This window comes from Camellia sinensis, chromosome 11 (assembly GCF_055761805.1).
Source record: "Camellia sinensis isolate YWXY chromosome 11, ASM5576180v1, whole genome shotgun sequence".
NCBI lineage: Eukaryota > Viridiplantae > Streptophyta > Magnoliopsida > Ericales > Theaceae > Camellia > Camellia sinensis.
The window spans coordinates 152628885-152700973 of NC_138971.1; positions in this window are offsets into that span (position 1 = coordinate 152628885).

Here is a 72089-nt window from a genome sequence, read left to right on the forward strand (position 1 = left end):
AATGGTCAAAGTTGTAAAAAGATTATTTGAACAAAGTCAGCTTTTATTAAAACTTCTCAAAGATATTTTTGATGTGGATCAGAACTGGACACGCCTGAGATCTGTCACTCGAGATGCACAACCCCAGATTCCTGCTACTGGAAAGTTGCCCCTAGTCTGAAGAGCGCCGCAGCACTGCATAACAACGGAAAGTTGCCCCTAGTCTGAGTGGCACCGCACCGGAGATTCCAACGAATGCTGATGAACAAAGATGACTGAGATGATCAAATGGACAAAGTTGATCGGGGAAGTGTTATAGCTGCACTTCAGGATGAAGCTGCCTACGTATCCCAAACATGGGAATCAAGCCTCACGTAGTTCCGGCTTAGGTTCGCTCGAGTATTTTCACTCTCCTTTTGCGCTCTAACTTTTGCCAAGGCCGCCCTTTGCGGGTTTTCAGCCTTGCGAGCTCAGTTTTTATATTTTCTAATTTTTTGTGCTCTGACTTTTGCCTAGGTCGCCCTTCCGGATTTTCGGCCTAGCGAGCTTCTCAAGGGTAGTATTTCTTCAACTTGTCCATGTTGATCGGTTGGGAAAATTCCAAGCCATCTAAGTCCATCAGAACCACAGCTCCACCTGACCAGATAGCTTTGATGATGTAGGGACCAGTCCAATTGGGTCTGAACTTACCCCTCGGGTCGTGGATGGGTGCTCGGTTGTCTTTGAGTACCAAATCCCCTTCCTTTAGATTTCTGGACTTAACCTTCTTGTTAAAAGCCCGAGCAATCCTGCGCTGATAACTCTGAACGTGATATAGTGCTTTCAGCCTTCTTTCGTCAAAGAGCATAAGTTCCTCGAACCTGCTCTGCTGCCAATCTGCCTCAGCTATCTGACACTCAGCCAATACCCGTAAAGACGGAACTTCAATCTCAATAGGTAGAACAACCTCCATTCCATAAACTAACGAATACGGAGTTGCTCCGGTAGAAGTTCTAATTGAAGTCCTATAGCCCCACAGAGCAAACGGCAACTTATCTGGCCAATCTCGATAGGTCTCCACCATTTTCCGCAGTATATGCTTAATGTTCTTGTTGGCGGCCTCAACTGCTCCATTGGTTTGCGGCCGGTACGTAGATGACTTATGAAAAGCCACGTTATATTTTTCCAACAAGTCGATCACTTCTTTCTTAAAGTGGGATCCATTATCCGAAATGATCTCGTTTGGTACCCCGTAGCGACAAATGATGTTGTTTCTGATGAACTTGGCGACGTGTGACGCTTTCAACACCGCGTATGATTGGGCCTCGACCCACTTTGTGAAATAATCTATCGCTACAAGGATATACTCATGTCCGTTCGACCCCTTCGGGGTAACAGCTCCGATCACATCAATCCCCCACACGGAAAATGGCCACGGGGAAGTCATGTTGTACAACTTGGATGGTGGGATGTTCATACGGTTTGCATGGATCTGGCATTTGTGGCATCGCCGAACAAAGCCGATACAATCCTCCTCCATGGTTGACCAGTAGTAGCCCTGTCTGGGGATCTTTCTGGCCAGCATTACTCCATTCATGTGTGCACCGCACTCCCCGCCATGGATGGCCTCCATTAGGCGCTTCGACTCTTCAGCTTCTACACAGAGCTTATGCATTCCCAGATGACCCCTTTTGTACAGCTTACCCCCGCAGATGATGAACTGAATAGCCATTCTTCTAATGGCCCTTTTATCCTTGGCGCTTGCCTCTGGTGGATACGTCTCCTTTTCTAAGAAGTTCCAAATATCGTAATACCAGGGGTTGTCGTCTTGAGCCTCATCTATGGCGGAAATCGACTCGTATGCCGGTGCAAACTTCTGATCAATGATGACTGGACGCATCCGGACTCTGGACGGGATGTCTATCATGAAAGATAGAGTTGCTAGTGAATCTGCGAACCTATTGTTCTCTCTTACGAGGTGGGTGAAATTTAGCTTCTCAAACCGAGGAATTAATAAATCCAAGGTTTGGTGGTAGATTATCATCCTTTCCTCCTTGACTTTCCAGTCTCCTTTTGCTTGAGACACAACAAGATTCGAGTCCCCAATGACGTCCAATCGTCTTACCCCTAGTTCTAGGGCTGCTTCTAGACCAGCAATACATGCCTCATACTCTGCTTCATTGTTCGAGACTCTGAACTGGAGCTTGAATGCTAAAGGGATACGGGAATCGTCAGGCGCTATCAGCAACACCCCTATCCCATACCCATACTGGTTTGACGCTCCGTCAAAGTACATCGTCCAAGTTTCATCTTCGATGTGCAGAATGGCTTCATCTAGGAATAGGTACTCAACCGCTTCATCCCCCTCAACCGGGTGGTCGGCAAGGAACTCCGCTACCGCTCTTCCTTTCACTGACTTGCGTGTTACATACTTCAAGTCAAATTCAGAAAGCAATAGCAGCCAACAAGCTAGCCTACCCGTAAGTGCTGGTTTCTCGAAAAGATATTTGATGGGATCCAAACGTGAAACCAACATTACAGAGTGAGCTAACAGGTAGTGCCGCAGCTTCCTGGTAGCCCATACCAAGGCCAAACAAGCCTTCTCCAGTGGAGTGTAGCGGGTCTCGTAATCCAGCATCTTCTTGTTTAGATAGTAGATGGCCCTCTCCACTTTGTCCTCTGATTCTTGCGCAAGCATGCAGCCCATGGTGGTCTCAGTTACCGAAAGATACAATATCAACGGTCTCCCCGGTTCCGGCGGTGACAACACGGGCGGGTTCTGTAGATACTCTTTGATCCGTTCAAAAGCTGCTTGACATCGGCCGTCCCATTGGAATTTCTTTCCTTTCTTCAGGAGACCAAAAAGTGGTTCACAAGTCAAGGTTAATTTGGAGATAAACCGTCTTATGAATTGCACTTTACCCAGAAAGCCTCACACCTCCTTTTCAGTCCTCGGTGGTGGCATTTCTAAGATGGCCTTGATTTTGGAAGGGTCGACCTCGATGCCTCTTTGTGTAATCAGAAACCCTAGCATCTTCCCTGCTGTAACACCAAAAGTACACTTCTGGGGATTCAACTGCAGCCGAAACTCTCTGATCCTTTGGAAGAATTTTTGTAAGGCGGTGTAGTGGCCCTCTCTTTTTTTGGACTTGACAATCATGTCGTCCACATACACCTCGACCTCTTTATGGATCATATCATGCAATATTGTAGTTGCTGCCCGTTGATAAGTGGCTCCAGCATTTTTAAGCCCAAATGGCATCACTCTGTAACAATATGTACCCCACGGGGTAGTGAATGCAGTCTTCTCCCAGTCTTCGGGTGCCATTACTATCTGATTATAGCCTGAGAAGCCATCCATAAATGAAAGCAAGGCGTGTCCTTCCGTGAAATCTACCAATTCATCAATGTGCGGCAAGGGAAAGTCGTCCTTCGGACTGGCCCTGTTCAAATCTCTGAAGTCTACACAGACCCGAATTCTGCCGTCCTTCTTCGGCACCGGAACAATGTTGGCCAACCAAGTCGGGTACTCAGACACCAGCAGGAAGCCTGCATCAATTTGCTTGGTGTCCTCTTCCTTGATCTTAAGGGCCCAATCAGGGCGGATCCTTCTGAGCTTTTGTTTGACAGGTCGGGCCTCGGGATCAAGAGAGATCCGGTGCTGTACAATCTCAGGATCGATTCCAGGCATGTCTTCGTAGGACCACGTGAAAACATCTTTGAAATCTTTTAACAAAGCGACTAAGCGCTCGCGTTCCTTAGAAGACAACGTGGACCCGATCTGGACCAGCCGCGGGTCCTTCTCAGTACCAACATTCACAGTAGTGATTTCATCCATTAAAGGTTTAACAAATCTTTCCTGCTCTTGATCAATTAACCGTTGCAAAACCGGAGGAATTTCTTCCTCGTTGTTTTCGTCAAAATTTTGAAAATCCTGATTTAAGCAATAAATCAAAGGCACAGAAAAATACTCTGAAACCACATCCACGTCGTTCTCATTAAATACTTCCGAGCCGTCGGATTCCTCTGTTACAACAGACTCAAAAAAAAATGAAAAATACGACCTAGACAGGACTGTGGCATCCGGGTTATCACCCCCGGGAATACCGGACTCAGACTCAGTTGAGCTGGAATCTGATTCTGACGCACAAGATTCGGTAGAATCAGATTCCGGCTCACTACCTGACCCGGTGCTGCTTGATAAAAAGCCTTCTTCATATTGCCAGATGAGAGAAGGTGCGATGGACGCATCCAAAATAGCTGATGGTAGGCCCGCAGCCGCTTCATTCCCAATCACACATACCGAGGAGCTATCCCCCAAGCACCTCTGTTCGATCGGAGGATCTGAAAGCAGACCTGCCAGCGCTGCCCCCATTTCGTTTTCATCGTCCTCAGACTGCACTTCCTTACTTTGCCCAGCCTCAGCCGATAGATCTACCTGCCCTTCGGTGATATCATCCTCAGGTAACTGTAAATCAAAGAAGATCTCAAATCCCGGCACGCGCTTCTTCTCCGCGTTGAGCCACGGCTCTGGGAAGCCACAGAACGGAAAGTCCTCCCCCTCTCGGACGAAGCGTCCGTTTAGGGTCCCCCGAATGGGCTGGTGCATTAAGTCAAAGGGCTTACCCATCTGTTTCGCCTTGGCCCTTCCGGCCATTTCCTTTCCTTTCCTTATCCAATCCTCTTTGGTGGGTAGGTAGCCCAAACCAAAGGTATGGGGGTTATATGGCACTTCGGCCGATGCTGCGGCACTTTTCCTGCCGCTCTTGCCTAATCCCATCCCGGGGATGTGCTGGAGTTTGTTCATGAGATAGACTGCTTGGGTACTGACATACACCCCTTCGTTAGCTGCCATGATGTTCTGTACGACCCGAGCCTTGGCCAAGGTAAAACCTGATATGAACACATCTTTTATACCGTGCTCAATTTCTAGAACAGGCGTAGATACCTCTGGTGGTGGATGAATTGATGAGTTTCCAAAAACAATGGCTACTCCCTTCCCATAGGGGTATTTCACCACTTGATGTAGGGTAGAGGAGACTGCCTTTACCTGATGCAGCCACGGCCGCCCCAAAAGCAAGTTGAACGTTGCAGGAACCTCCAAGACATGGAAATCTATCTCGTGCTGTCCTGGCCCAACCTTTGTTTGAATCTTAACTGTCCCCATCACTTCCCGGCTTGTGTTGTCATACGCCCGAATCACCTGGGCCGTTGGCACAAAATCCGCGACTTTCAAACCAATCGCATAAGCTGTCCTTGCCGGGCAGACGTTGATGGCGGACCCCGTGTCGACAAGTACCACAGGTATCCATTTATCTCTGCACTCGACAGAGATGTAGAGCGGCTTGTTATGGTTCGCACCCTCGGGTGGCAGTTCTTTGTCAGAAAAACTCAATGCTGGGGAACTTCCTCCCGAAAAGACTAAGCCCACCAGCTGTTCGGGCGTGGTATCTATGGAAAGTTTGGCCTTATCCATGGCTGAAAGGACAGCCTGCCTATGTACTCGAGAAGCCATAAGCAGTCCCCAGATGGAGATGTCTGCTTGTATCTTTTTCAATTGTCTCAATACGGCCTCGTCTTCGAGTTGCTTCTCCTTTTGTTTCTCTGCTTCATTATCTTTTCCAGACGCTTCTGGTTGATCTAGGTGTGGAGGCTTGAAATACCGTCCACTCCTAGTCATGTGATCGACTTCGCCGATATACCAGGTATCATCTGGTTGGTTACCTTCCCAATCCTCGTCCGTGTGGGCAAGACATAGATCGTCGTCTTCCCACCACATACCATCTGCAGCTGACAAGCATCTGTCTGGTTCTGGCACAACTGTCCCGATACTCACAGTACCTTTTATCCCTATGCTCGCAGCATTCTCCATTTCCGTACTTGTGGCGGTTTCGACCCCCACGTGGCCTTTTGCTTTCCTGATCCTCTCAGAATCCTCGAATCTCTCTTGTTCTGACTGTGTCAATGCAGTAGATTGCTCATCGATCCCTGTACTTAAAATGCTCCATTCCCGAGCGAAACTCTCGACACCGGCGCTCTCCGGCGATGTATTCTGTTCTTCGACACTCCCGGCCGTTGTGGACATTCCCGCCCCTGCCGGGCCTTGTTCTGACTGGAACTCCCCTATTACATCTGGCTGATCGTCTAACCATCCCGTGGCCTCCGCTGATTCTTCATTATCGTACCAGTTGATGGCTGAATATTCTAGATCTTGGTTATCGCAAAATTAGAACTTGGCAAGATCCTCTTCCACGGTTGCCAAATCATCCGTTTCCTGTCTTGGACTGTTCCCTCGGATACACACAGCTCTCCCCCGACTGGAAATTCGACATTTGGTCTATTCTGGCCCACTGGTGAAATGTAGTCACTCGGACTGTAAGTGTTCCCAACATCACTCTCGGATTCCGCAGACTCTGGTTTGACAACCTCTTTCCTGTTCTCGATGGCCACCACCACTGGCTTGGGTTGGGTTATAGAGACGTCCATCATGCACAAATCGGTGCAATCAGGGAGAAAAACTTTCGGCTTAGGCAAGTAGGAGGGTGTGATATAGATACTAGGATCGTAGGATGCGACCCCAGTGTAGATGAAGTTGATTCTTTTGGGTGGTGGAACTTGGTTATGTGTGGGGAGAGGATTTGTAGTAACATTGGGTTTCTCAGGGGGTAGAATCACCCCATTATCAATGAGATCTTGAATCTCATGACGTAAACGAAAGCATAGGTCGGTGTCGTGACCGTGCTGCTGGTGGAACGCACAATACTTGGCTGGATTGTGGGTGGCGGGTAGTCTTTCAGGTAAGGGCCGCGGCTCTAGGGGCTTCAGATGCCCTTTTCTGATCAAAACCCCCAAAGCTTTGGACAGGGGCATATAAAGTGGAGCGAAGGTTCTGGTGTTTCTGGGAGGGTATTTGGCTGTTTGTGAGTTGCTTCCGGACGCACCGGAGAATGGTGTGGCTGCCGTATTTCTTGGGGAAGGGTTAGTGGTGATCATACTCACTTCGGAGGTCCTGGCAGTCGTAGCGCCGCTCGGGCTTGCATTAGTATTACGATTGAAATTTCTGCGGGGTTGCTCCCGGTCATTATCAATCCATCCTTGTTTGAAGGCGTCCTCGATCTGCACCCCCATTTCATGCAGATCAACAAAGGTGGGAAAGGGGACTACAATCATCTTTTGCATTAGCCTCGGCTGAAGATTGCGCACAATCATCCGAATCTGGTCTTTGTCTGTGGGTCTCAAGGTCATCATTGAAGCCTTAGCCCGCCATCTAGTTACAAATTTTGAGAAGCTTTCCTTGGGTTCTTGCCTCGTTGTCTAGAGATCCCGGGTCGTGATCTCGATTTGCGTATTGTATGAGTACTGCAGGATGAAGGCCTCAGCCATCTCGTCCCAACTTCTCTTGACGTCGTCCTCTAACTTGGCATACCATGCGGCCACTACACCCGACAGGGTCCGGCCAAACAAAGACAGCTTCTGTAATCTGGTGAGGCCCATTGGCCTTAGGACGTCTGAAAATAGTCGCAGGTGTACCATGGGATCCTCAGATCCATCAAAACGATCAATTTGTGGCATCTTAAACCGATCTGGCAGCGTCACGGCTATGTCGATGTATCCGTCTCCAATGTCCGGAATGGACTTCGCACCTTGAGATTTCTTGAACAACTTTTCAAGCTTGTGCATTTTCAATGTCACGGGGTCCACCTCGGACTCGAAGGGGGAATCCAATAGATTGACAGGAGTGGGCGCCTTGGATTGTTGAGGCGGAATCGGGGGTGGAGCTGGCCCTGTTGGGATATTCGTATCTTCTTGGACATTCCGGGCATTTGGCGTCTCTTCGGGTATCGGAACCCTTAGTGGGGGTGGGACTTGCTGTGAAGCTGACGCCCCAGTTTGCTGTTGCAATCTCCCAATTAACTCTGCTTGCTCACTCATAACTGTGGCTTGTTGCCTGGCGAATTCTGCCTGTCGGACAGCATCCTGCTGCATCATTTTCATGCTTTCCTGAAGTTGGCGCACCATCTCCTCTAAGCTAGCCATACTGTTCTGCTCTGGTTGAATTACTAGTATGCGTTCCCTCTCTGTGGGTGAAACGGGATCCTGACCCCTACTGTACACAGGTGGGGTAGACGAAGTCCTTCTATCAGATCCTCAGATCGATGGAGCCAGCGACCTCTGATCCAGAGTGCTTGGGGAATGTCTACTGGGTTAGACGCAATGATGCTAAACTACCTAGCAAAAAGATAAATAAAGCAATAAATAAACCAATAACTGGACAGCACAACGGCATAAAATAAACAAATAATATACAGTTGGATATTCAAAATACATAGTCGGTAAGCCGAACACACTGTTCCTCGATACTGATCACTGTTCCCAAAATCTCTGTTCCCAAAACTGAACCTGATACCCGCAGATAACTGATTCATAAACTGATACTGATGCCCTCAGGCCTACTACTCAGTCCTGTAAACTGACATGCGCGTTCCTGTAGAATCACATTCTAAAAAAAAAGCACATAGCAAGCAAAGAGAGTCAAAACACCCCTATGTTGGGGTAGGGTTTTCCTGTCCTATTTTGTCAGGAGCTAGGGTTTCACTATGCACATAACAGTTTCAAACAACCTAACATCGGGTAAGCAACCTGTCCTAACTTGGAATGGTCACTATGGATCCGAATATGCACTAGGTCGAATGGCCGAAAAGGGTGCCCCGGTAAAACCGGGGTTTGTGTTCCCATACTGTCAGAGCCCATAGCCGGTCAGCCTTATGGTCATGCCTTGAAAAGACAAGCCTCCGGCAAACCGTTCAGGAATGGCAGATGGCAAACACTGTGTTCCTAGGCGCACCAATACACATGCAATGCAAAGAAACACATAAGCGAAATCAAAACAGGATATCATGAGTTCGAGTCAAGCTCTCTAAAAGTCCCCAGCAAAGTCGCCAGAAACTGTAACACGCGCCCGTGTGGGCCTCATGCTACAGTTCGGACTCGATTTGTGTCACGGTTCTAAGTCTGAACCAAAGAGTCCAAATCCGGCAAATCGTTTTGAGAAAAACAGATTTTTTTGAAAGAAGTGCCAAACATGGACTGCTTTGCCAGATATAGAGTCGCCACCTAAATATTTTAAAATGGGGGAATTTAGGAAACCCATACTCGGTGCCGAAGGCCACATGTCCGTCATCACCGGAGTTGTCTCGGCTCGGGAGCTAGGGTACGATCGGGGAAGGTCAGCTATGAGCACCCCCTTTCGCCCGGTCCGAAGACCGGCCTCTACTAACCATGATATCCGATTTTGAAAACGTTATGTGTTCTTATTCCAATTTTTAGCCTAGAATTGCTATGTTATGCGCGCAGCAAACAAGTATAGACTAGATTGCCTAATTTGGAAATAAACATTGCATATCCGTTTGTTTTGGGAAAATGTTTTGGAATTTGCTACTTGCAAGTAGGCTAAAATACGGATTTCAACGAGTTTTTCCAACTCAAACAATCCGACCTTCACCCACAGGCATTCAAACAATTTATAACACATAAGCATCTAGCCACATGTTAAGCATACTGTCATGGCAACACTCACACGCATGTGGGATGCTAAAGCATAAACACTTACATCGTACTCCGTGCCAAAACAATAAACTAGTTAGCAAACATGCATGTCCTAGTTCATGTTAGATTGACTAATGCAACACATACGGGATGCAATTGAAGTAGGCTCGGCTAACCTAAGCATGGCATGTGAGATGCAATCAATTGATGCACGTATTCAATTTTGAAATTAAAGTACAAATGCAGTTATCATGATGTGCCGAGCCTGATGCATGTCAACAAATGCATGAATGCACGCATGCATAGCATAAGGTATGCTAAAATAAATGTGCCCTAATCTACCATCATAAGCAGGTAAATAAAAGGGAAGAAAGAAGTGGGGTTGGAAGACATACATCACACGCACGCACACTTATTACAAATATGCCCTCACTCGGAGGGCCCAAATGAATATTACAGTCCCAAAATAATAAACAAATAAAATTATTACAGAATTTTCTAATTAATTAAAAGGAAAGATGCAAAAGGAAAGGAGGGTGGCCACAGCCTCTGCCTCGGGATGCGCAGATGATGCATGCTCGGAACTTGACTCGCCCGAAAAACCCATACCGTACCCCTGCCACCTCTGTTTGTACTGCCTTGTCTCTCTGAAAATTGCCCAAGTCCTGGAGCAGGTTCCTCACATGCTGCAGAGCACCACCGGCCAGACAGAATTCCCACCGGCACTCCAGAATTTCCATCGGCATTCATTGGATTCATCGGCACTCCAGAGATTGCCGGTCGGCACTAAATTCTGCCGGTCGGCAGAAACCTCCTGCAGAAGACAAATTGACAGCAAACAGAGAACAGACAGTGCATGGCATGGGGTTTTCAGGTACATGTGAGCATGGTTATACTTCCTATCATGTTTTGAACTCAAGGAAGCATGCCCTTCGATCTTTGAACCATCAATGGTGCATGGTGGCTCAAAGAATCAAATTTGCCATTTGATATAAAGATGCATGCGACAAGCAAAATGAAAACCGAAGCCTTATCAAGTTGGGATCAAAGGCCCCGGTGACCGGGAATCGAGGCACATTACATCACTTGAAGTATGAATGTTCCTTGATTCCCACACTTGGTTTGACACCCCAAACCAAGTAAATGCAATGCATGTTATGCAAACATGGCTCAACATGCAACATGATACCAAGATGCAAGGCACAACAAGTACTATGCAACTAACATGACAAATGTGTAATGCCAAGCATGCAAGATGTAAATGTGATGCGAATATGGACCAATTTGGGAATGGGATTCACATGCTACGAGGCTTGATGGAACAACCATACAACAAACATGAAGTAAGCATGCAATGGGGGCCTTGAACCATAAAAGGACAGACCTTAGTCCACCCCAAAACAGCATCAAAAAGTGCTCAAAATGTTGGGCAACATCTCATGTTAACAAGCAAACTTATGGTCCTAAGGTTAAGGCACAAAAAGGAGACAACTTACCCCCAACAACATGACTTCTCATGGCATGATTTAGACAAATAAGAACAGAAATTTTACATGCAAAATGGGACTTCGAAACCTCCTAGTATGGCAGCTACAATACCTCTCATGAAATGCTACCACCAAGACTCTTTCCTAGGCATAAGAGAGTACACCCCCAAGGCATGAAAGAGGTCAAGCATGCACACATGCAAACATGATTCTTGGACTAAAATAGCATGGCAAACAACTTCAACTCATTAAAGTGGATCAACTAAGGCATGCTAGTGATTCATGTACTTGAGGGCTCACAAGCCAAAATGCATGGCAACCATATCAAACATGTCAAACATGACCAAATGGATAACCAACAGGTTTTAAGCATGAAAAAATAGTGCTAACATCTTCATAGAACCAACCCAACACACACAAGAATCATGGCCTAATCATGAGATACACTTCTAAGCAAAATGGAGCAATACAAAGCAAGTATTACAAGCATACAAGGAGGCACAAATCCAGCCGAAAACAGAGATCCCACATGACCTAAAAACACCCAAAAAGTTCTGAAATGAAGCAAAAACCAAGCAAGCATGCATGTCACCCTTTTGGGCCACAACTCAAGGAAACAAGACCATAAAGGGAGAGGGGTGTCCCTCCCCTATGCGAGACTTCAAACCGACTTTTTTAACACTAAAAATACACTGATTTTCAGTAGTGAAGAGATCAAGATACAAAGATGACCAAAGCTTAACCAAAGAGGCAACAAAAGTGGCCAAACAAGGCCTAATAGAGTGAGTTTGCACTCAAAACACCAAACCACTTTAATGAAAGTTCTAAAGCATGAAAATATAAACCTTTTTTATGTTATATACAAGAGCTAAAACAGCAAGCAAGATAGGTAGAAAACTATTGCAAGTTTGGGGAATAAAAAGTAAGATGCTCACCCTTGAAGAACCCTTGAAGAACAAATGGTCTAGCCCTCTTCTTTTGATCAAAACCAGTCCAAAAACTCAAGAAACAACCCTCCAAGTCCCTCAATCTCGGAATAAGGTGTAATAGTGTGTGTAATGGTGCAAAAGTAAGGTAAAAACCACCTTTTGAGCTAAGAAACACACACAAAGGAGGAGAGAGAGAGATATAGAGATGATATGTATCTATATCTCAAAGCTCTGGTTTTTGGTTGCCAAAGTCTAACCTCGATCCAAGAGGAAAGACCTTCTCTTAAAGGACTCCCTCTTGCAAAGCTTATACAACAAGCTTGGCTAGAGGGAGATACACGTGTATGGAGGGGGGAAGAGTTGGTGCCAGCTATCACAGCTGGCACAAAATATCTCTATAAAGTGGATGAACAGTGGTCAGCTGCCCAAAAATGTCACTTCGACAAAAAATAGTGCCGACCGGCAATAAACTATGCCGACCGGCAATAAAATGTGCCGACCGGCAAACAAAAGTGCCGATGGCAGCAAAAACCAGCCGGTGGCCTCTAGCCACTGCCGGTGGTGGGTGGGGATGGTCCACAAGCCCTACCCTGCCTCTCAAAGGCAAGATGCAAGTGTTTGGTGCAAAACCAGACACTAAACGGATGAGTTCGGAGATCCTGAGGCAGGGCACGCGAGCCGAGACCTCCGGGAACTCCAAACGAACACAAACAAGGATAATCATCGAGTATTCAAACGGTGACGTCCAAGTCTTGAGGACGGTCAAAAATGGGGTGTCTACACATTATAATACTTGTCATTTTTTAAAAAAAAAATTGCAAAATTATCATAATAAATTCTCAACGACTTGGCAACAAAAGTCGACAATCCCAAGTTGTCACGACCCAAACCTGCCCCTATAGGTCTAGCGTCGTAATCGGCCAGTAATCGTTGGATTACCTAAGGCCTCCGAACAGATTAACATACAATAAGAGGCTGCAGAAACAATATATAAAACATACATAGTCCACAGAGTTGTGTTGACATATATGAGACATAAATTTTCAAAATAAAACTTACATATACACTTGTGACGTCATAGATATGGTAGCTTTATGTCACCCATATACACAAATAAAGTCAAAGGGGACTCGTCGAAATTACATATACAATAGTCAAAGAAACTTGTTCATAATATGCCACATAAACTTGACTTGGTCACAAAAAGGAACCTCTTCGAGAGACACAATAGCTGGCTGACAAAATAGAGACTCCAGGTAGCAGCTTAGGCCTGGTCACGGGCCTGCTCACCTACATACATAATATAAATAACGAGTGGAAGAGTAAAGGTTTTGCTGAATGATGTCCATACAAAAACAGAGTCTTGTACATAATCAGATGTTAAAGCTGAAACAGATTTGTATGCATAATCATATTCGTCTTCATAGTTCATACATTTCACATGATAGTATATGGTACATCCGTTAGCATTAACAAATTTGATGACCCATGAAGGGACGGCTGTGAAGGTATTCCGACGACCCAAAAAGGGACAGTCATAAGGCATTCCGATGACTCATGTGCACAGAGACATTTCTGATAACCCATAAGGGATGACCATAAAGGCATTCCGATGACCCATAAAGGGACACATATCATATGATACTACGGATGCTACGAATACATTTCAGAAACTTGGACAATCATTCATTCATACAAAACATAGCATTTCAGAAAAATTATCATTTTATATCATCAAAAAATAATTAAAGTTAAACATAACTTTACAGAGTTATTACTCACAGAAGGCTCCGATAGCAAAATAGAGAAAGCAGGTGATTTGGATAGTCTATAGCACGTGACCTAAGGGCTTAAGAATGCCTGGGATGCAATGAGGATGCCAAAATGCACTTGAAAACACTTAGTCTAATATGCTGGAAATAGGGGTCTCATTCGAGCGCAACTTTCTTCTCTCGAGTGGACGTCCAAACATGTAAGTGGTCGCTCGAGCGATCTATAAATTTTGCAAAAGTACTGATTGCTTGATTTTTTCGCTTGATGGTTGCTTGAGCGTAGGGCTGCAAATGAACTGAACTGTTCATGAACAAGCTCGGCTCGTCAAGGGCTCGGCTCAGCTCGGTTCGTTTAGTAAACGAGCCGAGCTTGAGCTCGCGTCATCTTGGCTCGTTTATCTTTATTTAAATTATATAATAAACATATTATTTATATATTAAATAATATATAAATATATAAAAATAATAATTTTATTTAAATATTTTTATATAAATAATATTAAAAAAAATTATTGAGTCGGGTCGAGCCGAGGTCGAGCTTCATTAATGCTAACGACCTGAGCCGAGCCGAGCTCGAGCCTAGTTTCTTATCGCACTACAAAAAAATTAACTTTTTGCGATGGTATTTTACCGTCGCTAATACTTTTTGCGACGGCAAGAGGGGGGTCGCAACTGCAGGGGTTGCAAAAGAGTTTTTGTGACGGTAAGTGCCGTCGCTAATGTTTTGCGACGGCATTTTTTGCCTTTTTGCGACGGCACCGTGTAGTCGCTAATAACGTTTGAAATTTCTTGACTTTTTTGCGACGGCCCTATTTTACCGTTGCTAAAAATGTTATTTGAGACAGCAAAAAATACCGTCGCCAATAGTCTTTTTTTAAAAAAAAAACACTGTTTTTTGCGACGGTGTGGTGCCGTCGCAGAAAGTATAAAAAATATGAAATTTTCTATTTTTTGCGACAGTGTAATGCCGTCGCAAAAAATATTAAAAAATAATAAAATTTCTATTTTAAATAATAAAATTTCTATTTTTTGCGACAGTATAATGTCGTCGCAAAAAGTAAAACCTGTAACAAAATTAATAAAAATATTAAAATTTTCTATTTTTTCCGACGGTGGTGCCGTCTCTCTCTCTAAGAGCTGATTATTTACATTGCATTCACAAAAACATCATAACAGAAAATAAAAATAAAAATTGATCAAACCATCAATTTCAATATTTTACAAAGAACAATTAAACTGTACATGTTCATAAAAGCATATTTAAATTATAAAATTCACCCAAATCCTAAAAAAAAAAATAATAATAAAATAAAATTTAAAATTCACCAATCAGCACATTGGATATTTAAATGCTCTTACAAAAATTAAAAAATTTCCAACAAGATCTCAATTTTGAGCCTATTTCAAAAATCAAGCTGCAAATTCCTTACTTCTAGAATCAGATCTTCCCCTCAGCAAAATTTATCCTTTTGACTTACAAATAAATAGATAACAGTTGCAAATTATAATCTTTTGGAGAAACCAACTATTTAAACACCAGTAATGAAGACAATGAAGACTATGGAAAGAACACTTACGTTGTCATCAGGAACAACTGCATATCTCTGAATTGGAGAAACCAAAGCTTTCCCTGCTCACAAATAATAATAATAATAATAATAATAATAATAATAATAATAATAATAATGGAATTCAATGTAGTCCAAAATAGTGTAATAAACTCTTATTGTAATATACCTGGGGAATTTTTTCATGTCTGATGGGAGTGGGAAGGGTTGGACTTAAAGGGTTCCTACCTGTCTTGGATTGTAGAATACACAAATTTATTTTGTAGGAACTCACATGCAGAGGGTCCATCATAAAGAATTGTGAGAAGAATACTAATATGTGATTACAATTAACTCTATTTATGGTAGTTAATCAGGTGTAACGAAAAATTTTTTACGAAAAAATAAAAAAAAATAGGGTGTCCACTAAAAATTAATTTTTTTTTATTTTCTGTATTTTTTGTGCAATAATTTATGATCTATGGTTGTTAGGAAAGATGAGAGGGAGACGATATAAATTCTTTAGAGCTCTAATATTGGAGTTCTAATAGCTCTAATGGAAAGTGGGTTCTACTCTGATATAATAATTTAGTCTTATTTTTTTTATCAATAATATTTGAGAGCTCTAATACAACTCTAATGATGTGGAGAGTACTCATGTGAAGGTGGGGCTCACACTCCTCTCTTTATTTCTCTCTACTCTCTTTTTTCCACCTCACTAGAGCTCCTTTTAGAGCTCTTAAATTAGAGTTATGTTTCATTACTATATTTTTCACTTTACTAGAGTTCAATTAGAACTCTAATTTTAGAGGGATGAATCATAAGCCAAGAGACAATGAGAAAAGAGTTGAATAGGAAAATGGATGATTGGATGAGTGAAAGCGTAGGAAAGTGGGGGACAAGCATTTTTGTTACTCCTACTTCTATGCTAAACATTCAACCTTCCGAATTTGTCTCCTACCGATCCCAACTTTTCACGCCACTTTGTTTTTCTTAACTTTGTACCTTCATTCAAATTTAATGTTTTCCCCTCCCTATCTTTGTCTCTCCAACAAGGGAGGTGGGATTTCAAGAGGAGAGAGAATAGAGAACTAAAAGCTAAAGACAAAAGAATCTCACAAAGAGAAGGAACTTGAATCGATGTGTTTTGAATGGAACCATTTAATACAAGTTCCGTCTCAAGAACACCCTCTTATTCTCTCAAGGCTAAGGCCACCTCTGTTTTCCAAGAGGGAATCTCAATGCACTTGTCTGGATGGAATGGCCTTCAAATGGCCATCCAAAACAAGTGGGGAGGCAGTGATTCTCTCAAAAAATTCGACCAACTCACCTCTGATATCCTCTCTTGGTTCTCCCAATCCAAAGGTCTATTCCTATTCTTGTTTCCTCATAAGCCACCCGCACCAGAGATTCCATTCCATGCACACCAAAACAATAATGTTTGTTTGTATGGTTTGTAAAGACACTATTCAATTAAAAATACTACCTGCTGTAGTCTAGTCTTGAGCTTTCAACCCAAAACTTATTTTATTGGAATTAAAATGATACACAAACTTTTTGAGCAAGGTCACTTGAAATCAATCTTTACCATGTAGAACAACAATAGTTATAGATTTTCATCATGTTATATATGCTAGAAATTATTAAAATTTCATTCAAAATAATGAAATGAAAAGAAATAATATTAAAAGTGTGTATATTGGATTTCTATTTGTCTGATTTCCTTATATTGTATTCTTTTTTTCTTTTTTAAAAAAACCCATTACAACCATCTATACATATGCTCTCATTGTACAGATTGCTTATTTTGAATATATTATTTGTGTTGGCATCATGTCATCGCTAAAAGGAAAAATTTCCATCACAAATAAGTTACAATGGTAATGCTACTGTCGCAAAAACTTTTTGCAATCCCAATATTTGTGAACCCTTGTTTTGCCATTGCCACGCCATCACAAATACTTTTTTCAACGATTAATAAAGTATTTACGAATACAAAGAATATAAATTAATTAATTAATAATTTGTTTAGTTTTATTATCTTGCATATACTTTTGCTCTTTAACTTTATCAAATATAACGCTATGAAGTGAAATTGAGGCAGCATAGTTGTGCACGATAATTTTCATCTTGACTCCTAATCGTATCGTTTTGAAATTGAAACATAACCCCCCCTAAATGTTTTTTTTATTTGTAGAACAACTTCAGGTAGATCAGTTATATGACAAATCACTTCTCGTTTTAAAATTGAAACAATATTGAGTTACGTTATTTATTGCATACATTTATTTTTTTCCTTTTGATTTGTAGAACAACTCTTTCCTTTTGATTTGTAGAACAACTTCACATAGAAGATTTGGAGAACTTGTTGCACGAGAGCTTGCTACTTACTTTCAACACAGATATTGAAGATGGCAGCATTGAGGAAGTACGTTTTCTATTTGAATAGACTATTTTTATTATATTTTTCTTTTATTCCCATGACATCGATTTATTGTATATTACAATGTTGAGTTCATAATTTGTGATGCTCATGAGCTATTAATATCTCAAACAGGTCGCGGAGCAATTGATGATTATTCATGAAGAATTCTTGCAAGGAAGTCATGCATTAATGAACAAAAGAGTAATTGAAATCAAAAACCTTAGAAGAACAAGTTCATCTTCATAGTTCACAGGTAATTAATGATGGTTAAACTTGTCATTATGTGTACTCACATTTCATCCTCACTTGTCCAACATTGTAATAGTCCAAGAATAAACAAGAAACAACTACATATATATATATATATATATATGGCATTTAGCTTATTGGAGAAAAGTTGAACACTAAAAAAAATTTAGCTTATTGAAGAATACTAATATGTGATTAAACCATTTAGCTTATTGGAGAAAAGTTGAACACTAAAAAAAATTTAACCATCACATCATTCTAAACCAAGGTTCACAGTCTAAAGAAAAAGAAAAAGAAAACTACTTCATCAGGTAAGTAGAATCCATGTTGTCTACAAAAAAAATGTAAAAATTCTTCATACAACATTCAAACCCATCACAAAGATAGCATGCTTATCAATTAACAATCAAAATCAATTTTCAGATCAAACAAAACAAATTCATATTTCAGATTCAGATTTCAGAATTAATAAAATTAACATACAGGTTTTAGATTTCACAACTAAGATCAACATTACACAGTGTGAGACACAACTAAGATCAGATTTCAGATTACACAGTGTGATCAACTAAGATCAACATTTCAGATTCAGATTAGCATACAAACATTACAGACATCACTGAATGAGGGAGACATTACACACATAGATTCGATCGGTGCAGTGCAGAGATGAGAGATCAGGGAGAGAGAGGAGAGAGAGAGAGAGAGAGAGAGAGAGAGGCTTACCTGTGAGACAGTGTGAGTCTATCGGGGCGAGAGAGGGAGGGACAGAGATGAGACTGATTTGATGAGATGAGAGAGTGAGGGAGACAGATTAGATCAGAGATATATCTGATATATATATATATCAGATATATATATATATATAAAACAACCATCGGCCCGAGAGAGAGAGAGAGAGAGAGAGACAGATTGAGAGAGAGAGAGTTTACCTGTGAGTAGATCGGCGGTGCGATGATCGGTGCGAATCGATGAGATGAACAACGAGAGAGTGAGAGAGTGATCGGTGCAGAGATGAACGAGATCGGTGCAGAGATAAACGAGAGGGTGAGAGAGAGAGAAAGAGAGGCGACTGAGAGAGAGGTGACTGAGAGAGTGATGTGAGGGAGACGATTAGATTTAGGGTTTTTTTTGTTCTAAAGAGATTGGGGATTTTGGGGCACGGGAATGGAAAAAATGGGGGGAACCGAGCGGGCGGGATGGGGAAAAAAATTTCATCATAAATAAATATTTAAATAATAAAAATAAATAAATAATAATTTTTATTTTCTTTCCGTTATTAAGGTTGATTTGTTTCATATATATTTTAATGAAAAATATTTTCACTAAAATAAAAGTTAATTTTCTGTAGTCAATGAAAAATATTTTTTTGCGGCCTATTTTTTTTTTATTACTAAAAATTATGAACTAATTTTTTGTGGTAGAGGGAAAGGAGCGGCAGCAGTAGTGAAGGTGGTGGATAAGAGATGATGGTAGTGGTGGTGGTGGTGGTGATGGTGATGGCGAAAGAGATTAGTGATGAAGTTGTGGTAGTGATAGTGTAAATGGAGTGGCAGGGGTGAAAGAGAGGTAATGGTAGTAGTAGTGGTAGTGGTGGTAGTGGAGTGGTGGCGATAGTAGTAGTAATGGTAGTGGTAGAGGTGAAGTGGCTATAGTAGAAGTAATGGTGGTGGTGGAATGGTGTTTGCAGTGGTGGTGAAGGTGGTAGAGGAGATGAGTGGTGAGAGAGAGAAATGAATGAGAGACAAATAGAGGAGAGAGAGAAAGACAGAGTGATGAGCTAGAGAGAGATAAAGAGAGAAAGAGATATAGAGAGAGACAGAGAGAGAAATAGATAGAGAGAGACATATAGAAAAATAAAGATAAACAAGAGATGAGAGAGACATATAGAAAGAGAGCGAAAAGAGATGAACAATAGAGAGAATAGAAAAATAGAGAGATAGAGAGAAGAGAGATGCGCGAGAGAGACAGAGAGAGAAAAGAGATGAGAGAGATAGAGAGAAGAAAGATGAGCGAGGGAGACATAGAGAGAAGACAAATGAGAGAGATAGAGAGAAGAAAGATGAACGAAAGACACACAGACAAACAGACAAACATATAGATAGACAAACAGACAGAGAAATAAGAGTGATGAGTGAAAGAGAAAAAGAGAAGAGTGGTGGTAGTTGAATGGCATTTGCAGTAGTGGTAAATGTGGTAGAGAAGATGGGTAGTGAGAGAGAAAGATGAGTGAGAAACGAATAGAGAAAAGAGATAGAGAGATAGAGTGATGAGCGAGAAAGAGACAAAGTGGTCGCTAAAAGTGCATTTTCTTATAGTGGATCGATAAATCGATAGGGAGCTCAATAAATAAAGAAGACAGATAATTCAAAACTCTGTTCAAAACTTAATTCAAATCAACTTTTTAAATATTTTAATTTTGTGAGAGACAGATAAAGAAGAGAGATAGAGAGAGAGAGACACAGAGATAGAGTGATGAGCGAGAGAGAGAGATAGACAAAGTGGTTGCTAAAAGTGTATTTTCTTATAGTGGATCGATAAATCGAGAAGGAGCTCGATAAATAGAGAAGATAGGAGTAAGAGAGTGAGCAAGGCGAACATAGTGAGGGAGAAATAGACAAATAGACAAGTAGACACAGAGAGAGAGAAGAGTGATGAGTGAGAGAGAGACAGGGAGAGAGAGATAGACAGAAAAAGAGATAGAGAGAGAAAGAAAGAGAGAGATGGAAAGATAGAAAAAGAGAGAGAAACAAGAGATGAGTGAGAGATAGACAAAAAGAGAGAGAAATAAAGCGAAAAGAGATGAGCGAGAGAGAGACACAGAAAAAGAGAGAGACAGAAAGAGAAGAGAAATGAGTGAGAAAGATAGAGAGAGATAGAAAGATAAGAGAGAGAGAGAAAGAGAGAGAAAAAAAAGAAATGAGAGAGATAGAGATAAGAGAGATGAGCGAGAGAGACAGTGAGAGAAAACAGATGAGAGAGATAGAGAGAAGAGAGATAAGCAAGAGACACAGAGAGAAAATGAGAGAGAGAGAGAGAGAGAGAAACAGGCAGACATAGAAAGGGAGAGAGATAGAGATAGAGATAGAGAGAAATGAATGAAAAAAGATAAAGAGAAGAGAGACAGGAAGATGAAAAAATGAATGAAAAGAGAAATGTTATATCAAAAGAGTAAGACGACATTGTTTTTTTTAATTTTTTTTGCGACAGAAAAATACTGTTGAATTTATTCAAACCATTTTGTGACTGTATATATATGAAGCTATCTCAAAACCACAATCACCAAAATCTTTTAAAAATTCACTAAATACCAAAAATACAAAAAAAATACTAGGGCTGAGCAAGGAATCCGTGAAATCCGTAATCCGATCCAGTCCAGTCCAATCCGATAGGTTTGGATTGGTTTTTTGAATCCGTGGTTCGGTTCCGGATTGAATAATTAAAAATCCGTAGTTCACGGATTGGTTCCGGATTGAATCCCACGGTTCCGGATTGGAACCGATCCGGACCGTATACAAATAGTCTATATTTTTATTATACATCCTCCCCCATAGTATCTTTTCTTATTCTATGTAAAATCTAAACTCAAACCTAAAATCGTATAATATCTTCTTTTATTACTTTTGTTTGTTAGTTTTAAGTTTTAATTTGCAATGGTCTAAATACTTATGGTGAAACCAGTTTTCTTATGGTTGTTTAAATTCTAGAACAGTATGTCATTATTATAGAAAAATATGTTGCTATTATGGAACTAATATAGCGCTATGTTTATATTTTTATGAAATTCAAGTGTTATATATATATTTTTGTTATTTAATTATGTGAATCCGTGGTCCTAAACCGATCCAATCCGTATTTAAATGGATTGGTTCGGATTGGTTCCATGATTTAAACGGATTGGATTGGTTCCAATTTTTTAGGAACCGTAAATAACGGATTGGTCCTGGTTTTATCCCAATCCGGTCCAATCCGGACCATGCTCACCCCTAAAAAATACCATAATTTAATACATTTTTTTTGTATTTTTATGTATTTATTAATTTTTAAAAATATTTTTTCATAAATTTTTTATTTTTTAGATACATCTAAGTAAGGTACATCTAAAAAAAATATTTAAAATTTTAAAAATATTCACTAAAAAAAAAGCACGAAAGCCACTTTTTGTGACGGCAGAAAATGCCGTCTCAAAAAGCAGAGTATTTGCGACGGCACCATTTGCCGTCTCAAAAAAGCAGAGTATTTGCGATGGCACTATTTGCCGTCTCGAACTTCCTGGCTAACACGAGGAATGGAAGAACAACTTATTCGTATTAAACAGATCCATCTTATCAAAGAGCATTTACCCTTGCGCTGGGTCTTTCTCGCCTTGGCCTTTTGCCTGTGAAATTCAAACATTTTTTTTCCCTCACTCCTTGAACAAGAGTTTACAGCTAGGCTCTCCTTCCTTCTGATCCATACTTCCTTGCCCGAGTGGAGCTGATATACCTGGACCAGGTCGCGTGGTACCTAGGTGAGATAGTGTTACGGCAGTTTGGGATTGATCGGCCGGTTCCTGATCCGCCACCCCAATCCTTCCATGCATCGCGGACGGGTGGAGCTGCTAGATATAGCTTACTGGACACTTTTAGAGATCAGATTAGGCACTTCAATGCTGGAGGAGACTTCTTCGAGATGCATTTGACCGACCGCGAGGACTATGTTGAATGGTATGCATCAGTGTCCACAGGACCGATCCTTCCTCCACACATGAGGATAGGGTCGAACTACGCGATCAGTGGAGGTCAGGCTGCTTCACGGATTGCTGAGCTGAGGAGAGACCTGGATAATATTATCCGGGAGACGGCAAATAGTGCCGTCGCAAATGTTATGCTTTTTTGAGACGGCAAATGGTGCCGTCGCAAATACTTTGCTTTTTTGAGATGGCATTTTCTGCCGTCACAAAAAGTGACTTTTTGAGACGGCAAGTGTGCCGTCGCAAATAGTTCCGTCTCATATACCCAGTTTTCTTGTAGTGTCGAGTCGAGATCGAGCTCAATAAATGAGCTTGATAAGAAAACGAGTCGAGCTCGAGCTCAGCAAAGCTCAGCTTGGCTCAGTTCGGTTCATTTGTATCCCTACCTAAGCGTGAGATTGAGGTCTTTGCTCGAGCGCAACTCTTGTCGCTCGAGTGGTCTGCAAAAATGGTAAACTTCTGGAAGCATGCATTTTACGCTTGACAAAATACAAGTGGTCGCTCGAGTGCAGGTTTTGTCGTTTGAGCAGAGAGGCTGAATTCTGGAATTTCTAGATTGCACTCCCTAGTTCAAAACTCAAATCAAACACTACAAAACTCATCCTTTTGGGCCAAAACTCAAGAAAACATTTAGAAACTTGTATAATATCAAGGATTGAAGATCATTTCGCAAAAATCAAGGCCCAATAGCATGCCAATTGTGCAAATTCAAGCTTGGCAGATGGAAAACATCACATGCATGTAATTGTTTGTCTTCAAAGCTTTCAAAACATGATCAATGAAGGTAAAATGGAATGAAACTTGATGACTTACCAAACCTAAGGTGAACTAAGGACAGGCATGAGTAAATTACTTGAAATTCAACTAAAAAATGTGATGAAAGTGCATGCATACATGGTATGACTCCATTTCACCAATTCTAGCTCAATTCTTGCATTACACAATCTTGAACTCATAGCTTAGGCTAAAAATTGTACAATCTAAGGGTTGAACTCTTACCTAGACGTTCTAAGGTGAGAGCTAGAGGCTTAATTCTTGAGTCTCTAAGTCTAATTCTTTTTCTCCCTAGCAAATCCCTTAGCTTGAGCTCAAGTCTTCTTCTTTCTCTCCCTCTCTCACATTTGTGTGTGTGTGGGCTCAAATGTGTGATTAAGGAAAATAAATGAGTGGTGGTACATATAGGAGCCTTATATAGGCTTGATTAGTGGTGATTAATTAAAGCTAATCAAATGGACATTGATTATTCTAATTTAATCGTTCCGAATTGGATTTTAAGTAAACCTACCATACAATTCTAAAAATTCTGAATAACACAGAAGCCAAGTCAATTTCACAATCGAATGTCGATAAGGCCTTCAATTCGCAGAACAAAACGGAAATTCCTATAGCAGACAGATATAAATACAAATAATGTAACTCACACGTAAATAATTCAGAATTTCACCTTAATTACGTCTTAAGAATATTTAATCATAGATTAAGGGATAGTCATAGGTCGGGGTTGCTACACAAGTCTTGTGATAAAATTTCATAATAACAATTCATGAATTGTACTCTCAAAGCACACCACAAATTCAGCTTTCATAGGAGATATTTATTATAGTTCATTTAACACTTTTCATAAAATTTCTTCTTCACATAATAAGAACAAATAATTAAAAGTGAATTTTCTACTATCAATGCATCCTCCAAAGTCTGAATCTAAGTAACCAATCAATTCAAGATTATCAGACCTCATAAATTTGAGCAAGTAATTTTTTATTCCTTATGATTACCTTATCACTTCCTTATTTGAGTAATAAGCTTCTTACAATAAATGTATAAAGAATCATTTCTATTCTAAGTGCTTTTATAAAAAATTTTTTTTGCATAAGACTAGACTTATTTTCTTTCAGAATATGGATAACTTTATCTGAATATTCTTTCATTCTGAATCTCTATAGAACTTTTAATATATGCCTTCTGAGATAATCTCAACAATTCATGCCATTCATTCAGAAATATTTCAATTTCTATCATATAGATGTAAATCAAAGTATAAAAAATGCAGCGGATAAAATATTTAGATCATACCTTTAGATGATAGAACCTCGTGGGTAAATCACGTGCTTCCAGAATCTGATAAACCAACCCAGCAGTGAAGTGATATTACAGAATGAATATCACCCACACAAATCACAGTGCAAATGACTTGATCGTTGTTTTTGGGAGAGAGTCAGTATATGGGTAAAACTCAGATCATACGCTGTTTCTCTCTGAATCATCCATAACCCATATACCAGATATATAATGTGTTATTATTATCTATCCATATCAGTTAATGGAGATAATATCTGTATCCTGAGTGGTTACCCTAAATAGGTTTGAATTCAATTTCAAAACCTATTTGGATAAGATTCAAATTCAAATTCAAATGGTCATGCCACATGGGCGCCCATTACTAACATATAGGTTGTCTTACTAACATATTTCATTTCAAAGTTCTTAAAGAGAAATTTTTTAACTCGTGCAATAAATCACGTACATTATTAACAAGCAAAATATTATCATCATAAAAAATCTTGAATATAAACTTGCTCACACTGATCTCTGGATATGTACACTAATAAAAAAAATGTTTTCTTTAAATCCAAAGGAAAAATAGTATCATAAAACTTAAGATACAATTTTTAGAAAGTTTGTTTAAGTCCATAAATTGATTTCTTAAGTTTGCAAGTCACATTTTCATTTTCCTCAATAGAAAAACCTTTGAGTTGATTTACACAAAAATTTTCATCTAAACTCTCTTTTAAAAAAATTAATTTTCACATACATTTAATGCAACTCAATATCATAATGAGTTACTAATGTCATAATGATTCTAAATCATCCCTTTAAGACACAAGTGAAAAAAGAATATCTCACATAATCAATGTCTACTTTCTAAGTAAAATTTTTGGCCACATATCTAATATTATATCATTTTATATTGCCTTGAGAACAATAAATATTTTTGTATCCCTAGGCAATTTAATGAAATTCCAAATTTCATTTTGGTCCATTGATTTCGACTCATCATTCATGACATCAATTCATTTAGTAGACTCAATACTTTCTATGGCTTGTAACAATAAAATTGAGTCTTTATTTATCGCAATATTATAATAAGATTCTTATAGATAATATTATCTCTTGTGATTCTTCTACAACTTTTCATTGGTGATAATTATATTATGGAGTAATTGATTATTCATTTGTTGTTCCAAGACATCATGTTGTTTAACAACTATAGGAATGCCAATTTCCTTCAAATTATGGGTAATGATACTTGTACCAAAACTTATTGAATAACCACATTTCATGATTTATCACTCTTACTGATTTTACCATTCTTATTAAATTTGATATTATCGGTTTCAGCAATTCTTGTACTATGACCAAGATAGTAAAACCAATATCCTTTAAATTTTCAAGATAATCAACAAAATTGTTAGAATGGTTGAGAAAATTCTGTACAAAAATAGAATTTTTCGTTAATTTTGGACTATAATTTAACTAGGTCCCAAGTACCGATTATAGAGGGTATTGGTGGTAACGCGTTCTATGTCGCGTTGTGATTCACGTAGTATATTTAGTTATTCAAAACCATTATCAGGTGAATGGGAAATTGAAACCAAAGTAAGCTCTATGGAAATGGTGTTTTTTGTGAAATTTCCATAAAGGTTGGAATTAAAGTTTATCCTACATTGCTTTAGTAGGCAAACTTTGTGTGAGTTTATAAGCCTTGGGTTTGAAGCTTGGGGAGGGCCCTAAGGGGTGCCCAAGTTTTGTGGAAGGGTGAGGTTAATGGGCAAAGTGGGCTAGACCCATTGGACCCAAAACAAACACACGCGCGCGTGCCGCCGCTACCATCTATCTGGGCCGGCTGGGCTTAGGCGCGGGTGCGTGTTACCTATTCAAACAGGTTTGTTACCAGTTGGATTCAAATCTGAAAAGCCACAAGTGCACTTATAAATAGTTCGTCCCTCATTTGAATTTTGCACTAAATGCTTCCGTTCTAATTCAACTATTGCTTTCTGCATTTTGCTGCATTTAATTTTCCTATGAGAAAGAGTATAAACACAAAATGTGTTCGTTATGCAAATAGTTTGTAGTGCTGCTATTGTTTGTTATAGATCATTTCATCTTGGAAGATAGATGTCTATAATTTGTTACCACCACAGAGAGGACGAATCTGTCTTAAGGAGACAGTATTTAACACTGGACATGATCTAAATATCTGACAAAATAATACTATCAGTAATTCGATTACTTTTATGTTTTTTTAATATTATTTTTTCCTTTTCAGATTCTGGTTTTGTTTTTGTAACAAAATAAGAATCTGTTTTTCTTAATTTATATATATATATATATATGTTGTTTTGATTTTTGTAATCAAACAGTCTCTCTTCTTTCTTTAATCCATTCTTCGTGTAGCGATCCCAGTTTTGCCACTTCGCTGAGTATGTCGGGGATCGAGCTACCCGGTCAGCTCACAGGGGTCCAGGGGGCAGCGCCCCTTAGAGGGCCCTAGGGTAGCGCCCCCGAAGCAAAAATGCAAAATGCATTAGAAGTTGCTTGTCCGCTCAAGCGGCCGTTTATGTTTTCGAGCGGAGAATGTTTGGTTTCAGAAGTTTGTCCTGTCTGCAAAAGTGCTACGAAAGTGTATTTGACGCTCGAGTGGGGCTTTCCACACTCGAGAGGACCATGTTATATCAGTTCATGAATCTGATATTTCAAATCACTTTTATATATATCTCTCTCTAAAAACCATTTCCTCTCCCTTCTCTGTACATTTCCCTACACCAAATTGGATCAAAACCTTGATTTCTCAAGATCCATTAGAGTTTTGCCATAGGTTCTTCATCAAAGTTGGTTAACTTCTCGAGGGCTTCGTTGTTTGCAGTGAAGATCGAGTTTCGACATCGTTGATTTTGGGGGTTTCATTTCATTTCTTCTTCAAAACTTGAGGTAGGGATTTTCTTAGAGTTATATATATATTTTTGCAAGATCTATATGATTTTCGAAATCATCTGTCGATAGTTTTGAAAATTGATTGTTGATTCAAGAAGTTGAGCGATTTTGAAAGTGGGTTTGTGTCTTGTTCTTTTAAAAGGATCTTATGGGTTTTGATTTTCGTTGATTGAAAAAAAGATAATTTTGAAAAGTTTTCTTTCAAAAGATTTGAGTTGTATAGTTTTGGTGAAAAAACCTAGAATTTGGAGATTTTTTTTAAAGGAGACTGCAAATCCATGAATGATATTGTTATATTTATTTTGTGTGTCAAAATAAATGGATGTTCGGAAATTTTCTTATTTATATTTATATAAATGATGAATTTCAGGGAATATAAGAATTGTTGTTCATTTTGGAAATTATTGTTCAAAACATTGAAATAGTCTTGAAATAACTAATTGTTGAGGATACTTGAGAAGAAGGAATTGTGTTATTCCTTGGATGATGAATTGGAATAAAAGTATTCATATTCATCTTGTGAAATTGACATATCAATTCATTTGATTACATTAAACTTTGAAAATTGATTTGAAAACTTGCATTGAGAAAAGAATGTTGAAAAACAAGTTTTCATGAAATGGTTTTGGGGTAAATACGTTGGTAAGTTTTGATAGGTGGTGTAGATGATATTGAACAAGTTGGCCTGAGAGTCTGGGGTGAAAGACTGAAAACCCGCGCAGATAGGTGTCGAGCCTTCCGGTTAATACCGGTAAAAATAAGAATTTGGTAGTACTTGTATAGTCTACTTGCAGGCATCGACCTAGGGATTACTAGAGTCGTATTTATCGCCCTTGAAATAAATTGTTAAGTTTTGAACAATTGAAATTGCATGATATCATTGAGCATAATGGTTTTCAAAAGTTGAAAATGTGATTTATCTTCAAAAAGGGCATAGCATGGCATGTGCATTTCATCTCTTGAGGCTTGTATAAAATGTATATACTTTGTTAAGAATTTTCTACTGGGCTTTATGCTCACCCTACAGGATATTTGTGCAGAAAAGATGTGGTGATCCCACCCAACTAGGGGCGTGGAAGTATGTATATTGGGAGTACAATGCTCTCATTTTGCTGTGACTCTGTGTGTAAGCCAAGGGCTGTGTTTGTGTGGGTTTGACTCAGAGCCACCAGCAAGCTCAATCAGTCTAAGCTTCGCGAGTTTATTAGGGAGCCACTTCGGCTCAGTCAGTACAACAGGCCTATGCTCTGAGAGGGGAGCAAGTCAATTAGGGGCCACAGGGGCACATGTATGCTGTCACCATGCCAAAGCAGTTGCCAGAATCCTAAGTTGTGAGAGGTATTTTTGTTGTGTGTAATTCTTTGGCTAATGTATTGATAGACACGGGTGTGTCTCATTCATTTATATATACTGCATTTGCTTCTGTATTGGGGTTAGAGGTAGCACGGTTAGTGCCTCCTCTCAGAGTAGAGTCACCTGTTGGGGGTACAGTTGATTTAGACCGAGGTTGTCGTGATTATGAAATTGAAGTTGCCAGGCGTCGACTTCCGTTTGCTTTTGTGTTGCTAGATATGTCGAGTTCTGATGTCATTTTAGGCATGGACTGGTTGTGTTCTTATCAATCTGTGATTGATTGTTATCGTCAGAGAGTTACAGTGTACACTTCGGGCGGTGATCGTTTCTATTTTCTGGGGAACCGAGTTGATAAAGCATTTTCACTAGTTGTTGACCCTCGTAGTAGGAGCAAGCTTACTGGCCTTCTTGCAACTCTCTTGGATAGTGAGAGTGATGGGGCTCGTGTTGAGTTACCAAGGGTAGTTTGTGAATACCCGGTTGTCTTTCCAGAAGATCTTACTAGTTTACCACCTCACCGGGAGATCAAGTTCTCCATTGAATTAGTGTCTGGCATGGCACCGATTTCCATGTCACCGTATAGATTTGCACCCATCGAATTGCATGAGTTGAAGATTCAACTCCAAGAACTTTTAGACAAGGGCTTCATTTTCCCTAGTACATCGCCTTGGGGAGCGCCGACTCTCTTTGTGAAGAAGAAGCATGGGTCATTACGATTGTGTATTGATTACCACAAGTTGAATAGAGTTATAGTTAAGAACAAGTATCCTCTACCTAGAATAGATGATTTGTTTGACCAACTTAGAGGGTCTCGTTGCTTCTCAAAAATAGATTTGAGGTCAGGGTACCATCAGTTAAGAGTCCGAGAGGAGGACATTCAGAAGATGGCCTTTCGTACTCGTTATGGCCACTATGAATTCCTTGTAATGCCTTTTGGGTTGACCAATGCACCGGCTTCCTTTATGGACTTGATGAACATAATTTTTTGGGAATACTTCTACTGTTTTGTGGTCGTCTTTGTGGACGACACCTTGATTTATTCAACCTCTGAAGAGGAACACGAGACTCACTTACGGGTAGTGCTGGGTTTACTTAGTGAGCACCAATTGTATGCCAAATTTGAAAAATACGGGTTTTGGTTAACAGAGGTGAAGTTTTTGGGACATGTAGTGTCTAGAGAGGGAGTGACTGTGGACTCCTCAAAGATAGATGCCGTACAGGATTGAGAACAACCTAAGAATGTTTTTGAAATTCGGAGTTTCTTGGGATTAGCGGGGTATTATCAATGTTTTGTAAGGGACTTCTCTAAACTAGCTGCACCTTTGACTAGGTTGACTAGAAAGGGTATCAAATTTGTGTGGAGTAAGGCTTGTGAAAAGTCATTCTAAGAGCTTAAGACTAGATTGACTACCGTACCGGTTTGATAATTTCGGAAAGGGGTTTGAATTAGACTGTCTATTGTTATGCGTCTGGGGATGGACTTGGTTGTGTCTTGATGCAAGAGAGAACAGTTGTGACCTACGGTTCGCGACAATTGAAAACTCATGAGAAAAATTACCCCACCCATGATCTAGAATTAGCAACGGTGATTTTTTCTTTGAAAATTTGGAGGCATTACTTGTACGGTGAGAAGTTTGAAGTCTTCTCTGATCATAAGAGTCTAAAGTATTTTTTTTTTCTCAAAAAGACCTGAATTTATGACAACAAAGGTGTATAGAATTTATGGAGGATTATGACTTTGAGTTACACTATCATCCAAGGAAGGCCAATGTGGTGGCCGATGCTTTGAGTCGAAAATCTGTTAGTTTGGCAAGTGTGGCCATTTGGAAATGGGATATGCTAGATGTTATTAGCAAGTTTGATTTGCACTTGGGTGAGTCCGGAGAGAGTGCTACCTTGTTTACTTTGAATGCTCAACCTACGTTGGTTAGTAAGATCATAGAGGCGCAACGAGGAGACCGTGATGTGAAATTAATCCGTGTTAAGATTTCCAATGGAAAGGAAGAGAAAGGTTTGAACGTTCACTAGGATCTGAGTGTACGTTACCTAGACCGTTTGTTTGTACCAGAATCTTGTAAAAAGGAAGTACTTTGGGAGTTCATTCACTCACGCCTTGCGGTACACCCGGGAGGTAATAAAATGTATCATGATCTTAGTCGTCAGTTTTGGTGGAGGGGTATGAAATGGGATGTCGTTTTTTTTGTATCGAAGTGCCTTACTTGTCAAAAAGTGAAGGCCGAACACCAAAGACCAGCAGGTTTATTACAACCCTTACCGATAGCCGAGTGGAAATGAGAGTGTGTTACCATGGATTTTGTAGTTAGGCTTTCTAGAACACAACGAGGCAATGACGCCGTTTGGGTGATTGTTGATAGGTTGACTAAGTCTACCCATTTCATTCTGATGTGCACCAGTGACTCAGTTGAACGCTTGGCAGAGTTGTACATTAGAGAGATAGTTCGGCTTCATGGAGTCCCTATGACTATTGTGTCGGATAGGGATCCTCGTTTTACTGCCCGGTTATAGAAAAGTCTTCAAGAAGCGTTGGGAACTAAGTTGACTCTTAGCACCGCTTATCATCCTCAAACCGATGGACAGTCGAAACGTACCATTCAGATTTTGGAGGACATGCTTAGAGCTTGTGTCCTTGATTTTAAGGGACCTTGGGAAAGGCACTTACCATTAGTTGAGTTTGCTTACAACAATAGTTACCAAGCTAGTATTGGGATGGCACCATTTGAGGCCTTGTATGGCCGACCTTGTAGATCACTGGTTTGTTAGGCCAAAGTGGGTGATGCATCGTTACTGGATCCAGAAATTATTAGAGAGACAACCCAGAAAGTTGCTCTCATTTGAAAGAGGTTTGCTATGACCCAAAGCCGACAAAAGAGTTATGTCGATAAGAGGAGACGACCTTTATCTTTTAAAGTTGGTGACCATGTGTTTCTAAAAATCTCACCAAGGCAGGGTTTGATGAGATTTGGTAAGAGTGGTAAATTATCTCCAAGGTTCATTGGGCCTTTTGAGATCTTAGAGCGAATTGGGGAAGTGACATATTGGTTAGCTTTACTACCACAACTTTCGGGAGTTCACAACGTATTTCATGTAGCTATGCTTAGGAAGTATGAACCCGACCCTTCTCATGTGCTTGATTGGGCTGACTTGGAGGTAGATGATGATGCCTCTTACAAAGAACGATCGGGTCAAATATTAGATACCCTGGAGCAAGTGCTACGGGGCAAAACTGTACCGTTGGTAAAGGTGTTGTGGAGACACCATGGGGTTAAAGAAGCGACGTGGGAACGGGAGGCGGAAGTCCGCTCCAAATATCTGGATTTGTTTGAAAATGCTTAAGTTGCTTTTCTTTGTAATATTCCCTAGTGTTGAGGGAAACGTATTTAAAGTTGTTAACCACATGCTGATATGTGCGTTGTTATTTTAAACATAAGGTTGTTGAGAGTTGCCATTACTTTTTGAAAAATTTCATATTTATGCGTATTTGGGAGGTTGTTGTTAATGAGATAACCATGGTGAAAATGGTGGAATTTGGTTGAGAGTTAGTATTGTAATTTGAAAATGAAATAGTGTGATTCTAATCGCTAGAAACCCCTTTGTTTGGGTAGTTTGATTTGAAATTTCGGGGATGAAATTCTTCAAGGGGGGAAGGTGTAGCGATCCCAGTTTTGCCACTTCGCTGAGTATGTCGAGGATCGAGCTGCTCGGTCAGCTCGCGGCAGTCCAGCCCCTTTATATTGTATTATTGTCATTACTGTTAAGCAGGCCTTTGGTAATCACGGATTATTGGCCGGTTACGATGCTAAACCCTTAGGGGCGGGTTTGGGTCATGACAATAACAAATGGAGGAATTTTGCTGGAGATGGTCCTAAACAAGGCGACAACAATGAAATAAAAAGTTCAAAGGAAAATGCTATAACTATGACAAGACTGGACATCGTGCATCTGATTGCCGACGCCCTAAAAAGGATCGCGGAAGTACAAGCAAGAAGGCTACCAATCAAGCCTATGTGACCGAACTAGATTACATCTCTGATGATGGTAAATGACATCAATCTCTCTGCTGTGACATTTGAGGCTAATTTGTTTGGAAATCCCAAGGAATGGCGGGTTGACAGTAAAGTAACTCGACACATTTGTGCAGACGGGGGTAATATGTTAATTGGTCTTTAATATGATGTGATTATGTGTTTTAATATGATTTTGTGTTCCATTATGTGAAAATATGTGGTTTTGAAGTTCTATCTGTTCACCGTGGGAATATCTGTTGAATAATCTGCTTTGGGAATTAAATTGAGGGCCTTATCGGCCCCAGAATCCAAAATTGACTACGCCTTTGTGATTGGCATAATTTTTAGAGCCTACGGTGGAATTTAATTGAAAATTGATTCGAGTCAGATTAAATTGATTTAAATGGGCATTCTACACTCAATTCCCTTTTTATATTCATTTGGGCTAATTTCAACTCTAAGATAAGAGAGGGGAGGGTCGGCTATAGAAGGAAAAAGGGGAGAGTTGTACAATTTTGGTTCAAGACTTGAATCTCTTGAAGATCTAACTCAAGATTTGGCTAGAGCTTGAGTGTTGAAGCTCTTAGGTAAGTGAATTCATGGACTCTTGTTTGTAATTTGTAAGTTCAAAGTTGAAAAATGTTAAAGAACATGAATTGAGTTGGTTTTGTTAAATTTGAAGTCTTAGAACACATGCATGTAGGAAATTGTTATGAATTTCCATATTTGAACACAATGTGTGCGTAATTGCTTTGAATGTTGCATGTTTGAGCTCAAAGGGGTATGGTCCATGTAAATTTGTAGTTGAAGCTCATGTATAATCACCATTGGTATCATCTAAGTTGAGAATGGGAGCTAGACATCACATGCATGTACAATCTATGAAGATAAGAGCTTTGAATGCATGAAGGTGTATGCTAGAATTGAGTTTGGTGTCAATTTGAGCCATGCATGTGTTAAATCCTTGAAATTGAGCTCCATGAAGATGTGTTTTGGTGTTTATACCATGTTAGTACAAGTATATGTGAAATTGGAGCCATTAGGAGCATGAAATGATGGTTTGAATGTTGAAGGGAGCTCAAGAACGCAATCTGGAAAACCCAGATTTTTATGTCCGCTCGAGCGAGGTGATTGCCGCTCGAGTGGGAAAATCGTGCTCCCAGCACTTTTTGCAGAATTGGATTTCCGCTTGAGCGAGATATCTCACGCTCGAGGGGGAGTTTTGTAGACAGGCCTTCCGCTCGAGCGTATTTTTCATGCAACCAGTACTTTTGCAAGCCTTAAGGGTCCGCTCGAGCGGGCAAGTTGACGCTCGAGCGGGCACCCTGTTCTCTGAAATTTTGTATGCTCGTTCTGTGTTTTGTTTTCCGTTCTCTTTCACTTGTAAGCACTCTTAGGCATATGTTAAGCATTGTAAATGAGTTAATGAGATAAGAATAAAAGAACGGATTGAACTGTTAATGACCCTTTTGTGTTCATGAAATGTGTAGGGTCAAGCTCCAAGGCAAATCCATAAGCCGATCACTGTGAGTAATATCGATATTTGAATGATTGTGAATGTCCAATTATTATTCCTTTATAAGTTTTATGAGTTGCTAATTGGAATTGTGGACAAAAGTCAGACAGGAATAAACATAAATGGACCAAAGGTCGTTTTGATAAACATAAATGGACCAAAGGTCGTTTCGATAAATATAAATGGACCAAAGGTCGTTTCGATAAACATAAATGGACCAAAGGTCGTTTTGATAAACATAAATGGACCAAAGGTCGTTTTGATAAACATAAATGGACTAAAGATCGTTTCGATAAACATAAATGGACCGAAGGTCGTTTTGACATATATTATAGCGATCCCGGGTTTACCCTTATTGAACAGTGATCCGGACATGTGTCCGTGGATGTTAGTAATTGATTATTGTCTTGTTTACATCTGTTACTACTTTGAATATTGAGTTATAGGATGTGTTGGGCAGGTTGTTACAGGTTGGTTGTGTTTGGGAGCCTAGTGCTGCTGCCCAGATTTTTGGACCTTCGCTCGAGCGAGGAGTTGGTCGCTCGAGCGAGAATTGAGGTCGTGTCTGGTGGATCGAGCCAGAGTGGCTTCGCTCGAGCGAGCGATTGCGTCTAGTTCTGGACCTGAGAGTTGCATTTCTTGGCTCGAGCGAGATTTCTTCGCTCGAGCGGTCTGGTTTGTTCTTCGCTCGAGCGAGAAGTCTGTCGCTCGAGCGTGCTGGTGGCAGACCTGAGGGTTTGAGTTGTTAGCTCGAGCGAGCATTCTTTCGCTCGAGCTCACTTCTAGCTTTTCGGCTCGAGCGAGAACTTCTTGGCTCGAGCGAGAGTTTTCTGTGTCTGGTCGCTCGAGTGACAAAGGCTTCGCTCGAGCGAGCGTGTTTTATATCAGCGGACAGTAGCGTTTTTGAACTTCAATTTTTCACTTCCTTTTCTTTCAAACCCTAGATCCGAGACTCTCTCTCTCTAAACCTACACTCTCTCTAAGATTTGATCTCCCTAGAGTGTGAATCTAGCCTAGGGCCTTTGTTAAAAAGATAGAGGGTGTTGAGAGCTTCGACTTAATCTGAAAAAGTTTGGATTTGGAGCACGTTGATCTTCGAGTCTTCATCTCCTTTTTGGCTCAAACTTCGAGGTAGGGATAACCTACTCCATCTTATGAGCTTTGTCTTTGAATTTTAGCATTTTGATATGTTGGGGTTGTTAGGTAATTTTGAGAAAGTTTGGGCCTTTGTGTAATTTTACAAAAGTCGGGGTTTTAAATATATAAACCTATATGCATGTTAGGCATAGGGAAATGAGATTAATGTTGGTACATTGATGGAAATGGAACCTTAGGGTTGTTTTGTGAATTATGGTAATTTGCCCTAATTGGGTTTAAATTAATTAATGCATATAATTAATTGAAGAAAACGAGGAATTGAATTGAAAATGTTGATATATTATCTATTTGTGCATTTATTTCCTGCTTAGAAATAATTGCTTTGGGCTACCGGTGGAGGGTAGTGTTGATTGTTGTAGACAATGCATGATGATTAGGCAAACTAAAACTAATCAATCGGATGTGTCATAGAGTATGACGGTTGATAGAATACATTAACTTTATGTATTGAGTGATTGTGTATATGACCAATGTGTTTATATGCATTATGTGTAGACGGTTGGTAGAATACATTAACTTTATGTATTGATTGATTGCGTATGTGATTCTGTGTTTACATGCGTTATATTGTGTATAGAACCTTTGTGTTTATATGCATTGTGTAGAGGAGGAGATGGGGGATGTACTCCGCGGTTTAGGGGAAGATGGGGGATGTACCTCTAAACCGGATAGGATTGGGAGGAGATGGGGGATGAACTCCGTAGATACAGCTCATATGCTTGTCTAGTGAAGTGTAGATACAGCTCATATGCTTGTCTAGTGAAGTGTAGATACAGCTCATATGCTTGTCTAGTGAAGTGTGGATACAGCTGATATGCTTATCTGTTGATGTGTGATATGCTTATCTATTGGAATGGTGATATAGCTCATATGCTTATCTGTTGTAGTAGTGATATAGCTCATATGCTTATCTACTGAAAAGTCTGTTTGATTTGATATAGCACCAAAATGTATATCATCATCGTTTGTGAAGTATGGAAGTAGTTTATGTGTTATTGATACAACACCAAAATGTGTATCCATCGTGAATTTTGAAAATGTTCTAGTGATGAACTATAATCTCATCAAAATGTTTTGGCCAGAGTACTGAACCCTGTTTTCAAACTAGAAGTTGAATAAGAAATGAAAAGTGAATTGTAACATAGGTTTGGTTGTCATGGAATTGAAATAAGATGTAAATGGAAGTGTAAGTATCGACCATCTATCAGTTGCTAATCTTTTAATCATTCTTCATAGTTGGTTTAGTATATCTCTGCTGGGTTGTGGCTCACCCTATATGGGAATATCATTTGCAGGTACAGGTAGCATGCCGCCTCTAAGGACATAGCTTGGGAGGCTAGGGGCAGGACATACTTTGTTGCCTTATTTTCCTTTTGATGTATTACATGTAAATTCAAGCCAAGGGCTTAATGTGTAACCGAGTTAATACTCTCTTTTGTAACCAAGTGATAACTTGGAAAGCTGTAAGCCCGCAGGGCATATACTTTTGTTATTAACGTGTAATACTTTTGTAATGAAGTACTCTGATTAATTGAGGGAATGTGGATCTTTTGTATATAAATGTATGTTTATATTGATGGGTTTAATGTTATTATTTTGAGGGCGTTACATATATGAACGGACCAAAGGTCGTTTTGACCTATATGAATGGACCGAAGGTCGTTTTGACATATATGAATGAACCGAAGGTCGTTTTGACAGAAATGAATGGATCGAAGGTCGTTTTGATAGAAATGAGTGGACCGAAGGTCGTTTTGACATATATGAACGAACCGAAGGTCGTTTTGACATATATGAACGGACCGAAGGTCGTTTTGACCTATACGAATGGACCGAAGGTCGTTTTGACATATATGAATGAACCGAAGGTCGTTTTGACAGAAATGAATGGACCGAAGGTCGTTTTGATAGAAATGAGTGGACCGAAGGTCGTTTTGACATATATGAATGGACCTAAGGTCATTTTGACATGAATGAGTGGGCCGAAGGCCATTTTGACACGAATGTATGAACCGAAGGCCGTTTTGACAGAAATGAATGGGCCGAAGGCCGTTTTGACATGAGTGGAAATCTGAATGGGCCAAAGGCCAGAATGTTTGGAACTACAGTCACTTGATTTGAATTTCGTATAGTTATATATTTGTTAAATAGAAATAAGAATTGGGCCCAAGGCCGTTTGGAACATGTTGTTCTACATTGTTATGTAACTTCTGTATTTGATTTGATATTATTCACTGGGCGTTCGCTCACGCTCATTCATGTGTTTGTAGGTGAGCCAAGAGAAGTCCAAACCCAGCCCTAGTGAAGTCTGTGAGGAGCAACAAAGGTTTCGGAGAGTCAGCCCTCGTGTCTCACGTACGAGACCCGTCTTCGCCCTTTTGTTATGTATTTACAATTTGTCATGTTGGGGAGGACTTTGTGTATATCTATACATAGCTGTGATGGGTTGACTTAGTTTTGAATGATCCTGTTTATACAGAACTTATGTCACTATGTTTCTGTTGTGAGTTATTAATGTACATATGTATGGTTTGTTTTGATGTGCCATGTAAGCACAGCTCTATGGACAAAGTTTTAAATTTTGCTTCCCTTTTGGCCCCCTTTACTCTGATGTGTTAAGTCTGTTTTGGTTTGAGGCCGTAGGTAATCTTAGGATTACTGGCCGGTTACGTCCTGAACCCATGGGGGCGGGTTCGGGTCGTGACAATGTTCACTACTTATAATGAGACTACAAATGGTGAACAACTTTTCATGGGAAATTCGTCTACTTCTACCGTGGCTGGATGAGGGAAAGTTGTCTTTAAGATGACATCGGGGAAGGAACTTACCCTCAACAACGTGCTGCATATACCAGACATCTAGAAGAATTTAGTTCTGGTTCTTTGTTAAGGAAAAATGGTTTTAGACTTGTATTTGAATCTGATAAATTTGTATTAACAAAGAATAGTATGTATATGGGTAAGGGATACATAAGTGATAGTCTCTTCAAATTGATTGTAATGACTGTTGTATCAAAATCTGTTATGAATAAGAATAACACATCTTTTGCTTATATTGTTGAGTCAAATTTATGGCATAGTAGATTAGGACATATGAATTTTGATGCTTTGCGTAAACTAATGGGTTTGGATTATATACCAAAGTTTGAAATTGATTCTAATCACAAATGTGAGATATGTGTAGATGCAAAACTAACTAAGACTCCATTTAAATATGTTGAAAGAAAAATTGAACCTCTAGAATTAATTTATACTGATGTGTGTGATCTAAAATTTGTTCACTCTAGAGAAGAAAAAAAGTATTTCATAACATTTATCGATAATTACACAAGATAGTGTTATGTATATTTACTTAGAAGTAAATATGAAGCCTTGGAAATGTTTAAACTCTACAAAACTTAAATTGAAGATCAACTTGGTAAAACTATTAAAATGGTTAGAAGTGATAGGGGTGATGAATGTAATGCACCTTTAAATGAATTTTGTGCACAACATGGCTTTATTCATCAAACTACAACACCCTATTCTCCACAGCAAAATGGAATTGCTGAAAAAAATAATAGAACCCTTAAAGAAATGATGAATGCCATGTTACTAAGTTCAAGCTTACTGTAGAACTTGTGAGGGGAAACAATATTGTCTGCTAATTATGTTCTTAACAAGATACCCCACAAGAAAACTAACAACACTCCTTATGAATTGTGAAAATGTCAACTACCTCCTACAAATACTTAAAAGTGTGAGAGTGTTTGGCAAAGGTAGAAGTTCTTGTTCCGAAAAAGACTAAGATAAGATCAAAAACAGTGAATTGTGTGTTTATTGATTATACGCATAATAATAGTGCATATCGGTTTCTGACTTATAAATCCGAAATACCTGATATACATGTGAACACCATTATAGAATCAAAGAATGCTGCGTTTTTTGAACATGTTTTTCCTTACAAGAAATGACAAGAATTAAGTTTATGGAAAAATCAAACGCAAGAGACTAGTAATGGTCTCGACCAACAGGATTTAACTGATGATGAACCAAGACGAAGTAGGAGAGCGAGAATATCAAAATCCTTTGGTCCAGATTTTTTGACATACCTATTAGAAAATGAGTCTCAAAGCTTTAAGGAAGCAATGTCAACTCTTGAAGCACCTTTGTTGAAAGAGGCTGTTAATAATGAAATTGAATCCATTATGCAGAATTATACTTGGGAATTGGTGGATCTTCCACTAGGTTTTAAACCACTTGGGTATTATAGACACCCCATTTTTTACAGCCATTACGACTTGGACGTCATCTCATGCATACCCGATGATAAGTTTATTTGCTCGTCAAGTGCTCGAAGTCCTTAGTGGGAAGCCGTAGCTTTGAGCCTTTCAAACCCTGCACATTTGTTGCCCTATTTTTGGACCAAACCCTGTGTTTTTCAAACCTGCAGCTCCTGGTGGCCTATTGGCCACCTTTTTGGGCTGCCGGCCATCACTTTTTGGTTGTCGGCCACTGATGTGGCTTACCGGCCACCAGTTTCTTTTGCAGATATTTTGTGGCAGTTGTGCTAGCTGTTTGCACAGATGCATGCATTTGTCCCCACGTGTAGGGCTGGATATTCTTGAGGAGAATTCATGTTTTCTATATATATATATAAGGCCCCTCTCTCATAATTTAAGGTTGGAAACATTTTAGATCAAAAATTTTCCTCGCTCTCTACAATTCTCTTTCTCTTTCTAGCAAATTCCTACACTTTTGCCTACAAATCCTTAATCTTTTCCCATACGCCCTTAACCAAACCTTCTCATCTTTGAGCTGAGGCACTTTTGAGCTTTGTTTGAGCTCTTGAAGGGTGTGTTGTCTTGGTTTTGTTGCTTGAATTGCTTCTTCTCTTCAAGAGGTATAAAGCTTTACATATTTGCTTGCTTTCTGTACTATTTTTCCTATTGTTTTCCAACTATTTTTGGGCTGTGAAACTTCTGTATTTTTAGGTTGAAACTTGGATTTTAAGGCCATTAAAGGTTGAGGGGTGGTTCACCCTTCTTTACACCTTGTTTTGGAGGCCTTTACCCTTGGGTTTCCCATCGTTTTACTATCTATTTTTGAGTTTTTAAATACTATTATTTTAGAGTTATTTTAGTGGCCAAAATCATGTTTTGAAGTCCAAATTTGATGGGGTTAGCCTCCCCTCTTTGTGTCTTGCTTACTAGCATAGTTTGTGCCATGTTTTAGCATATTAATCTAGCTATTTTTGTCTCAATTCCAGCATGTTTTATGACTTATTTTGAACTTTTTTAGTACTATTTTTGGTTGAGCTTTGTTTTGTATGCTTATAGTGCAATAATCCTCATGAGTTTTGTGTTCTAGGCCTTAGACACTTTCTCCTTTGAGTTGATTGCATTTATTTATGGTTTTCCATACTTATGATCACTTTTAATCATCTCTACAACCTCCCTCCTTTCTTGGCCTTTGTTTTTCTTTGAAAGTGGTTCAAATAACTTGTTTGTTTAAAGCATGAGATTGAGGTGTCATGCTTAATGGTTTAATTCCTTTGGGATTCATTACCAACGGTATGATGTCTCTTTCATGTCTAAAACAACTTGTGCTTTGAGCCCTTTTTCCATTTAGAGAACTTAAACTCACCATTGGACTCAATGAATTAAAGAATTGAAAGGTAATTAAAACGAAGTAATTAAAATGGGACTAAAAAAGGTGCAAGATAATAATTTGTTTGTGTTCAATCAAATATTAATTGAACACATGGAAGCTTGATCCATTTCATACTCATCAGTAATGAAATGATTCAAGTTTCCAAGGTCACCACTTCCCTTGATCAACTCATAAAAGGGAGGAGGTTAGAGTTTTATTTTGTTGCATTCATTGAAATTGCACATTTTGGTTCATATGTCATCATGCAATGAAATTGCTTGAATTGGTGGTTTGTGGACCAAGTTTGCTACTCTTTTGATTTGTTCATGAAAATGAGAGGTGAGTTATGCAGACAACCCTTGAGAATACCCTATGCATGCATTGTTTGTCTTCTATTACAGTAAGATGAACTGGGTAGTAGTGGCTGGCAGACCACTTTCCATGGCCGGCAGGTGGCTGGCAGACCACCATTGATGGCCGGCCGGCTATCACTGGTGGCCGGCCAGCCACTGATGCAAAATTCAGCAGCATGTTTGTAAGGCAGAGCAAAGTTATTTTGGAAGTGGACAACAATGTTAGTGTTCTATTGTGCAACAAAGGCTCTCCGAAAGCAAAACAGTGGCTTTTCAGGTAGAAACTGAGCATGTGTATGAGCATTCCTCGTGTGTCAAGCATGTTTTAAGTTTAAATTGTTGTAATTAATTAGTTGTAGCTAGTTAATTTTGTAAAGTGTTGTAACTAATTAGTTAGTCAATTAGTCATTCAATTTCGTCTTGTAATTAGTTAGTTAACCAGAATAGTTAGTTGATTCATTTGTTGTAATAACTAGTTAAGTAGTTTAACTAATTTCATTTGTTTTGTAATAATTAGCTTAGCTTTAATTAGTTAGTTAATTAGCTTAATTTATTTGGACTCTCCTTCGTGAGAGTGCAATGTAATAATGTGTATGTCTTCCAACCCCACGTCTTTCTCCCTTTTATTTACTAGCTTATGATGGTTAGTTTAGGGACATCATGTTTCTTTCAGCATTTCCCATGTTTGCACCTATTTGTATTGCATGCACTGAGGATCGGTTCATTATTCTAACCACATTGTCAATTTAAATACTTGTTTGAATACGTGCTTACACCGCATGTTATCAAATTAATTCATATGCCATATTAGTAGCCGAGCCTATTTAATTGCATATCGCATGTGTTGCATTAGTCATATCGCATAGTTAGGATCATGCATTTTTCTAACTTTTTTGTTTATTTTGGCTTGGAGTACTAGGTGAGCCTTTACTCGCTTTAGCATAATTGCATGAATGTGATTGTTGTCATGTTTACCATGCTTTCCATGAGGCTAATTGCTTAAATGATAAACTGCTTGAATGCCTGTGGATGAAGGCTTATTGCTTGAATTTGAATAATTTGAGTAATGTTTATATGCGATCATTTTTTTCAAGTGGTACATATTCGAAACAATTTTTAAAACAAACATGAATCAAGTGTTTCAATTTTTGCAAATTAGTCCATACTTGTGTGTGCACATCACATAGTAATGATAACCTAACAAACTAGAACAAAAGCATATAATGTACATAAGATTCATATCATGATTAGTAGAGGCCGATCTTTAATCGGGCGAGCAAGGGTGCTCAAATTCATTCACGACCTTCCCTTCTCATACCTAAGTTCCCGAGTCGAGACAATCTTAGTGATGACGGACACGTGGCCCTTGACACGAGTCGTGGGTTTTCTAAATTTTTCGAAAACAAAAAATATTTAGGTGGCGACTCTGTATCTGGCAAAGTAGTCTATCTTTGGCAATTTGATTCAAAATTGATTTTTCAAAAGATTTGTCGAATTTGGACTTTTTGATGTTTATCAATTTCACATTGCACGTGTGAGATTAGATTCAGAACTGCGGGAGTCTGAACTGTAGGGCTTATTTCGAACTTTCGAAATGGGGCACTGTAGACCGCCTGAAACTCCGCTTCGTGCGCGAGGACGCGAATCGTGGTTCTAGCTACTACAGTTCGAACTCCTATCACGGTTTTGAATCTAATCTCACAAAGTGCAATGTAAGATTGATAAATCACCAAAAAGTCCAAATCCGGTAATTGGTTTTGAAAAATCAATTTTGAATCAAAAAACGCCAAACATGGACTGTTTTGCCAGATTTCAGAGTCGCCACCTAAATATTTTGTTTTTGGGAAATTTAGGAAACCTTGACTCATGCCTAAGGCTATGTGTCCGTCATCACCAAAGTTGCCTCTGCTCGGGAACTTGGGTACGAGAGGGGAAAGTCCTGAAATGAGCACCCCCCCTCGCCCGATCAAAGATCGGCCTCTACTAACATGATATGTTGTTTTTGAAAACATATGCGTTCTTATTCCGGTTATTAATCTAGAATTACTATGTGATGCGCACAGCATACAAGTATAGACTAAATCACTCAACTTGGAACAAAACATCTCATGCTTGTTTTTCGAAAATGGTTTGAAGTTGCTACTCGCAACTAAGCTAAACCGCGGATTTGCCACCCTCAAGTGGGCTTAGAAAAACATGATTTTGCCACTCTCAAGTGGGCTTAAAATGCACATTTCGATGAATTGTCCTAATTCAAGCAATGAAGCCTTCATCCACAGGCATTTATGCAGTTTAGCAGCTAAGCAAATAGCCTCATGGCAAGCATGCTATACATGGCAACATACATATCTCATGTAGTATGCTAAAGCGTAAAAGTTTACCTAGTACTCCAAGCCAAAAAAGAAGCTAGTTAGTAATCAATGCATGATCCTAGCTATGTCAACAATGCCTAATGCAACACATTCAAAATGCAACTAAGATAGGCTCAGCTATTCTAAGATGTCATGTGAATGCAACTTGATAGCATGTATTCAAATTAGTATTGAGATACAATGCAGTTTGTATGATGCACCGAGCCCGATGCATACAAGACGAATGAATGAATGCAAACATGATAGCATAAGGATACTAATTGAAACGTGCCCTAAAACTAACCATCAAAAGCTGATAAGTAAAAAGGAGAAAGAAATGGGGGTTGGAAGACATGCATCACACACACGCACCCTTATTACAACAGTTGTGCCCTCTCGACAGAGGGTCCGAATAATAAGCTAACTAGCTAATCTAAGGTAATTAAACTAATTATTACAAAACAAAACTAATTAACTAATCCTAGTTAACTAATTAGTTATTACAACACAAATTGAATAGCAAAGTGCATCAACTAATTAAGTACAAAACCAAAGCATTAGCTAGCTAAGCAAAGCAGCTAATTAAACCAGTAAAAAGAGGTCCTCGGGGTGAGGGGTGCATGCATGCTCGGTCGCCTCGTTTGGAAATCCATCGCTATGCCCCAACTTGCCTCTGTTTGTAATTGTTCTCAGGACACTGCACAAGCTTCCAGATAGCTTCTACTCCATCATGGAGACCTCCAGGAAGGCTGCCGATCACTTATTGGTGTTGTAGACCACCTGTAGACCACTTACATTTGTTGCAGACCAGAAAAAGTGGTCGGCTAGCCACTTTTACTCGTCTGTCGACCAGAAAATTCTACACAACTCCATTTTGGTGCAACAGAGAACAAAAAGGGGCACAACAGTGTATTTGCAAGATATGTGTGCACAACCACCCTCCCTATCATTTCTTAAGCTCAAGGGAGTGCGGCACTCGACTCTCGGCCCACCAACTGAGCATCGCAATGCACAATGACCGAGAAGCCAAGATTGCACAATCAATGTCAATGAATGCACAAATAACACATAAGAGCCTTAGCCTCTATCATACATGATCAAGAGGGTCGGCGACCGAGAAATGAGGCACGTTTCATCACTTCAAGTATGAAACGTCCTTCGTTTCTCGTGTTTGGACTAACACCCTATCCAAACACAAATGCAATGCAACATGATCAACCTATCAATGCTAATGGCATGCAAACTCAATGCAATGCATACAAACATAATGCAATGCAACAAGCATGCAAACACAATGCAAACAACAACATTCAAGCAACATGCTCGATGGACTTAAACCGAAGATGGACAGACCTCAATCATGCCCAAAACAGTGGCCAAAATTCTATGAAAGGATGGCATGAAATGCAAGATAATGCATGCACATGCAATGGTTCATCAACTAAGCATAAGAGCACAACCCTCAAACATGATTAAGAAGTGACAAATATGGAAGTGTGACAACACTATATACATCTGAAATCATGTATGAAATGATGCCAAATCATTCAAACAACACAAGTATAGCATGCAAGAGGGCCTAAGGCACAAGGCCACTGAAGGAGTCTACACAAGAGGCATGCAAAGCATGGTACAAATGCCTAAACCAACTATGGACAGAGCTTAAATAGGTCAACACAAAGACCAAAACATGCTGAGATGGGAGCTCAAAGGTCTAGGCATGCATGCATGCAAGTTAGGCCATAAACAAGACAACAATGCATGACCCTTAAAAGCACTCAAAGGGTGAAAGAAGTGAGAATATGGCAATGCTATATGCTTTGAAATAACATGTGAAATGATTCCAAATCATGCACATGTCACAAATGAAGCATGCTAGGAGGCTCAAAGCTTGAATCTAGCATAGGCACTTGCACTATAACAATGCAATACATGAACCATATGACCAAGACAACCCAAAACAGTCCTAGAGCATGTCAAAATGATGCTAAAACATGTATGGACTAGAGCTAACACATGCTATCATGAAGGGCATGAGGCATGGAATATGCAAGGCCAATGAGGAGGATTACACTACACCTACCAAAACCAAGCATGAGATGACTTCACCAACAAAAATCAGAGTTATATCATGGCAAAATAGGACCAAATACACACTGAAATAGTGGCCCAAAAAGCTAGCCAAGATGGCATACATAAAGGCTTATACTTAAGGCATAAAGCACCAACCCTCAAAAGCATTGAAAGAGTGAAAGATGTGAGTGTATGGCCACACTACATATACTAAAATCACATAAAAAATGATGCCAAATCATGCAAATAGCCCAAGCAATGCATGCTAATGACTTGGAAACTCAAAGCTAGTGAGCTAGAATGCACCATAGCTATACAAAGCAAGGCATGCATGACCTAAAACACTTAAATCAGACCTTAATCATGGAAAAACATGAGTAAAAGCTTCCTGGAGTAGAGCCAAAATCATGCTAGAATGATGGTCAAAAGCATGATGCATGTTACACTAGTGAACGGAAATGCACTACAAGTGTATAATGCATGCATGAGGTAATCAAACCAACCCAAAATAGAGTTAAGGCATGCTAAAATAACACCAAAAACTTGCTGAGATAGGACCAAAACATGCTAGAAAGATGAGCCATCAACACAAGCATTTAAGGCCAGTTTGCAAGGATTACACTACAAGTGTATAGAGCATGCAAGGATGGCCTAAACTAAGCCAAAATAGAGGTATGCCATACTGAAATAAGGTCAAAAATAGGCTGAGATGGAGCCAACATATGCTAGATAAACATGCTCAAACATGAGGCCAACAAAGCAAGCAACCAAGATACAAGGAGAGGAGATGACCCCCTCCTATTTGGGACCTCAAAACACACTTTCCACCACTGAAATTCCTCTGAGTTTCAGTGGTGAGAAGGCTAAAAAGAGGTGGTCCTAATAGCTTAAAAGGATAGCTCAAAATAAGGCCAAACAAGGCACAAAAGGGGGGGTAGACCACCCCCAACACCAAGGAGGCCTCAAACAAACATGTTAAGCACTAAAAAATCAGAACTTTTTTGTAGTTTAAAGTTAGGCCTGAAACATCATGCAAATGGGGCCAAAAGCTTAATCAAAACAAAGCTTTAAAGGGGTTAAAGACTTACCCTTGTAGAACAACTTCAAGGAAGCAACTCCAGCAACCTTTTTGGATCAAAAGCAGTCCAAAAAACACAAAACCAGCTTCAAGATGCCTCAGCAACAAGAGTATGGTGTTTCACTATGTGTGTTGTGTGGAAAAGTGTGAAGAGAAGGCACTTTTAAGCACAAATATGAGAGAAATGAGGAATTATAGAGATAGAGATGTATGTATATCTCCAATACAAACATCTGAACCTAAGGCAACAGGGAGGAGGCTCCCTTATATAGAAAATCAAAGTTTAAGCTTGTTGAACAAGCTTTAGGCTCCAAGTAATCCCTCCGTGTATGGAGGATGCCTTCTGTGCCCAACAGCTGGCACAGCTGGTAAGAAAATATCTGCAGGAAACTGCAAGAAAACTGCCAACTGGTTGGCCAGCTACTTGCACTGGTCGGCCGACCACCAAAAGTGGTCTGCAAGAATAAAAAGTGGTCGGCAAGGGGGAGGGGTGGTCTGCACAAGGAAAGCAAGGTGATGGCATGGCTGCCGACCACTTTTGGTGGTCCAAAGACCACAAAGACCAGTTGGCCGACCAAAAAACTGGCTGGCGGGGAGGAAAAATGGTTTTCAGGGAGAGAAACTGGTCTACAACCCTTATTCCACACTCCAAGCAAGGAAAACAAGATTTGTGCCAAAAACAAACCAAAAATGATGCAAGACAAGAGTTCGCGGGTCAAGGCACGCAGCCGGAAGCCTCAAAAATTAGTCTATGGGAGGGAAAAGTGGTCTACGGCCACAAAAGGTGGTCTACAAGACCTCTGTGTCCCTCTAGACCAAGGCAACAAGGCATGGACTGAAAACCAAGCCAAAAGGAGAACGTTAAGCGGTCCCGAGACAAGGCGCGCGGTTGAAGACTTTGGAAACCGGAAACTAGTCTCCAAAAGGGAAAAGTGGTCTATAGACCTCTCTCTCCCTCCGGGGAAGGGAAAACAAGGTTTGGTTCAAAACCAAACCCAAAGGGAAGCAAGACAAGGCGCTCGGCCGAAGGCTCCAGAAACCAGAAACTAGCCTTCATGAGGAAAAAGTGGTCTACGGATCTCTCTCCCTCCAGGAAAGGGAAAACAAGGCATGGTCCACAAACCAAGTCAAAACACAAAGAGTGTAGAGGCCCGGAGGCAAGGCACTCAGCCGAAAACTCCAGAAACTCGAAACGAGCACAAACATGTGCGATCATCGAGCGCTTAATCGATGATGTCTGAGTCTTAAGGTCAGTCAAAAATTGGGTGTCTACAGGCGCAAAAAAGTTGAGCTATAAGTATAAATGAATATTCAATAGAAAAATAAAAGCAGATGGTTCATTAGACAAGTATAAAATAAGACTTGTGGTAAAAGGTTACAGACAAAAGGAATGTCTGGACTATTTTGACACATATTCTCCTGTAACAAAAATAACATTCATACGCATGCTTATTGCTATAGCAGCATTGTGTAATTTAGAGATACAGCAAATGGATGTTAAGACAACTTTCTTAAACGGTGATCTAAATGAAGAGATCTATATAGAGTAACCTGAAGGGGTTGTAGTGTCAGGGCAAGAAAAGAAAATTTGTCGACTTGTAAAATCTCTTTATAGATTAAAACAAGCTCTTAAGCAATGGCATGAGAAATTTGATCATGCTATGCTAACTAATGGTTTCAAGATAAGCGAATGTGACAAATGAGTCTAAGTTAAAAACACTCACAAAGGTTATGTCTTCGTTTGTCTTTATATGAATGACATGCTTATCATTGGAAGCAGTCAAAACATGATCAAATCAACCAAGTAAATGCTGAACAAAAGATTTGATATGAAAGATATGGGGGTCGTAGATATAATATTAGGAATGAAAATTACTAAAACATTTTATGGATATGCATTATCTCAATCTCATTATACTGAGAAAATTCTTGGTAAATATATCAAGGATGATATGAATATAGTAAGAACACCAGTAGACATCAGTTTTTATTTATTGAAAAATAAAGGTGATGCGGTGTCTCAGTTAAAATACTCCCAAATCATTAGAAGCCTAATGTACCTAATGAATTGTACGCATCCTGATATAGCTTATGCTGTTAGTAAATTGAGTAGGTACACTGGTAACCCCAGAGAAGACCATTGGAAAGTGATCATTCAGGTTCTTAGATATTTAAGATTTACCCGTGACTATGGCTTAAAATTTACTCGATATCCAGCAGTACTCGAAAGCTATTGTGATGCAAATTGGATATCGGATACTAAAAATTCAAAATCCAATAGTAGATATGTCTTTACTCTGGGAGGCGCTGTTTTTTCTTGGAAATTCACAAAACAAACATGCATCGTACGATCCATAATGGAATCTGAGTTCATCACTTTAAACAAAGCAGGAGAAAAAGCAGAATGGCTTCGTCACTTCTTAGAAGACATTTCAATGTGGCCAAAACCTGTGCCAACTATTTGCATTCATTGTGATAGTCAATCTGCAATAGGCAGGGCATAGAGTCATATGTATAATGGTAAGTCAGAACATATTCGTCGTCGACATAATGCCGTAAGGCAATTGCTCTCAAGTGGAATAATCTTAATAGATTATATAAAATCTAAAAAGAATATTGCAGATTTGTTAACAAAATGTTTGGCAGAAGAGTAAGTGTATAGTTCATCGAAAGGGATGGGATTAAAGCCTATTACATAAGAGTCATCATAATGGTAACCCTACTTACATGATTGGAAATCCCAAGAACTAAGTTCAAAGGGACAACTAAGTTATGTGTGGCTCGCTAGAAATCACCAGGGGATTAAAATTCCCTACTCATTCTTATGGTGAGAGTGATATCTGCAACATGTGTTGTATGCAGGGATTTAAGGATAAGCTTTGCTTTCAGTGATTACTTATATCTTAATTTAGGCATAAAAATCAAGACGAGTATAAGAGATTCTCACAACAAGAATCACCTATATGAGTGTCAAATTGGGGCCGGTTCTATGAGAATGAAGAGGCTAAATTCTCTACAAATACTCACAAACAACCAGGAGCGCTCATGGCCAAAATGAACACAACTGTGAGAACCACGATGAGTCAGAAGATATTTTGTGTGAAATCTATTGTCTTGGCTTACACAAACGGCTGAACAATTCAAGGCATCGCATCCATTAGTTAACTAGTAAGTCCGATAGGTTATCACTAAGGAAAGTTCAAGGCTGAAAGCTACCTATCCTGATGCAAGATATTTTCGATTTATACTCTCTCGACAAATTCTGCATGTTGTTGCATTTCTGTTGTCTTTAAATTCCATTCATGTGGGGGATTGTTAGAATGGTTGAGAAAATTCTGTACAAAAATAAATTTTTTTGTTAACTTTGGACTATAACTTAACTAGGTCCCAAGTACCGGTTATAGTAGGTATTGGTGGTAACACGTTCTATGCCGCGTTGTGATTCACGTAGTATATTTGGTTGCTCAAAACCATTATTGGGTGAATAGAAAATTGAAGCCAAAGTGAGCTCCATGGAAATGGAATTTTTGGTGAAATTTCCATAAATGTTGGAGTTAAGGTTTGTCCCGCATTGCTTTGGTAGATGTAACGCCCCAAAAATAATACAATAATTCAATAGTAAAGACTAATACAAAATGACATAAATAGAGTATTACGCTCTCATTAATCAGAGTCCATTTACAAAAGGGGCACATGTATTACACATTCATTAGCTTCACCATGAATCTATAGCATGTGGCACCAAACTAAATGATCAACGAAACAAATGCCCTACAAGCTTACAACTTTCCAAGACGATGCTTGGTTACAACAAAACGAGTCAGAAGCTGTAGACACCCCATTTTTGACCGTCCTTAAGACTTAGACACTTCAAGTTGATTACTCGATGGTGAAGGCTATGTTGTGCAAAGGTTCGATTTCTTTGGCAAGAGGAGCTCCAAATCCCAATCTTACAACCCCTTTTTGGACCAAAGCCTTTTGACCAAAATGATTTTTAGACCTTAAAATCCTCTCTTTCAAAATATTTTTGAAAAAAGTTTCTACGATGTTCTGAAACTCGCATTTCGTTAAATGTTGCACTTTTCGATAAACCAATCAAGGACAAAGTGGAACTAAATGAAAGAGAGGTAAACTCTTCAAAAAAATCTTTCAAAACACCTTATTTAGAGGTTTGGAGGTGAAGAAAATAAGAGCGGAGAGAAGAAAACTAGTTTGGAAAAAGTTGGGCATAAACCGTTAAAAGAGAATTGGGCAGCTTCACTAAATCAGGCCTATCCTTTTGTACACTTAGATTTCAGCTATGAGGCCACCACCATTGGAAAGTGGACTTCCAGGGCTTCATTTTACACTCAAGAATCTCCTAAAGCTAAGTTTGGATAAGGGTGATATGGCTAGTTAAAGTTGGGCATCAATCCAGTTAGGACCAAAACTGAGCAATCTTCACTAAAATAAGCATATCTTTTTTCACACTTGGAATTTTGATGTAATTCTGCCACCATTGGAAAGAAGACTTCCGGGGATTCAATTTAGACTCAAGAATGACCTGCAAAGGAGTTCGAATGAAGGAGATATGCCTGTTTGAAGTCGGGGCTAGAAACTAGTTTTTACTTGCCAGCCCCTAGTGAGGTTTGATGGCCATGTGTCGGCCAAGAGTGAGTTTTGTCGGCCATCAGTGGTGGCTGGTTGGCCACCAGTGATGGCTAACCGGCCATTAACGCAAAAATCAGATATTTTGCAGATATTTTCCCTCCAGCTGTTCCACACTACTCCAAATGTCCCATTTTGAGATATTTTCGACCTAAGCTCTCATATGTCTATATATAGAGGGCCTTATCTATTGTTTTGAAGGTGGGAAATATTTTGGGAGCCTCTCTCTCTACAATCCTCTCTCTCTAGATTTCTCTCTCTCTTGCCATTTTGTGCATACAAGTAGAGATACACTTCTAGTTTGCCTATCAACCCTTAACCAAAGTTGCTTATATTGGGGCTGAGGTTACTTGAGACCCTCTTTGAGCTCTAAAATGTGTTTGTGGCTTGGATTGTTGCCTATTTTGTGCTTTGGCTCTAAGAGGTATACTACTTGCTTTGTTAGCTTGTTTTGCACACTTGTTTTGCCATCTTTTCAAACTGTTTTTGGCCTAGTTTTCAACTGTAAAAACCTCTGTTTTTAAGGCCTAAAAGTGGTGGTTTGAGCCCTTTTGAGTTAGAGGGTTGTCCATCCCTTTTGCTTGTTAGCTTGTTAAGCTTTTTGAGCTATTTTTCATCACTTTCAAATCAACTTTTTTGGGCCTTTTAACCACTAAATCTCAGAGATTTTTCAATAGTAAAAACTTTGTTTTGAAGTAAAAAATTAGAGGGGTTAACCTCCCCTCCTTGTGTCTTGTTTGTATGCCTAGATAGCTTCATATGTTAGCATGTTTTTCTAATTTAATTTAGCTTAAGTTCAGCATGTTTTGGCCTATGAAATAACCTATTTGGCTCTGTTTGGGGCTGGTTAGTTCAGTTGAGGCTTGTATTGCATAGTTATAGTGTTAATCCCTTCACTAGCTTGATGTTTTAATGCTTTAATCATCATTCTTTTGAGTTGATAGCATGTTTTAGTGTTGTTTTTCACTTCATTTCAGCACTTAAAATCTCTGCAACCTCTCTCTTTGCTTCACTCTTTTATTTGCTTTTGAGAGTTGTTTCAAACTTGGAATCCTTTAAGCTTAAGATTGAGGTTATGCTTAATGGTTTGATCCTCTTTGAGGGTTCATTAACAACGGCATGATCTCTCTCATGCCTTAACTTACCCCTTGGTGAACACTTCTTTCGCTTTAGAAGACACTCACCAATGGACTTAATCGATTAAAGAATGAATCGGTAATGTAAAATGAGTAAATAAAATTGGACAAGAAAAAGTGTGCAAGATAAGCATTCTATGTATTGCATTACATGTGTTTAAATCGGACTGTGGGAGCCGAATAAGTAGAACAGTCAGAAGATGCGTACCCCAAAAATTAGATACTGTTCGGCTTCATGTTGCGTGACTAGGACGCCGAATACGTTAGGAAAGCCGAATAGACAGAGGTTAGTGGCTCCGAATGAATAAAAGGGGAATGGGATAAAAGTAGGCTCGGGCCCCGAGGCCCAAAAAAACAAGTATAAATACAAGAACCACAGATTTAGAAAGGTATGTAAGAATCAGTTCACAAAACTTAGTAGACAACCTATTCTGAGTGTCTGAACTAACTTGTCCGTCGAAGTGCTAATTCCGGCACCCCCGACCGGAGTGTTTGTGTCTTTTCAGGTGACTAGCTGAGGATCACTAGCGTCTCCCAAGATCTGAAGAGTATTTTCAAAACCACTTCTCCACAACTGGCGCCGTCTATGGGAATACTCAAATACATCCATGGCAGGCGTGACTGAAGATCCTCCGATAGCCACTGACGAGACCGCACAGAGAGGTGACCTCATTCCAGCGAGCTCGCTTGGACCAAAAACCATCGCAGCAAGACTTACCTCGAACCTCTGCTCATCTCCAAACCCAATGCAAAAGACAATACAAGCGACCATGGCACAAGCTAGGCAAACCAAACAGAGGTTGGACAACATTATCACTGAGAACGAACGCCTTCGTCGCGATCTAGCCTCGGAAATTGCAAAATCCAAACAAATGGTGCGCCAGGCTTCTGAGCGACCCCCGAGGGCAAATGATCGACGATCTCAGACCCGACAGCAAGAAACTGATGGCCGCCATGCTTCAACAGATCATCTTGAGGAGTTGGCAAAGGACGACCGTCTCCACCAATGCGTCCGGAGGAGTGTGGTCGAAACACCTACCCGTCCGAAGGATGCATTTTCGCTTAACACCGTCCACATGATATATAGCCTGCCAGCAGCCCCGGCCGTGCATGCGATCCAATCACATCTAGGCCCCCAACAGCAACTCACGCCAGCAAAGCGGCCCCGAGAAATGCCAAGTATCACCTTTGACGATTCTGATTTGATCGGTGTAACACTCCCCCACATCGATCCGTTGGTTGTTGAGCTACACGTAAACCGGTTCACCGTCGAACGCGTTCTTATCGACCAGGGCAGTACCTCGGAGGTTATGTATTATAAAGCCTTCACCAAAATTGGATTCAGCGAGTCAGACCTGACTCCGTCTCCTTATCCACTATTCGGCTTCAATGCCACTCCAGAGTACCCATTGGAAAAGATCAGCTTACTCGTTCGAGCAGGTTCCAGAACGGTGGACGTGGAATTCTTGGTCGTCAGGCTGCCATCACCGTACAATCTCATCATGGGGCGATCGTGGTTGCATACCTTGCAGGCCATCCCAAGCACCTATCATCAACTGCTGCGTTTCACAACAGAACACGGCATTGAGCAAATTCATAGATCCCAAAAATCGACACAAGCGTGTTATCTCCTTGCCGCCAGAACGCCAAAGGAACTGCAAGTAAACTCCATTGAGGTGCCGAATCGGGAGATCCTGGACGATGTTGGGTGGTATCCAAATGAGAAGGCCACGGAAGATTTAGACCGAGTTGACATTGATGGCAGCCCAGAAAAGTTCTTCATGATCGGCGCCTCGCTGAATCAGGCCAATAGGCAGCAGTTGATCTCTTTCTTGCTCAACAACCTTGACGTCTTTGCGTGGACTCCGTACGAAATGCCGGGAATAGACCCATCAATTTCACAGCACCATTTGAATGTCGATTCGAAATGTAAGCCGATCATTCAGAAAGGCCGACGGTTAGCCGCGAAGCACACTGCTGCCGTTGTTGAGGAGGTAGACAGACTGCTTGACGCCGGGGCAATTAGAGAAGTCACTTACCCTACGTGGCTCTCCAATACAGTGGTGGTGAAGAAGAAAAATGGGACTTGGTGAGTGTGCGTCGACTTCACGAATCTGAACAAAGCTTGCCCCAAAGACTGTTTTCCTCTACCTAGAATTGACCAGCTCGTCGATGCGACGGCACGTCATCAACGCATGAGCTTCCTCGATGCTTACAGAGGCTACCATCAAATCGCCATGCATCCAGATGACCAGGACAAAACTGCCTTCCTCACCCCAAGAGGAACCTATTGCTACAAAGTTATGCCCTTTGGGCTAAAAAATGCAGGGGCAACCTACCAAAGATTAGTCACCGCCATGTTCAAAGAGCAACTCGGCCACACTATGGAAGTATACATCGACGATATGGTGGTCAAATCCAAAGAAGAACAGAGTCATATAGTCGATCTAGAAAAGACATTCAGCATCTTACGAAAATACAGAATGAAACTGAATGCTTCCAAGTGTGCGTTCGGAATCGGCTCTGGCAAATTCCTGGGTTACATCGCCAATCACCGAGGAATCGAAGCCAACTTGAGGCAAGTCACATCAATCTTGGAACTCAGCTCCCCCCATTCAGTAAAAGAAGTCCAAAAGTTGATGGGGATGGCCGCTGCACTCAACAGGTTCATCAGCCGGTCTACAGATCGCTGCCGACAATTCTTTCAGACACTACGGCAAGGTAAGGCTTTTGAATGGTCCGCCGAATGCGAATCAGCCTTCAACGGACTCAAGACCTACCTCCGCTCAGTACCTCTCTTGACAACACCCGCCGCTGGTGACCCGCTCATCCTATATCCGGCAGTTTTTGATAGGGCCGTCAGCACCATACTGTTAAAAGAGGAGGAGGGGGAGCAACGGCTAGTGCATTATGTGAGCAAGGCAATGGTTGACGCCGAAACACGCTACCTTCCGCTGGGAAAACTCATCTTAGCCCTTGTCATGGTGGCAAGAAAACTGATGCATTACTTCCAGGGACATAGCATTGGGGTGCTAACAGATTATCCCCTCCGATCAATTCTACAGAGTGCAGAAGTATCAGGACGTGTTTCAAAATGGGCTCTTGAACTCGGCCAATACGACATTCAATTTTTACCTCAAACTGCAATCAAGGGACAGGTGTTGGCCGACTTTGTTGCCGAATTCACCGGCGAGCTTGCCAGCCTCAAACCTGATGAAGTTTGACCAAAGGCTGAAGTTCTACCAAAGCCGAACTGGAGAATTTATGTTGGGGATATTTGGCAATTATACTGTGATGGATCATCTAACCAAAGGGGCAGTGGCGCCGGAGTTGTAATCATGTCTCCAGACGGCATAGTAATTAAGCAGGCCATCAAGCTTGGCTTCGAAGCATCAAATAACGAAGCCAAATACGAAGCCCTTCTAGCTGGTCTGCGGAATGTGCACCTTCTCGGCGCTCGGCGTCTGCTTGTGTTTTGTGATTCAAAATTGGTAATCAATCAGCTAAAGGGGAAGTATGCGGCAAGAAACGACCGTATGGCGACCTACATGAAAACGGCCAATTCCTTGCTGGCAAAATTTGACCATAACGAACTGAACCAAATAACACGCGACCAGAACACACTCGCGGATGCCTTAGTGTACCTAGCCTCCGCCATCAATTCTGAGATCAAATGGACCATCGAAGTAGGTTTCGTCCCGGAGCCGAGTACTGGCCCTTCGGAGGAAATCCACGTCAACATTATAGAATCCGCACCAAGTTGGATGGACCCCATTACTATATTCCTCTCTTCTGAATAACTCCCTGAGGACAAAAAAGAAACACACAAGCTACGAAATAAAGCCCTGCGACACTATCTGGATCCGCAAGGAGGGCTTTACAAAAAGTCCCTCTCTGGTCCATATTTGGAATGCGTGCACCCCGACAAAGTGGAGGAGCTTCTGACAGAGATACATGAGGGCAGTTGTGGTGCCCATTCTGGCGGACGCTCTGTAGCCCATCGAGCTATAACGCAAGGATACTATTGGCCAACAATGAGAGTTGACGCGGAGAGTTATGTAAAAAAATACAAACAGTGCCAAAAGTTCTCCCCATTAACCCATCTGCCTGCTGAAGAGTTGAACTCTATCACCAGCCCCTGGTCGTTTGCTCAGTGGGAACTTGATATCGTAGGACCATTGCCCAGGGCCCCAGGGAACAAGCGATTCTTAATCGTCGTGACAGACTATTTCACAAAATGGATCGAAGCGGAGGCTTTAACACATATACGAGATGCCGACATTAAACGCTTTGTATGGAGAAACATCATAACACGATTTGGTATTCCGAGAGCTCTCATCTCAGACAATGGCACCCAATTCGATTGTGGCGTATATCGAGAGTTATGCAGCAAATATGGCATTCGGCCTTACTTCTCGACACCGGCCTACCCCCAAAGCAATGGTCAAGCCGAAGCCTCTAACAAATCTATCTTAGACGGCATCAAAAAGAGACTGGAAAAGGCTAAAGGCAAATGGGTCGAAGAATTGCCGAGTGTATTGTGGGCTCATCGTACTACGTCGAGGAGATCCACTGGAGAAACGCCGTTTGCTCTATGCTTTGGAACCCAGGCAATCTTACCCCTGGAAATCGGCCTCCCAACTCGGAAATCGTAAGTTTTTGATATGGGCCAAAACGACATGATGCTTGCCCTGGATCTGATTCTGATCGAAGAGCGAAGAGACCACGCCCTAGCATCCATGGCACGGTATCAGCAGCAGCTCGCCAAATCGTATAATCAGCGAGTTCAATTGCGCCGATACACGCCAGGGGAGCTTGTCCTAAAGAAGGTACTTCTAGCCGACCGGAGACCGGCCGATGAAAAATTAGGTCCAAACTGGGACGGCCCCTATCAGATAGAATCCATCGCAGGAACAGGGGCATATCGGCTCTCAGACATGTCAGGAAGAAGCCTGCCACGGCCTTGGAATTCAACACATTTACGTAAATTCTATCATTGACCCGACTTGTGTGCTTGATACTTGTACATATTCCACCGTTGCAATACAAAGCTTCTCGTTTTCTCAAGCTCACCCCCAAGCCTTTAAGGGCCGATTAAGCCTTCTAAGGCCAAAATAAGCCTCCGAATTCGGAGAGGCCTTCGTGGATATCACGATTGGCCAAAATAAAGTCTCCGGATTCGGAGCCCCCTTTGGTGCATGTCACCTCAAGGCTGATTAAGTCTCCGGATTCGGAGCTCCCTTTGGTGCACGACACCTTAGGGCCGATTAAGACTCCGAATTCGAAGCGCCCTTCGTGGATATCACGATTGGCCAAAATAAAGCCTCCGGATTCGGAGCCCCCTTTGGTGCAGGTCACCTCAGGGCCGATTAAGTCTTCGGATTCGGAGCCCCCTTTGGTGCATGTCACCTCAAGGCCGATTAAGTCTCCGGATTCGGAGCCCCCTTTGGTGCACGACACCTTAGGGCCGATTAAGACTCCGAATTCGGAGCGCTCTTCGTGGATATTACGATTGGCCAAAATAAAGTCTCCAGATTCGGAGCCCCCTTTGGTGCATGTCACCTCAGGGCCGATTAAGTCTCCGAATTCAGAGCCCCCTTTGGTGCATGACACCTTAGGGCCGATTAAGAGTCTGAATTCGGAGCGCCCTTCGTGGATATCACGATTGGCCAAAATAAAGTCTCTGGATTCGGAGCCCCCTTTGGTGCATGTCACCTCAGGGCCGATTAAGTCTCCGGATTCGAAGCCCCCTTTGGTGCACGACACCTTAGGGTCGATTAAGACTCTGAATTCGGAGCGCCCTTCGTGGATATCACGATTGGCCAAAATAAAGTCTCCGGATTCGGAGCCCCCTTTCGTGCACGACACCTTAGGGCCGATTAAGACTCCGAATTCGGAGCGTCCTTCGTGGATATCACGATTGGCCAAAATAAAGCCTCCGAATTTGGAGCCCCCTTTGGTGCATGTCACCTTAGGGCCGATTAAGTCTCCGGATTTGGAGCCCCCTTTGGTGCATGTCACCTTGGGGCTGATTAAGTATCTGGATTCGGACCCCCTTTTGGTGCACGACACCTTAGTGCCGATTAAGACTCCGAATTCGGAGTGCCCTTCGTGGATATCACGATTGGCCAAAATAAAGCCTCCGGATTTGGAGCCCCTTTTGGTGTACGACACCTTAGGGTCGATTAAGGCTCCGAATCCGAATTGGCCTTTTTGAGAGATGCATTCGGACCACTTCATTGGCCAAATAAATATTCACTGAATCATTCTTAATTCAAGCCGGTCAATGCATGTTTAAACATTTACGCCACACAACACAAAACTTGCCAATAAGTTGAAATAATACGATTAATTAAACACATGACATTTCAAGACCAAATACAAACGTTGAAAATAAAAGAAATTCTGTGGATATTCGGCGCGAAGTCTATTCATTCGACACCCTCATCGTCGCTCTTTTCAATATCGAAATCGGAATAAGGAAAGTAGTGGCGATGATACAGGGGCGAGGCCGAATCAATGCCCACAGCTTCGAGAGCTTCCTCGGTTTGAAGGGCCTTGATCCAGCCATGCTTGAATCCACAGTTTTCACATCGGCAGACCTCCTCGGCAACGTCCTGTTTGGTCTTCTCTATCCCGACCTTCAGGCCGTCCTGAAACCCCTTTTCATAACCCGAGGTCCGTTTGGTCACTCCCTCCGCAACAACCAATTTAGATTGACCGGCCGCCACCGACGCGCTCGTTTGAACATTCTTCAGCTCCCGATGCTCATGCTCAGCCTTTTCCACGCGAATCTCCAGACTGCGATTCCTTTCGTCCTTTTTCTCACTCTCATGACGCGCTTCCCGCAGACGCATGCCGACTTCATAAGCAGTATATTGTCCTTTTACGGCCCCATGTATGCCGTCTCGAAATACTTCAAAATCTCGACGTCCGACCATCGATTGTTGGACTTCCGGCGGGAATATCTGTCGAGCGAACTCGACTGCCACATCTGGGTCTTTAATGATATAATCCGCCTCCATCATTGGTCTATTCCTCACAAAAACCGCAAAACTCAACGGTCGTGGCGTCGCATCAGGCTCAATTTTCAGTCGCGAGCGCGGAGAATTTCCCCGTTGTTCCCTGTCCTTTCGGGGCGATCTGCTTCGATGACTAAGGGGCTGCTGTATTTCCCGATCCTTGGACGTTCTTCTTCCCGTGCGCGTAGGCTCGCTACTACGACTCATTGCGGCGTCTGATTTAGTCAATCTTCGTCCCTCCCAAGTTGCCTGAACGGAAATAAGTAGGGCCTTTGACGTGCACCCATCCTATATATCCTTCAAAGGTTTTCAGCTCTCCCGAGGCAACGTCAGTAATCCCAAACGTCAACAGTCGGATGACAATTGTCCAGCCCACGAGCTGGGCTAGCTCGTGCCCTGGCTAAGGCAATGACAGATTTGCCTTACTAATCTGGTCGACCATGTTTTCAATCGCAATCGCCGATCCATGTGTGCCTCAACCAGCCCACGAGTTACGCCCATTCAGCTTCCCAAGCTCCCGCCCTGGCTAAGGGCAGATTTACTAATCTGGTCGGCCACTTGGCTTCCCAAGCCCGTGCCCTGGCTAAGACAAGGGTAGATTTACTAATCTTGTCGACCATGCTTTCAAGCGCAAGCGCTGATCCATGTGTGCCTCAGCTAGCCCACGAGTTACGCCCACTCGGCTTCCCAAGCCCGCGCCCTGGCTAAGGCAAGGGCAAATTTACTAATCTGGTCGGCCATGTTTTCAAGCGCAATCGCCAATCCATGTGTGCCTCAGCCAGCCCACGAGTTACGCCCACTCGGCTTCCCAAGCCCACGCCCTGGCTAAGGCAAGGGCAGATTTACTAATCTGGTCGGTCATGTTTTCAAGTGCAAGCGCCGATCCATGTGTGCCTCAGCCAGCCCACGAGTTACGCCCACTTGGCTTCCCAAGCTTACGCCCTGGCTAAGGCAAGGGCAGATTTACTAATCTAGTCGGCCATATTTTCAAGCGCAAGCGCCAATCCATGTATGCCTCAGCCAGCCCACGAGTTATGCCCACTAGCGCCGATCCATTTGTGCCTCAGCCAGCCCACGAGTTACGCCCACTCGGTTTCCCAAGCTCACACCCTGGCTAAGGCAAGGGCAGATTTACTAATCTGGTCGGCCATGTTTTCAAGCACAAGCGCCGATCCATGTGTGCCTCAGCCAGCCCACGAGTTACGCCCACTCGGCTTCCCAAGCCCGTGCCCTGGCTAAAGCAAGGGCAGATTTACTAATCTGTCGGCCATGTTGTCAAGCGCAAGCGCCGATCCATGTGTGCCTTAGCCAGCCCATGAGTTACGCCCACTTTGCTTCCCAAGCCCACGTCCTGGCTAAGGCAAGGGCAGATTTACTAATCTGATCGGCCAAATACATAAGCTAAGCAGTCGATCTAACCATAACCGAAAGCAATATCATTCATCAACATTTTCCTTAGCCGGTTGAGCACAACTCATAAAATTTTATATACTCAAGTTACCAAACAAAAAGCTACAAGCTCGCATAAAAATGCCTAGCAAAAAACTATGACTGTAGCAACAGATGAAAAATACTAAATTAAAAACTGTAAAAATACATTCGATATCCTAAAAACTATGTCAGTCGGCTGGATCAGCCATCGGAATCAGACTCCAATGGCTCAACATCCACTTGCTCATATGGTATTGGCATAATCAATGAAGTATTAGCAACAACAAGGGCTTTGTGCCAGCTATGTTTGAATACCCGATTTTCAAACTTGGGGACTTGGTCCACGTACTCTGCGAATCCAGCATTTTTCCCAGCCTCGAATACTTTGGAAGACTCCGAGTCGGCTGCTTCCTTCGCCGCCTTCATTTCAGCCAACTCAGCCTCCAGTTTGGAGATCGCCTTCTGGGCCAATTTGAGTGCATCATCGCTCGCGTCCGCCTTCTTCTCGGTATCCGATCTCAATTGATCCGCGCAACGAGCCCTCTCTATCTCGGCGTCGGCCCTTGAGGCTTCCTTGTTCGCCCTCAAAGCTTTGACCTCGGCCCTTCTCCTCTGGCCTTCAACTTCCTCACGTAAATGACCAATCTGTTTGACGGCATCGCCAAAGCAACGACCCATATCGGCTATCCATCCGACGGTCTGCAAAACAAGAATTCAAAACCATAACTTCAATAGTATTTGGATTAAATGAAGCTAAGTTCGAATATGTACCAAAAGTGCCGATTGGGCGGCTAGTGCTGTCACTTTCAGATTCGTTTCCACCCGGAAAGCCTCCTTGTCAGACGACAACAACACGGACGTAGCCAAACTGAATGCGACTTCTAGATCTTTAAGCGCCGAAGCGTCAGAAGAAACCGGCATGTTTTTTTATCATCGGCTGAATGACAAAAGGAACGATCACGTTCGATCCCTCTAATCGAGGACGTTTGCCGCCGTGTTCTTCTGAGCTGACCTTAAACTCAGCAGAGCGTTTCTCTACCTCAACTTCTTGGCCGGCCTGCACGTTCAACATAGATTCGGCATCCCGATTTTTCGCCGTCTCCATCTCAACGCGCAAGAACTCTGATTCGCTAACAGGCAGGGAGAATTGAGATTCGGTAGCGGGTGGTACTTCAGACGGAAGGGCCTCCGCCCTTCGCCGCGCGGCCAACCTTTCCACATTCGCCTTCCTGGCAAGTTTTGTCAGGCTTAACCCGGCCATGTCTTCGGGGTCTGCTGCAGGAATATCCTCTAAGTCATGAAAAATGCCGTCAAGTGAAAGATCCCCCGAAGTGGATGGGGGATCGGCTGAATTCAATACCACGTCAGACTCGGTTTCGGACTGATCTGATTCGGTAACATTAGCTACATCCCGCTCCGAATCGGACCCTCCAAAACCAACCTACCTCAAGTTTTTAAGTCAGACAAAATAAGAGCGATGAGAGAATCTTCACCCTTCGGAACCGGGATATTTTCCGTCGCCGAGAAGGTCGTATATGTCGACTCGTAACGAAGCAGAATGTGGGCCGCCTTACCTTGTTTCTGAAGACTTCGATGGCTGAAATATTTAAGCGTGACTTCGATATCCGAAAGAACGGCGCCGTCAGTTGAAGACAGAACTTTCTTCAAATTGTGCCCTGCACAAGCCGAGCCGTAACATTTCAAAGAAGATGCTTTACAACAAAAACGAACAAATAATAAAAGCGAGAAGGCAATCAGCCACTTGGCTCACCCCTCCATCTAGGAATAGGGTCGACGTGATCCTTCCCTTCGCCAAATTCCCAATTACCCTAGACAACGACCATAACATCATCAACTCGCTTTCCAGAACTGGAAAGCATAGTAATTAGCTGATGGTCGATATCCTTGGCCCTAAGGAAGAAACGCCCATGCCAACCAGAAGACTTAGCCAAGGCATAACAATGCCGAATGGCTGGAATGCCAAGGTTAATTCTTAGGCGATGGTTGAGCACTATAACCCCCATTATGATTCTAAAGAAATTCACATTAGGTTGGGAAGGGATTAAACCCCAATGGCGAAGCATAGCCCTAAGAAACGGGTGAAGGGGGAAACGGACTACACCCTCTGCAATTGACAAAAGAGGAAAGATAATCGTGGTTTTGTCCTCCCTCTCCATATCAAGAGTGCCATTTGCCACAAGCGACAGACAGACATCATCAGGAATGGAGAAATGGCATTTAAAGCCAGCAATTCGATCTGACGAGAGGAGGTCTTTTAAATGTTTCGCCATACCCTACAGTTTATGAGAATATGCCAAGGAAGGAATAAACCAGAAAGAGTCTTCGAAGTAAGGGAGGAGAGAATTTACAAAGGGCGAAGAGGATATCGGAGAAGATAGTTTCAAGGACGATTCAAAAGGCAATCCAGCGATGAGCGTCATAAAATACATACTTGAAAGGACGTCAAAATTTTAAATTGCAATAAATAGACACGTACGAGGGGGCAGGAGGTCGACACGACAACCGAAAAGGGTGCGCTTAGATATCCGCATGAGGATGAAGCCAACCGCCGAATTTTGGCTCCGACTTTTCGAAATTCAAAACCAAGCTGTCACGACCCCATTCCACCCCTAGTAGAATGGTGCCATGATGGCCAGTAATTCACAATTACCCAAGGCCAACTTGCAAGGTTTCACACACAATCAGAGTATACATATGGGGCTTACAAGTGCGGAAGCAATAAATTTAAAACTAAGTAGTCCATAAGAGCTGTGCATAAGTCAAATGGAATAGCATACATCATTACATAGCTTTACAATCTTGAATACAAACAAAAGGAAGTACAAAAATACATCTTGACCAAAAGGCTTCTCAAGCCGTCAAATACAAAATACAAGGGAATACAACCAAGAAGCATGATCTTCAAGATGCTACAAAATGCTAAATCCAAAACAAATTGCAAGCAAGTCTAGGCGTCACCGCCGTCTTGTTCGTCACCTACATATATATAGAGAGGGGTGAGCTTGGATACTCAGTGAATGGTATAAATAATAAAGGGGTTTACATGAATGATATCCGAAGTCTTTATCAAATCAAGGCACATCACATCTTGTACAAAATCCAAGGGCAAATCAAGTTTATCTAACAAATCTTTCAAGTCTCAACCATTAAAGTCTTTCAAGGCCTTCAAGTTCCAAGGGATGACATTAACAAAGGTTGTGCTACAAATGCTTATAGTCCCCTAGCACGTTCGGACTTTCAAAGATTGTGCTACAAATGCTTACAGTCCCCTAGCACGTACGGACTTTCAAAGATTGTGCTACAAATGCTTACAGTCCCCTAGCACGTACGGACTTTCAAAGATTGTCAAAACCAAAGCTAATACTTGATACACAAAATGGGGATAGTCATTCATGCTTAACAAATATTTTTCCAAAACAAGCAAGGCAAAACTTTATCAAAACTTAATAACATAACTTTATTAAAAATACCACTCATATAGTTCTTCAAACGTCGGGGTCAAAGCAAGTCCAAGTCCTACAAACACATGGCAAAGTCTATTGAATGCACTTCTCAAAACAAGTTTTGCATGCATGTAAATGACCTCGGCATTCTTCAAAAACTAAGTCAAATCAAAACAAAACACAGTTTCTTATCTCAGGAAAACTTGCTGGGCAACTGCCAGGTCTAGGCCGAGGTCCCACACCTCCTTGCCGAGGTGTGGCCTTGATGGCCACATTCAAGGAAATGAAGTCAGGAAAATCTGAGTTTCCCTCTCTTGAAGAACATGACAAACATGAAGAACATGAACATGAGGAGGATGAATGCAAAGATCATAATTTGATATTACAAAATCTGAGATTTCATGCTATGAATTCAAAAACATGGACCTGGGTACCCATATTCAAGGGTCTTGTGAGAACAAACACAAAAACATGAATCTTAATGCAAACTTTCGGATCAAACAAGACTTTTTCTTCAAGAACACATGAACACTATTTTCTCTTTCTAAAACCAACTCTAAATCAATGCATGACGTGCAAAACAGGTTCGATCGTGCAATGCAGCTAGATAAACATAAAGAACAACAAGAGTAAATCAAGAATCTAACCTCAATACACGAATCTAACGGTTTGATCTCTAGGAATCAAGCTCGAAAGCCCACTCTCTCACTCTAAAACTTCTTCTTCGTAGAGCTTCTCTCTCTAAAAAGCAAAGATATAATACAAAAATGTATATTTCTGGGTCTGTCGGCTGACTTAACCCTCTGCAGGGGTACGTGGCAACGGCTGGTTGGTTCTACTAAAAAAGGTGACGGAATGAAAAGACAAGACTATGACAAAGTGTACTCAACAAGCTAGACGACAAGAGTACTCCGACAAGTAACGACATCGGCTAACAACAAGGCTTCGGCAAGCAAGGGGCAAAGACATCTGCTAAAAAGGACAACACATGGCCTAGCTGTGCCACACCTTGGCCTAGATGTGCCATACCTCGGTCTAGGTCGTACCTATCCAGGAGTAAGGTCACTTGGGTTCAAGGGTAACATCTCAGCCTAGATAATACACATCTCAGCCTCGGCGATGAACACCTCGGTCTAGATAGTGACATCTCGGCCAAAATGTCAGAGCGAAGGTGGAGTCAACCAAAGTAAATTCCAAGATGGTCTTAGATGCAAGAGGTTCAAAACTGACCTAGGCTTAGGGTGACCTCGGCTAAATCCACACCGAGTAAGGTACAAAGCATGTTGTAACACTTAAGCGAACAAGGACAAGACTTGAAATGCAAGCTTAACAAGACAGAATCGTATGAATGCATATGAGTATGGTTAGGACAGTGTGAGGGTTATTACACAAGCACTCCAGCCAATTGTTGTCGGTGAAGTGCTTGGGGGGCAATTGTGGGAGCCGAATAAGTAGAACAGTCGGAAGATGCATACCCCAGAAATTAGATACTGTTCGACTTCATGTTGCGTGACTAGGACGCCGAATACGTTAGGAAAGCCGAATAGGTGGAGGTCAGTGGCTCCGAATGAATAAAAGGGGAATGGGATAAAAATAGGCTCAGGCCCCGAGGCCCAAAAAAAAGTATAAATACAAGAACCACAGATTTAGAAAGGTATGTAAGAATCACTTCACAAAACTTAGCAGACAAGCTATTCTGAGTGCCTGAACTAACTTATCCGTCAGAGTGCTAATTCTGGCACCCCCGACCGGAGTGTTTGTGCCTTTTCAGGTGACTAGCTGAGGATCACTAGCGTCTTCTAAGATCTGAAGAGTATTTCCAAAACCACTTCTCCACATGGACGTTAATTTGAACACAAGGCAAATGGGACATTTCATACTCGATAATGATGAAATGTGTCACTTTCCTAGGCCACCATTGCCCTTGATCATGCATGATAGGGTGGTGGTCTTTTTGACTCTTGTTTTGCCCTCATTAACTTGTACAAACTTGGTTCTTTGGCCATCATGCATGGAAATTGCTTGATTGATGGTTTGAGGGCCAATAGTTACACTCCTTTGAGCTTGTGTGATGATAAGGAGAGAAACAGTACAAACAACCCTTGAGAATACACTGTTTTGCTTTGTCTACTCTCTGTTGCAGCAAAAAGAGGAGTTCATGTCATCAGTGGCCGACCGGCCACCATTGGTAGCCGACATGCCCCCTGTCGGCCACCAATGAAAATTGCACAATGTGTTGGCAAGTTGAAGTGGATGTGTTCTGGAAGTGGGCAGCCTTTTCAGTGTTCAAATGTGCAAACAGAGGCTCGCTGTAGACGCGCCCGAACGTCTCGGGAAAATCCCATTTTGTTCATTGGGCTCACTATAGTTCGGACTCAATGTCACGGTTCTTAATCTGATCTTGCAAAGTGCAATGCGAGATTGATGAATCACCAAAGAGTCCAAATCCGGCAAATTGTTTTGAAAAACTGATTTTTAGAAAGAAGTGCCAAACATGGACTGCTTCGCCAAATACAGAGTCACCACCTAAATATTTTATATTTGGAAAATTTAGGAAACCCTAACTCGTGCCTCAGGCCACGTGTCCGTCATCACCAAAGTTGCCTCGGCTCGAGAACTTGGGTACGAAAGGGGAAGGTCATGCAATGAGCACCCCCGCTCGCCCGATCAAAGATCGGCCTTTACGAACATGATATCTTGTTTTTGAAAACACATGTGCTCTTATTCTGGTTATTAACCTAGAATTACTATGTGATGCGCACAACATACAAGTATAGACTGGATCGCCTAAGTTGGAACAAAACATCTCATGTTTGTTTTTTTTTTAAAGCGGTTTGCTACTTGCAAGTAGGTTAAAATGTGGATTTTGCCACTCCTAAGTGGGCTTAAAACTCGCAATCAATGAATTGTTCCAATTCAAGTAACCCAACCTTCACCCACAGGCATTTAGGCAGTTATATCACATAAGCAGTTTGCCACGACCCAAATCCGCCCCTATGGGTTTAGCACCGTAACCGGCCAGTAATCCAAGATTACCGAAGGCCTGCTTAACAGTAATAACAATAATACAGAGTATAGGGGCTGGCGAAAGCCAAAACAGTAATAAAAGATGTCCAATGAGCTATGACAGTCTATATGCAAAAAGACTTCTTTTTTTTTTTTAAACATATTCACATTCAGAACAAACAGTACTATACCTACATATACAGATAATCAGGTTAGGGACCAAATCCCTACCATAACAGTACAGTACAGGTACACATATCAGTCTATACAGTGTTACAAAACCAAATACAAAAGGGGAAAATCTAAAACACCCCAAAAAGCCCTAGCTTGAAGGACTTGGAACCTCGCAGTGAGGCACGTTTGTTGGCTTGACAAAAAGGGAGTTTAAACCCCACGCCCCTAGCTTCAATCTGGTGCCTGAACACTTACATATATATATATATATAGTAAGCTAAAGCCCAGTGAATAACATATGTGTAAAGAGGTTAAGAATGAATGTCCTTTCAGTATTGAAAACAGTCATTTATCAGTATATCAGTCATTCAGTTTGTGGCTCATAATTTATGCCATACAGTAATTCAGAAATTATAATAGTCATATGTGGTACACCCAATAGCAAAACAATACAGTAGGTCTTAACAGACCGAACAGTCAATGATGGCCATCATATCAGTAAACAGTAGTGGTTCCAAACATGGGAACCGACAGAGATCTCTGTAACAGTAGCAGTAACAGTTCAGTAATAGTATATTGCTATGGATGTCACGAATACAGTTCACAAATAGGACAAACATTCATTTAGTAAACAATGTCATTTCATTAAGCAGTACAGTCATTTGTTCAGAAAATAATCTCAATTGAACATATCTTTACAACATTGTTACTCACAGAGTTCTGGGCTACAGATAAGCTAGTACGCGTCCTCGAATGCCAACCCTACACAGTTACAGAATGAACACACACTAAGCTACACATTTGGGAAATAATAACTTAATCCCTATCTTGACTCAGTGTGGTTCTACATCAATATCCTCATTAAGATGCCTTAAACTAGGCCTAGGAATGCCTAGGATGGAATGAGGATGCAAAGATGCACTTTAAAACACTTTTCAGAATTTTTAGAAAACAGGGGTCTCGCTCGAGCGTGGCTTTCTACGCTCAAGTGGACATGCAGACAAAGAGCTCCGCTCGAGCGTGACTTCCGTCGCTCGAGCGGACTGTAAGCTACAGTAAAAGTACTAGATGCACAAAAATCACGCTCGAGCGTGAGACATAAGTCCTCGCTCGAGCATAAACTCTCTCGCTCGAGCTGACTGTAAACACATGCAAAGTATTGGATACACGAATTTCACGCTCGAGCGCCACTTTTCTCGCTCGAGCAGTGTAGACACCCCATTTTTGACCGACCTTGAGACTCAGACGTCACCAGTTGAGCACTCGGTGATATTGCATGTTGTGCTTGTTCAGAAGTCTCAGAGTCGCGGCTGCGAGCCCTGCCTCCGGACTTCCGAACCCTCTTCTGTGCCTTGCCTCGGTTTGCGAACCAGACTCGATTTTCTCTGTTTCTTTTCCTGAGGGAAGAGAGAGATCCCATAGACCATCTCTCAGTGACCGTGGGCTACATTTTGTGGCCGTAGGCCATTTTGCCCATTTTGGAGCCCGGTTCCTAGTTTTCGGAGCCGTCAGGCCGTGTGCCTCGGTTCGGGACCGCTTAACCATCTTCGTTTGCTCTAAATTTTGGCATGCATCTTATTTACTCCCTTTTGAGGGACACTGTGGTCCGAGAGACCGGCTTCGTGGTCGAACACCACTCCCGGTGCCAAACAGCCAGTTTTCGGGGCCTCGGGCTGCGCGTTTTGGCCCCCGAACCTTCATTTTGCATCGGTTTGGGCTCATTATTGGTGGAGACCTTATTTTCACTGTTAGAAAGCTTGTAGGAGGGTGGGAGGCCAGCAAAGTTGCTGAAAATCCAACTTCTTTTTGGTCAAAAGTGGTTCAGCATGAATCCGGGAAGGAGAAAAAGCTGCGCGGCTTCACCGAAACGGGCGTAACTCTTTGCACAAGAGGAATTAAGATATGAGGCCACCACCATTGGAAAGCTTACTTTCAGGGCTTCATTTTGCACTCAAGAATATCCCAAGTCCAAGTCCGGGGGGGAGAGATGTGGTTGGTTGAAGTCCGCTTGGACCGAATCTGCGCGGCTTCACGGAAAAGGGCATAACTTTTTCTACAGGAGTAATTTTAATGCAAGGTTTGCGCCATTGGAAAGCTAACTTCTGGGGCTTCATCATAGGGGGTGGCCGGCCACTTTTTCTGGCCGGCCGGCCACTTTTTTCCTTTGACCTAGCCGGCCGGCTAGGGGAAGTGGCCGGCCGGCCACCTGCAGCCAAAATGTCAGGCCGGCATGCTTCTTCAGGTTGAGTACATTCCAGCTGTGCCTTGGTTTTCCCCCAAAAATATCTACATCCGGGGGACCCTTTTGGAGGGAAAAAAGGTCCTGATTTTCCCTCCACTTTGGCTAGACTCTTCTCTCCATCTCTTATCCATATAGAGAGCCTCCCAACTCTAGAGAAAGGGTTACAAGAGTTGCTTGGAGCATATACATACATAGGACCCCATTTCCTTCAAGTTTTGGGCTCCAGTCCTTCATCATCTTCAAGCTCTACCACCACCTTTCCATTCCAGCAGCAAGGGGAAGAATTCCAGCAGCTTAGAGTCACCAAATCTGGTCCAAGAAGCAACAAAAGTGTTGGTCTTCAAAGGTAAGTCCAATTTCCCTCTTTTCTAGCCCATTTTTGCACCATCTCTAAGCCATACATGATTATTGATTTGAGCTCCGACCAAAACTGAAAAGGTCATTTTTTTGAGCTCATTTTCTTGTTTCATTAAGGGCTCAACCCTGTTTGAGGCCCCCATATTGCACTTGCTTCAATATCCCCTTAAATGTCAATTTTCTTGCATGCTTTGGCAACCCATTATGCTTCCATTTTTGGGCATTTTACAGTTCTATGAATAGGCTTATTTTGAGCCCCTCTTCAACATTGAAGAAGGGCTTATCACTGTTTGGGACCTCCATATGTCACTTCATGTTATATCTCTCTTTTGGTCCCCATTTTTGCATGCCTTGGCAGCCTATCATGCTTCTGTTTTTGGTCTTTTTACAGGCCTAGAGATGGCCTTATTTTGACCTTCTTAACATGTTTCATTAAGGGTCTTTGGCTGTTTGGTGAATGCTTTGCATACTTTGTGTTATAGCCTCTTTTGAGCCTCATTTTGCATTGCATTTCTAGCATGTTTGTATACTGTTTTGGAGTTTTTACAGTTCTTTAAATATACTTATTTTTGGTCCCTCTTCAATGTTGTAGAAGGGAATTTTTTAGTTTGGGCTGTGCATATACCACTTGCCTCTTTGGCCACCTTTTGGCCCTTTTTCTTGCATAAAAGCTTAGCCATGTCTATGTTTGTTTTTGGGCGTTTTACAGTTCTGTAAATATGCTTATTTTTGGTCCCTCTTCAATGTTGTAGAAGGAAATTTTTCAGTTTGGATTTTACATATACCACTTGCTTCATAACCTCATGTTTAGGGCCATTTTTGCATGCCAGTTTTGCCCTATCTTTGCTTGCTGTTTGGCCATGCTTTGTACTAGTAAAATGCTAATTTTGGGGCTGCCTTACTTCTGTATATTCATTGCATATCCATATTGTGCATGTTTGGTATAGCTATAGGCCATTTCGGGTCCCAAAATTCATGCTTCGGGACTATTCCATGCATCGGGTGTGTTTTCACCTCATTTCGGGGCTGTTTTCCCCCACTTTTCAGTGCAGCAATCTCATTAACATGTTTGCATAGCCATATTGCATTGCGTATGCCATTGCCTCGGTTTGCGTGCCCGTGTGCACGCACTTCGAGGCACTTCATTTTCATCTATCGGCCTCTTATGTGAGTGTGGCTGAGGCTATCTCATGTTAGTGTAAGTCCATGTTGCATTCTATATGCCATTTTAGCCACATTGCATTGCGTATGCTAATGCCTCGATTTGCGTGCCCGCGTGCACGCACTTCGAGGCACTTCATTTTCATCTATCGGCCTCTTATGTGAGTGTGGCTGAGGCTCTCTCATGTTAGTATAAGTCCATGGTTCATTTTTCATGCCATTGCAATGCATATGCCATTGCCTCGGTTTGCGTGCCCGTGTGCACGCATTTCGAG